At 48.5% G+C, this 72089-nt stretch overlaps 1 protein-coding gene and 1 non-coding gene across 2 annotated transcripts; one reads left to right on the forward strand and one right to left on the reverse strand.

The window, feature by feature from the left end:
* Positions 1 to 12267: 12267 nt before the first annotated feature.
* Positions 12268 to 29439, forward strand: LOC137571097 (vomeronasal type-2 receptor 26-like; the record flags this gene model as incomplete). Its single annotated transcript, XM_068279778.1, has 3 exons — positions 12268 to 12351; positions 22632 to 22758; positions 28520 to 29439. Coding segments are annotated over 3 exons (1131 nt in total), but the record flags the coding sequence as incomplete, so codon positions are not given.
* A 6104-nt stretch (positions 29440 to 35543) lies between these two features.
* TRNAG-ACC (transfer RNA glycine (anticodon ACC)) lies at positions 35544 to 35615 on the reverse strand. Its single transcript has one exon. It is a non-coding gene; the product is annotated as a tRNA-Gly (tRNA).
* Positions 35616 to 72089: the final 36474 nt, after the last annotated feature.

Raw genomic sequence — 72089 nt, forward strand, 5'->3', positions numbered from 1 at the left:
TACACTGACCATAAAAATCTAGAATACATCGAGGGAGCTAAGAGGTTGAGCCCTCGCCAGGCTCGTTGGTCATTATTTTTTTCTCGATTCTCTTTCATTATTACGTATACACCGGGTAGCAAGAACACTAAGGCGGATGCCTTGTCCAGGTGCTTTGAGTCAGAGACAGCACAGCCCTCCATTCCAGAGACTATTGTTCCCCAGAGGTTGGTACTGGCCGCAACAGAGACTTGGGAGGATTGGAAGGGGACTTTAATTCCCTTCCAACAAGACATCCCAGAAGGAAAACCCGCAGGGGTGCTGTTCATTCCGCTACCGTTCCGTCTCCAGGTTCTAGAGATGTTCCATACGCATAAAAATGCTGGGCATCCTGGAGCATCTAGAACACAGGATCTGGTAGCTAGATGTGCTTGGTGGCCTTCCTTGGCAGCTGATTGCAAGGAATTCGTGAGGGAATGTGCGGTTTGTGCTAAGAGTAAACCCTCCCGGCTGGCACCTGTGGGTACCTTGCAGCCTTTACCCACCCCGAGTGAGCCATGGACCCATTTGTCCATGGATTTTGTAGGTGAACTTCCCAAGTCAGAAGGCATGTCGGTCATTTGGGTGGTAGTCGACCGCTTCAGTAAAATGGCCCATTTCGTGCCCTTGAAAGGACTCCCCTCGGCCCAGGAATTGGCTGACCTGTTTATCACACATGTGTTCCGGCTGCACGGCATTCCGGAAAACATAGTGTCGGATCGGGGAGTCCAGTTCATTTCTAAATTCTGGAGGGCATTCTGCCAACAAATGGGCATGAAGTTGTCATTTTCATCGGGCTACCACCCACAGACCAATGGGCAAACGGAGAGAATCAACCAGTCTTTGGAGCAATTCTTGAGGTGCTATGTTGCAGAAACACAGAACGACTGGGTCAAATTTCTGCCTTTCGCGGAGTTCGCACAAAACAATTTAAAAAGCTCCTCCACCGGATTCTCTCCATTCCAGGTGGTGTCTGGAAGATTGCCCAAGTTCTCACCATTGCCAGTGGCCTCCTCTCCGTTTCCAGCTTTGGAAGCCTGGCAGAGATCTTTTAAAGATATTTGGCGCACGGTGAGAGATAATTTACGAAAAGCTTTTGTTAATCAAAAGGGTCAAGCTGATAAGAGACGTTCAGTAGAGTGGAGCTTCCAACCTGGAGACTTGGTTTGGGTGTCTACACGTCATTTGGCTCTGAAACAACCTTCTGACAAACTTGGTCCCAGGTTCGTGGGCCCATTCCCTGTGACTAGGAAGATCAACGATGTCACATATACCGTTGATCTTCCCACCAGCATGCGGGGAGTGAGGTCTTTCCATGTATCACTTCTCAAACCCGCAGTCCAGCTGGGTCCCACTCCTCCTCCTCCTGTCTTAGTCAATGCCCAACCCGAGTATGAGGTGGAAAAAATCATAGATTCACGTACTGTACAGAACTCGGTGCAGTATCTCGTACATTGGAAGGGGTACGGCATTGAGGAGAGGCAATGGGTACCTGGGAACCGCATGCATGCGGATGAGTTAGTGAGGGAATTTCATACGGTACATCCAGAAAAGCCTGGAAGGAGTTGTCCGGAGTCCACTCCTCGGGGGGGGGGGGGGGGGGGGGTACTGTAAGGAAACGCGGAAATGCCGCCGTCTCTCAAGGTGAGGCGGCTGTTTCCGCGTCCAGCATGGCGTCACAACGCGGAAAAAACGCTGCATGCCGCATAGGCAGTGCGGCGGAATCCGCATCAGAGGCGGCCCCCGCACTAGATACATTGCATGACAGTACTGGTGTGGCTGGGACTGATAGTCCACCAAGATTCAGACTTACACGCGCGCGAGCAGAGAGGCAGAGTTTAAATAGCAGTTAGAAGGGTGTTGGCTGACCAGCTGGGTCAGCTGACAAATTCCACTGCTCTCATTGGACCAGCAATTAGGGAGGTCCTGGAAAGGTCCTAGAGTATATATACTGCTGGTTGTTCACTTGCTCTTTGTCTGGCGTGCGATCACATATGTGGGAGCACCCAGATCCGTAGTCAGATCCTTAAGTGTGCCGGGACCAGCTGGAGCTGTAATCCTACACTTAGCTAGATTATTGATAGCTAAAGTACTAGTTTGATTGTGATTTTCTGTTATGACTTTTGCCTGCCTCGACTATCCTCCTGAACTCTGACCTTGTACCTCGATATTTCTGATACTCTGTTGCCGAACCTCGGCTCGTTCCTAGACTCTGTTTCTGCCTCCTGATTTTGTACCCCGATATATCTGATACCCCGTTGCTGAACCCTGCCTGTACTTTGACTCCGCCTTTGCCTACTGTATTTGTACTTTATCTGTCCGTGTGTGTACGACCTGGCTTGTCTGACCTCGAGAACCGACCTCACGATTGGAGGCGGTTCCCAGTCCTGTTAGTGACACTTCTTCCTGAGTGTCACTCTCGGACTTTCCTTCCTACTGTCAGTCTGACTCCTCCCGTCTTGGAGAGCTCAGGTCTGCGGAAGGAATCCGTGCAGTTCTCCTTGCTGCACTGAGGCCTAGGCCTCCTAGTGTTACTGTTACACCAAAACACTACACTCTACTCAGGCGAACAGAGGTTAGTTTGTATATCGGATTATCGGTGAGACTGCAGATCACTTATAATCTGGTATATATCTGTATTTCCGGCGATACTGCAGATCACCGGTAATCAGATACTCTCTGCGCCCACCGATCGTTACACCTTCCCTGTAGGATCTTTACGCTAGCAGGTGCAGAAAAAGAGCAACCAAAATTGCCTCTGACCCCTCTCACCCAGGTCACTCCATCTTCCAGCGCATGCCTTCAGGAGTAAGATTCCGGTCAATCGCTACCAAAACCTCCAGACACAGGAACAGCTTTTTTCCTTAAGCGGTAGCCATACTTAATGCTGAACCATGTTAGAGCTGCTAGGACTTGATAGTAATCAGCACAGAACTGTAAATGAACAATTTTCACATTGCTTACTGCCACTACACTTATAATGTCCTTGACTTGTAATATACACACTGTCTGCCCTTGTATTGTTTTTGTTTGTGTTTGTTAAGCAACTGCCAAGACAAATTCCTTGTAGGTGCAAACTTACTTGGCGAAATAAAATTGATTCTGATTCTGATAACTACCTTTTGTGTTCAGTGAATCCACCTCACTGCATATACCTAGCATCTCCCCGAGATGGACAAAATGGACAAACCAGGTAGAGGAAGAGGCAGACCCAGAGGAAGGACACCTGGCACCGGCAGGTCTGTGCAAGGTTGTGTTGATGTGATTTCGTGTGGCCCTGGCCCAAATTACAGTGCTCAGAAGAAGGCACGTCCCATCACTTCCCATAATTGTGAGGACGTGCTTGACTATTTAACACAGAACACCTCATCTCCCGCAGCCACCAGAGCTACTACAAGCACCACATCCACTGCATTTGACACTTCGCAGGAGTTATTTGGTGGGGAAATCACTGATTCACAGCCAATACTGCTACAACAAGATGAAGGCGCTAAGCAAGTTACACCACCTCATACGTCTGAGTTAGGTGGCGATAGTATGGACGTAACATGTGAGGAGGGGGATGATGGAGTACCTGGTGTTGGTGTAGTTTTGGAGGTGTCTGAGAAAGCAAAGCTGGGCAGGAGGATTATGATGACGATTATACGGATGCCACGTATGTTCCCAATAGAGGAGATGACCAGGGGGACAGTTCAGAGGGGGAGGCAGAGAGGGGTAGGAGGAGACGAGTCCATGAAAGAAGCAGAGGGAGCCCGTCCTCAGAAACAGTTGGGGCAGTGTCCGGCGCCATGTATTGCCAGCTATGGACAGCCAGCCAACATGCCTTTTCAGCTGCTGATTCCACCATAGTGCCATCACCCCAGGGGGGCTCAGCGGTTTGGAAATTGTTTTACCTGTGTGCCTCAGATCAGTTGTCTCTGCCTCCAAAAATTGAGCCGTGGAAAGGCCAACTCTCACGTAGGGACAAGTGCCTTACGAAGGCACCTGGAGAAAAGGCACAAACAGCAATGGCAAGAACACCTGAGGAAAAGCAGCACCCAAAAGACTAGCCACGCTCCGCATCCTCTTCCTCCTTCAGGTGCAGCATCTTCAGCCTCTTTCTTCCTTGAACCTTCACAGCCACCCTCATCCACACTGCCTCTGCCCTTGAGCGGTTCCTGCTCCTCTGCCCACAGCATCCAGGTGTCTGTGAAAGAAGTCTTTGAGTGGAAGAAGCCAATTTCTGCCAGTCACCCTCTTGCCCGGCGTCTGACAGCTGGCGTGGTGGAACTATTAGCTCGCCAGCTATTACCATACAAGCTGGTGGAGTCTGAGGCTTTCCGTAAATTTTTGGCCATTGGGACACTGCAGTGGAAGATACCAGGCCACAATTATTTTTCTAAAAAGGCCATACCCAAACTGTACCGTGCAGTTGAGAGGCAAGTGGTGTCATCTCTGGCGAAGAGCGTTGGGTCAAGGGTCCACCTGACCACGGATGACTGGTCTGCCAAGCACGGGCAGGGCCGCTACATTACGTACACAGCCCATTGGGTCAACCTGGTGACCGATGGCAAGCAGGGAGTACGTGGCTGCGCAGCGGACCAACTTGTGACACCTCCACGGCCTCCTGTCACCTCCTCTCCTTCTCCTCCTGCTACATCCTCTTCGCTGTCATCCTCCTCCTTGCCTGAGTAACAGTCCAACTCTAGTGGTGCTGCCATCTCCTCCTCTCCAGCTGCACAGCCCCATCTCCCCAGAGCCTACGCTGCATGCCAGGTACGACAGTGTCGTGCCATCTTAGACATGTCTTGCCTTAAAGCAGAGAGTCACACTGGACCAGCTCTCCTGGCTGCTCTTAACAAACAGGTGGAGCAATGGATGACCCTGCACCAGCTGGAGATCGGCAATGTAGTGTGTGACAACGGCAGCAATCTCCTTTCCGCTTTGAATTTGGGAAAGCTGACACATGTAAAATGCATGGCACATGTGCTGAATCTGGTCGTTCAAAAATTTGTCTCAAAGTACCCAGGCTTAGAGGACGTCCCGAAGCAGATCAGGAAGTTGTGTGGGCATTTCAGGTGGTCTTACACGGCCATGGCACACTTTGCGGACATTCAACGGAGAAACAACTTGCCGGTGAGACACTTGATATGCAATAGCCAGACTCGCTGGAATTCGACCCTGCTCATGTTCACTCGCCTGCTAGACCAGGAGAAAGCCATCACCCAGTACTTGTACAATTACAGTAGAAGGTCAAAATCTGGGAAGATGGGGATGTTGTAGCCCAACAACTGGACACTGATGCGAAATGCATGCAGGATCATGCGGCTGTTTGAAGAGGTGACCAACCTGGTGAGTCACGCTGAAGGCACCATCAGCGACTTGATCCCCTACGCTTACTTCCTGGAGCGTGCCGTGCGTTGAGTGGTGGATCAAGCTGTTGAGGAGCGTCAAGAAGAACAGTTATGGCAGAAGGAGTCGTGGGAGGGATTTTCATCAGAACCAGATGTTTCCTCAACACCTGCGGCAGCACAGAGGGGGGAGGAGGAGGAAGAAGAGGAGTCGTGTGGGGAAGAAGAGGAGTCAGACTCGGATGATGAGGAAGGTGTTTCTGTGGAGGAGGAAGAGGCGGCGGCAGAAGAACAACCACAGCAGCCATCACAGGGGTCTTGTGCTGCTCCCCGTTCCTGTGGTATTGTTCGTGGCTGGGGGGAGGAAGAGGACTTACGTAACGTCACTCAGGAAAAGCAAGAGGAGATGGATAGTACGTCTGGATCTGACTTTGTGCAGATGGCTTCTTTCATGTTGTCCAGCCTGTTGAGGGACCCCCGTACAAAAAAAACTCAAGGGGAATGACCTGTACTGGGTTGCCACGCTACTAGACCCTCGGTACAGGCACAAAGTGGCGGACCTGTTACCAACTCAACAGAAGGCGGAAAGGATGCAGCACTTGCAAAAGAAGCTGGCAATGATGCTTTACAATGCATTTAAGGGTGATGTGACAGCACAACGCAATAAAGGTACCACTGCCAGTAATCCTCCTCCTCCCATGTCCACCCAGGCAAGGACAGGACACTCCAGCGATCTCATGGTGATGTCGGACATGCGGACATTCTTTAGTCCAACGCCTCGCCGTAGCCCTTCGGTATCCACCCTCCACCAATGCCTGGATCGGCAGGTAGCAGTGGCGTCCCTACCATGGGGCGGCCAGGAGCGCTCCGCTCCGGGTGTCAGCTCCAAGGGGGGTGTCATCAAGGCCTCCCCAGAAGCCTTGATGACACAGGAGGGGAAGCAGCGCTGAAGGAGGGGTGGCAGCGTCGGCGGGGAGGGGGGGAATACCCCCCCACATCTCCCTCACCTGGGTCCCCTCCTTCGGCACTTCCCCTCCAAGGGCAGAACGGGCACTGACAGGGCGGCTGATAGCCGCCCTCAGTTTACCCGAGCAGGGCTACAGGAAGATGGCCGCCGAAGCCCGCACTGGAGACAAAAATAGACGGCAAGATGGCCGCCGACGCCATCTTGCCGTCTATTTTTGTCTCCAGTGCGGGCTTCGGTGGCCATCTTCCCGTAGCCCTGCACTGATGACGCAGCAGGAGACGGCGCGGGACATTCAAGAGGAGCTGCGGAGGCTGCCTGGGATTCGGAAGAGAGGTTTCATCTGCAGGTAAGTGAATGTTTTTTTTTTCTTTTACAGGTGCACCGGCCCGGCCACCCACCGCTGCTGCCCACCTACCCACCGCTGCTGCCCACCACCTACCCACCACTGCTGCCCACCTACCCACCAGGCTACCCACTGCTGCTGCCCACCTACCCACCGCTGCTGCCCACCTACCCACCACTGCTGCCCACCTACCCACCAGGCTACCCACCGCTGCTGCCCACCTACCCAGCAGGCTACCCAGCAGGCTACCCACCGCTGCTGCCCACCTACCCACCACTGCTGCCCACCTACCCACCACTGCTGCCCACCTACCCACCAGGCTACCCAGCAGGCTACCCACCACTGCTGCCCACCTACCCACCACTGCTGCCCACCTACCCACCAGGCTACCCAGCAGGCTGCCCATCTACCCACCACTGCTGCCTACCTACCCACCAGGCTACCCACCACTGCTGCCCACCTACCCACCACTGCTGCCCACCTACCCACCACTGCTGCCCACCTATCCACCACTGCTGCCCACCTACCCACCACTGCTGCCCACCTACCCACCAGGCTACCCACCACTGCTGCCCACCTACCCACCACTGCTGCCCACCTACCCACCAGGCTACCCAGCAGGCTGCCCATCTACCCACCACTGCTGCCTACCTACCCACCAGGCTACCCAGCAGGCTACCCACCACTGCTGCCCACCTACCCACCACTGCTGCCCACCTACCCACCACTGCTGCCCACCTATCCACCACTGCTGCCCACCTACCCACCACTGCTGCCCACCTACCCACCAGGCTACCCACCACTGCTGCCCACCTACCCACCACTGCTGCCCACCTACCCACCAGGCTACCCAGCAGGCTGCCCACCTACCCACCAGGCTACCCACCACTGCTGCCCACCTACCCACCGCTGCTGCCCACCTACCCACCGCTGCAGCCCACCTACCCACCACTGCTGCCCTCCTACCCACCAGGCTACCCAGCAGGCTGCCCATCTACCCACCAGGCTACCCACCACTGCTGCCCACCTACCCACCACTGCTGCCCACCTACCCACCACTGCTGCCCACCTACCCACCACTGCTGCCCAGCAGGCTGCCCACCTACCCACCAGGCTACCCAGCAGGCTGCCCACCTACCCACCACTGCTGCCCACCTACCCACCACTGCTACCCAGCAGGCTGCCCACCTACCCACCACTGCTACCCAGCAGGCTGCCCACCTACCCACCACTGCTGCCCCCCTACCCACCAGGCTACCCACCATGCTACCCACCTACCCACCACTGCTGCCCACCTACCCACCAGGCTACTCAGCAGGCTGCCCACCTACCCACCACTGCTGCCCCCCTACCCACCACTGCTACCCAGCAGGCTGCCCACCTACCCACTAGGCAATCAGGCTGCTCACCCTTTACCACCTACCCACCAGGCTATCAGCTTGCCAACACTCAAATCTGCTACCGATATTGTGTATTTTGTGGTCAGATCTGCTACCGACATTGTGTATTTTGTGGTCAGATTAACTGCCGACATTGTGTATTTTGTGGTCAGTTTAACTACCGTCATTGTGTATTTTGTGGTCAGTTTAACTACCGTCATTGTGTATTTTGTGGTCAGTTTAACTACCGTCGTGTATTTTGTGGTCAGTTTAACTACCGTCATTGTGTATTTTGTGGTCAGTTTAACTACCGATATTGTGTATTTTGTGGTGAAATCTGGTGCTGACATTGTGTATGTTCTGGTCAAATCTACCGCAAGATTGAATGATTTTTTTCTGGTCAAATCTGCCGACATGATTGAATGTATTTTCTTGTGAAATCTGCTCACATAACGTGTAATGTCTGGTGAAATGTTCTCGCATTACGTGTATTTTATGTTGAAAGCTTCTGACATTTTGTGTATTTTCTGGAGAAAAGCTGCGCAATGATGTGAATTTTCTGGAGAAAGGTTGACTAAAACTTGGGTGCACTTTTAAATTAGCTCCGCCCCATCCGGTCATAGCCACGCCCATTTTTCGCCGCGGCGCGCTTAGCGCGCCGCAGGTGGCGGACCGTGGGTGGGGGGGTGTCTTTCAATACCTAGCACCGGGTGTCAAATGCCCTAGGTACGCCACTGGCAGGTAGCGACGATGAACCCTTGGACTACTGGATGCACAGACTTGACCTGTGGCCAGAGCTGTCCCAATTTGCCATACAACTTCTCTCTTGCCCTGCCGCAAGCGTCCTGTCAGAAAGGACCTTCAGTGCAGCTGGAGGCATTGTCACTGAGAAGAGAAGTCGCCTAAGTCACAAAAGTGTTCAGTACCTGACCTTTATCAAAATGAATGAGGCATGGATCCCGGATGGCTACTGCCCGCCCAAAGACTAAGTCAGTCCCCACACACAGCATCTCTGCCTGCAGGCCGCTTGCCTTCTCCACCACTACCAACAGGGTCCAGGGCTCCAGGCGGATTCCTGAATTTTTAAGGCCGCTGCTAGCAGCAGCCGCAATACTAATTTTTCTGGTGCGTGTACAGCGGCTGCAACAACCAAACAAAAGGCATGTACATGTGCCTATTCCCCTTCGTGATCATTACCTTGCTGCGGTGAAGGGGCTTGCGCATCACAATGAAGCAATTACCGCCGGCTATATGAGTGTCTCGGGTGGGGGTGGCACACCAAAGATAATAAGGTTGTTGCTTCATTGTGGTCAGACCAAATTTGATCAGCTGGACATCCACTGTTGTTCTATCATTGAGCTACAACAGCCCGGAGACCATATGGGCTGGAAAACCGCCACGGCCTGCACTCTGGCCATGTTGCGCACCAGTCCAGCACGGCCGTCACTATGCAAACATCTGTTTGCGGTGCGTTACAGAGTGAGTTTGGTGTGTCAGTGTGAAGCAGTACCCTAATTACACTCCCTGATTGATGTATACACATGCAAGATGTTTGAAAGTCTTTTAGGCCTGCAATTTAGCATTCACTGTGTTTTCTGCCCTTAAAACGCTGCTTTGCGTCAAATCCAGATTTTTCCCCAGGACTTTTGGCATGTATCCCACTCCGCCACCTGGGGGTCCAGGTGTTAGACCCCTTGAAACATCTTTTCCATCACTTTTCTGGCCAGCATGAGTGTTTCCAGTTTTCCAAGTTCGCCTCCCCATTGAAGTCTATTGCGGTTCGCGAAAGTTCGCGCGAACCGAACCTTCCACGTAAGTTCGCGAACGGGGTTCACAAACCGAAAATCGGAGGTTTGCGACATCTCTACTAAGGAACGCACGATACCCAGCATGACCGCGCAAGGTGCTCGGAATTGGTTTTTAATTTGCGCTTAGTGAAAATACCACAATGTCCCCTATACTTTCCAAGTAGTTTTGGGTCACCTTGAGCTGCTTGGTTACTCTGTTGTTCTGGTCCAAGCCCCTATCCCATACAGCCATATCAATCCCTGCCATGCACTGAGGAGGAACAAAAGTCCGAAACAGGCTGTCTGCATGTGGGGTTGATGTGGCTGTATACATTTTATAAGCTGTAGGTTTGCTATACATCAGTGGTTCTGGATGTAAGCCTGGTTTCAGGGGCATAAAGAGATACTTTGCATATTAAATAGCAGTGCATTGTGGGAGCCCACAGTTTCTCACTCAAATACCTTCTGTTTGAGGAAGGCAAATTACAATAAGTAATACCCAGATAGCGTTTCACTAAGAAAGTATAAATCGCTAAAAGAGACTAAAAAGCCCTTTATAAAAAACAATGCTAAATGTAAGCTTGTTGTAATGATCTGCTCAGCTGCCTGTGCAGGCAGGCAGCTTTTTAACCATTGTTTAGGTTTGCATGCTGCAGGACTCTGGAAAGGAGAGCTTCTGTCAGTGTTGCAGCTTGTGCTTGCTGAGGAATTTGCATACGTTGTCATGCAAATTGCCTGGCCACATTCATTGGAGGCGTGTACTATAAGTACTATGTGTTTCCCACAATGCTTCGCTGGTCATAAGGATTCAGTCCTGTGTAACACTCCTGGAGGAGTGTCAGCCTTGCTCTTTGTTTGAAGATCAGCTTAGAGTAATTTCTGGAAAACTGCACTAGGCAGGTTTCCTTAGTGCAGTTAGGATTGCTTATCTGTCTGTTTGTTCTGTTGCGATTGTCCTGTCCCAGCGGTGGTCGAAAGGAAATGGTTCTGATCTCTGTTCTTGGAGTATAGCTGGTGCAGCGGTTGCTACCAGCTATCTCTTCTGATCTGTCTGCCTGGATCGCACTCGCCTAGCGCTAGTGCTGTGGATCCTTCTCTTCTGCTACTCTGTACCTGGATCGCGCTAGCCCCTTTCGCTAGTGCTGTGGATCCTTTATCTCGCTTGTCCCTGTTTTCGTGTGTCTGTCTTGTCTGCTACGAACGCTTGCTGGAGGCTCGGTGAGGTAACCGTTAAGCAAGCGCTCGCGTCCTCTGTTACATGTTTGTCTGTCGATGGTTAGTTAGTCGTGCTTGTCTCTATTGTGCTTATCATGTGGAGACCGTGCTTCGTACAATTCCTGTCTGGCATTTGTGGAGGTACAGAGGATTGGTTCCTCTGCACTCCTCAGCGCCATCTGCAGACAGGAATTTCCCTCTACGGGTGCGTAGCACCTTTTGCTGGGTTCCTGCAATTATACGCTTGTGGAGGATTTCTGCCGTATCAGCGTGCGCGTTGTGCGCTGATCACGGAGAAAGTTCCACAAGCATTACACTGGTAAAAGAAAAGGTGTTAAAGTGGATCCGAGATGAACTTTTACTCATTCCATAATTGTGTTCCTTTCCTATTGTTTATAGGGCATTCCTCAAGCCAAATACTTTTTGTTTTTGTTTTAATACTCTAATTCCCTATAAACTAAATAAGCCCCACCCACAGTTTTCAGAGAGCCCTGGTACATGGGAGCTGAGTCTGGGCAGGAGGAGGGGGAGGTATTACTAGCCAGAGATTTCAGAGGCAGAGGGAAGGAGGGAGGAGGAGGGGGGATTAGGTTTTTTTCAGTCTGAGTGCTGATGGTGCAGATAAGCCTGCCTCTGTGTAATGTTTACAAACAACATGGCTGCTGTCATTGTATCACAGGGAGAAATAATCACATTCTATTAAAGCTGTTTGCAGCTAGATTTGCTGTGTAAACTATCTAAACTTTAGATAAGATATATAGACAAGTTGCTTGTTATAGTTAGCTTTTCATCTTGGATCCGCTTTAAGTGATTTGCATATTCGGGAGTTATGCATCAGTGTATATGCTATAGGCTTTCTACACCCCAGCGGGTCTGCATGTAAGCCTGGCATAAAGAGATGATTTGCACATTCAGGAGTGGTGCATTATGGGAAACCACAGTTGCTCAATTACAGCTGAATTATCACAAATGCCTTTTGGCAAAATTACATATTGGACACTAAATGACGCATCTGTGAATTAGTCATATGAAAAAGTCTAAACAGGTGAATGAATGGTGAAAGTATTATTGCTATTCTTACCTCCAGATGAATTATTATCTGAAGAACATGCAGATGATGACCCTCGGGGGAGAAGAGGTGACCTTTGATGAGGAGGGGAATTATCTAGCAAAGTTTGACATTTTAAACTTAGTGATGTGGCCAAATTCAACAAAAGAGACAAAGACAGCTGGATATTATTCCCAGAGGGGCGGAGCTTCCCAGATACAGATTGATGACAGCGCGGTATTGTGGAATCCAGCTTTCACTCAGGTATGTTCTGCCTGCAAACAACAAATATTATCTCTACAGAAGCTGATGCACTTCATGTCCAAACCGAAGCAGGAAAGAGAGGACCAGGAAAAAGCTGCCATGGTTTAAAGAGGAACTTTATCCAAGGACTGAACTCCATCTCAGTCAGTAGCCTTTTAGGACCATTGTAGTCCCTTACACACCCCAATGAGTTCTGGGTCACCATGAGCTTGCTGGTTAGTCTGTCCCTCTCGGTGTTACAAGCCCTACTGCATAGAGCCAAATTAATCCATGCCATGCACTGATGAGGGTCAAACAATCCAAAACAGTCTGTATGCATGTTGGGTTATTCTGGCTCTGTACAGATTAACAAGCTGACACATCATTGCATTCCAGCGGTTCTGGAGGTGTGTTTGGCTTCTAAGGGTAACAATGGGTAATTTGCATATATTCAGCAGTGGTGCATTGTGGGAGACATCTCAAGCTCACTCCAACCTGAATTATCGCAAATTCTTTCTGTTTTAGGAAAGCAAACTTTTGTTTTTCTTAACATCTTAGTAAGGGGGCTTTTAGGACTATTGTAGTCCCTTACACACTCCAATGAGTTCTGTGTCACCATGAGCTTGCTGGGTAGTCTGTCCCTCTCAGTCAGTAGCCGATACCCCTTTTCCTATGAGAAATCTTTATCGTTTTTTCAACTAGAGCATCAAGGGTCTGTGTGACTGATATTGTGGTGAAACCCCTCCCACCAGGTGATGTCATAACCATGGCCCCTGACAGTTTGCTGTCTGTTGTATTGTGGGAAATAACAGTAGTTTCCAACTGCCAGGCAAGCAGCATCTTCCTCTGTGCATAGAACTCTCAGTAACAAACATTCCGTACAGATCACCTGGCAGAACTAAAGAGGTCACCACCAGTGATACATTTCAGAATGTAAATCAGGGAGAGGAATTTTTTGTGATACTGAAAGATTTTCACCTAGGGAATTGTTATTTTATCCCCTTTTTATGGAATGAATAATTCCTGGATAATATATACCTTCATTTTTAGATTAGGAATCAGGCGCGTCTCTTATAGCCAGGGCTCGTGCCACGGATATGTTTTGGGATGCCCCAGATGCCCAGCATAAGTGCCCCAAATCTTGTCTAGCTGCGGCCTCTGGATGCTTAATACAACAGCTGCCATTTTGTGGGCGGCGCTCACTGCTTGTGACAGTCAGTAGCTCAGCCTGCAACTTCACCTATGGGCCGGCTGAACTCTGTACACCGCTGCCCCTGCCAAATCACTTATTTAACCTATTTTGGTTCCTGGACGTAGAAACTACATCCAGGAACCATGTGCGCTACTGCGCGCCCCCGCGGCCGATCGCGCGCGTGCACGCGCACTCCCGGCCACGGATTCGGTAGCCAGGGAATCAATGTATCGGGCTATGGTGCCCGATCACTGATTCCTCTCCCCCGCTGAAAAAGTGACAGCTTCTCTCGGAAGCTGCGCCTTTTCTGGCCGTTCCCTCCCCAATGCGTCACTCTAAGCGTGTGTTACGCTTAGAGTGACGTCATGTAAACAAACTCATGGCCGCCATCTTGTGGCCAAAAAGTAATACTACAACTGAAAATAAAAATACATTAAAATGAACACACATTTACATTATAAATCTATTGTTTACCCCCCACCCTCCCAAAACTACCCAAATAAAATGTTTACTATAAAAAAAAACATTACAATAATAAAAAAAAACATGTAAATATTTACCTAAGGGTCTAAACTTTTTAAATATCAATGTAAAGATGAAATATTTCTATATATTTTTTTATTTTAAACTTGTTAATAATGATAGATGCAAAATGGAAAAAATGCACCTTTATTTCCAAATAAAATATTGTCGCCATACATTGTGATAGGGACATAATTTTAACGGTCTTATAACCAAGACATATGGGCAAATACAATACGTGAGTTTTAATTATGGAGGCATGTATTATTTTAAAACTATAATGGCTGAAAACTGAGAAATAATGAATTGTTCCATTTTTTTTCTTATTCTTCCTGTTAAAATGTGTTTACAGTAAAGTGGCTCTTAGCAAAATGTACCCCCCGAAGAAAGCCTAATTGGTGGCGGAAAAAACAAGATATAGATCAGTTCATTGTGATAAGTAGTGATAAAGTTATAGGCTAATGAATGGGAGGTGAACATTTCTCTCATGAAAACCACAGAACCTGAATGGGTTAACCACTTAGTGACAATGTTACAGTATATCTACACCCCTGGAAACTGTATCTTAGCTTCAGGAGTGTAGATATGCATATCTTGCCACAATCGTTCTATGCGCGCTCTCACGTGTGTTCACATCGCCACCCGTTAGTACACAGATCAGTGTATTGGCACACAGTTTCCATTAACCAATCTAAGTACCTGCAATCAATGACCAATAGCATCAATAAGATGCTGTGGTCAAAGCGATTTTGTGAGCATTTGCGTTTTTCCTGTACCCTCCATTGAAGCAAAATCACCTCAAAAATGGCCCAGGTACCGCTTTTCTGAGCAGATCGGAAACAAACCACTCAGATGTGAACTGTCTCATAGAGATTATTGGTGTAAGTGCTTTCAGGGCGTTTTTGAAAAAAATGCTCACGCTTAAAATTTGCCAAAAACGCATATAGGGCTTGATTGACTAAAGCGTGATAACTGCTATCACAGCAATTATCACGCGATCTGCTGCGTGCAAACCCTTGTGGCTCCCCAGCTGCTCTATTGTCCCAGGATTTCCTCTGGTATCTTCTCCAGTGGTGGTGTTCTGCACATATGCTGCACAACCGCGCCACGCCCCCGTCATGTCCCTGTGGCTGGAATCATTCTGCACCTGTGCTGCCCAACCGCGCTATGCCCCCGTCATGTTCCCGTGGCTAGCCTAGGATCATTCTGCACCTTTGCTGCCCAACCGCACCACGCCCCCGTCATGTTCCCGTGGCTGGGATCATTCTGCACCTTTGCTGCCCAACTGCGCCACGCCCCCGTCATGTTCCCGTGGCAGGAATCATTCTGCACCCGTGCTGCCCAACTGCGCCACGCCCCGTCATATTCCCATGGCAGGAATCATTCTGCACCTGCGCTGTCCAGCAGCACCACGCCCCCGTCATATTCCCATGGCAGGAATCATTCTGCACCTGTGCTGCCCAACCGCGCCACGCCCCGTCATATTCCCATGGCAGGAATCATTCTGCACCTGCGCTGTCCAGCAGCACCACGCCCCCGTCATGTTCCCGTGGCTGGGATCATTCTGCACCTGCGCTGCCCTTCTGCACCACACCCCTGTCATGCTCCTGTGGCTGGGATCATTTTGTATTGCACTGCCCAGCTGCACCACGCCCCTGTCATGCTCCTGTGGCTGGGGTCATTCTGCACCTGTGCTGCCCTTCTGCACCACACCCCCGTCATGCTCCTGTGGCTGGGATCATTTTGCATTGCACTGCCCAGCTGCACCACTCCCCCATCATGTTCCCTTGGCTGGGATAATTCTGCACCAGTGCAGTACTACCGCACAGGCACAAAACAGCACAACTGGTCCAAATTTGGAAAATACCGGAGGTGATCCTGGGAGAACAGAGCGGCTGGGGAGGTTGGCGAGGGAGACCACAGTCCTCATGGACCTGGAGGAAGCCCACAGTAAGCCCCCAACCCCTGTAGAAAAACTGATTTACTTACTTTTGACATATTAGTGTTCAATTGAGAGTGATGTATACATATATACATACACTTGACCTATCCTGTACATTTTTAAAGTGACTTAATAAAGATATAACTTTGAATTTGGCGTGGCGCGAATTCAGATTTTATCTGATTGCCATCTGGAGTCGGGAAGGAATTTTTCCCTTTAGGCGCTAATTGGACCATGCCTTGTAAGGGTTTTTTTCGCCTTCCTCTGGATCAACAGGGATATGTGAGGGAGCAGGCTGGAGTTGTACTTTATACTGGTTGAACTCGACGGACGTATGTCTTTTTTCAACCAAAATAACTATGTAACTATGAAACTATGTAATGACTTGCACAAACAGGGCTAGTCTCTAAAAAATCCAAAGGATATAATGTTTAAAACCTATAGCTCCTGTGATCTTCAAGTGCCAAATTCAGCTACAAAGGGTTCCCGGTGTAGCCCATATATGTCAAATTCGGCTACAAAAAGGGTGCCTGGTGTAGCCCATATATGCCAATTTTGGCTACAAAGGGTGCCTGGTGTAGCCCATATATGTCAAATCCGGCTACAATAGACACCTGTTGTAGCCCACATATGCCAAATTTGGCTACAAAGGGCACCAGGTGTAGCCCATATGCCAAATTCAGCTACAAAGGGTGTCCTGTGTAGCCCATATATGCTAAATTCGACTACAAAGGGTGCCTGGTGTAGCCGAAAAATCTAATTTTAGTTTATAAAAAGGATGCTGTTATAGGCAAAATTTGTTGGGCTGTAAAAGGGCTCTAGATATAGCTAAGAAAAGTGATTACTATGACCTAACTGCTCCCTACTCTCACACAGAACCCTCCCCTGATATTGCCTAACCATACCCTCCCTGGTGGAGCCTAACCCTAACACCTCCCTGGAGGTGCCTAACCCTAAGACACCACCTGGTGATTATTATGACCTACCTTCTCCCTACTCTCCCACAGAACCCTCCCCTATCCCTAACCCCCACTGGTGGTGCCTAACCCTAAGACCCCCAGGTGGTGCCTAACCCTAAGACTCTGTGTCATGATATCGCAGCTAGTTCTGATGTTGGGATAATACAGAAGCCATATTTTCCATTTTTATGTCCGCTGTGTATTCTGTCAGATGTGCGTATGTATACTAGTCTGCCAGTGGGCTTCATGTGAGTTCCTGTATGTAAATGTAAATTAACTCTGCATTCATTGTCCAGCAGGAGAAGCTAACATTGTCTGCTTCTAATTAGGAAACACTTAATCAGACAGTTGCTTTGAAGCATATACAGGTGATCGGCTACCCTTTGGTCTGAATAGCTACCCTTTGGTCCGAATACTGTCTCATATGTATACTTTGCTTTGTCACCTGTAACCTGTCCTCCCAGCAAGGAAAGAGGTAATTAGATAATGAGCCCCTCTTTTGTCCTGCATCCTGCAAAGGTGTTGCATTGCTTTGAACTTTGTGTATATGTAAACAAGCCAAAATACAATCCAGACTAAAATGAGTCTGGACAGTGGAAGCTAACACAGGAACGTTTGAAGTTTACATATGACAGCCTAATGGAAGTGTGTGAGGTGGTTTGAAGTCTATGTGTAAAAACAGGAAAGCTTTGAAGGTTGCATATCACAGAAAGGATATGACAATCTGAGAGATTGCATTAGTTTTGGGACTGAACATTAAATACCCCCGGGCCACACTGCGGACTATATAAGTGGCCTAGGATAGTCACAGCGGGTAGCTCCTTGGAGATAGCAAAGACGCTAGAGCTGCCCCGACTACTGGTCAGAAGCTGCGTTCTCCCGCAAACAACGCTCTGTATATGCTGGTAACATTTATGTGCCTGTTATTTTATGCAAACTGTCTTGTGTGTATCTTTGTAATTTTTATTTTGTAATTTTTACTTTGTTTTTGTAAATCTTTTGTATATATTATTTTCTGCATTGTTCCACTTTTTTTTCTGGAATATTAAATTGTTATTTAATAAGTGTGACTTCTGCTGTACTAAGCTAACGCTCATAGCCTAGAGAGACTGCAGTGTGATTAGAGATGGGCCGAACGGTTCGTCGGCGAACGGTTCCAGGCGAACTTAGGGTGGTTCGCCTTCGCAGAGAACCGGGAACCTTTTTTCAAAGTTTGGTTCGCCCATAGACTTTAATGGCCGCCAACTTTAGCGGTTAATAGCAAAGTCCCCTTACATAGTAAAAGCACCAAAATTGTTGGAAATGTTAAGTGGAATAGTGGGAACAAGAGGAACATTTTTTTTTCAAAAAGACCTTATACTTTTTGAGAAAATCAATTTTAAAGTTTCAAAGTAAAATGATCCGATTCATAAAAAAAGAACCGATTCATTGAAAAGAACCGGATGATTCATGAACTGTTAGTATAGCAGAGAATACGTCCTGAGCAGAACGTGAAGCTGCCGGCTCAGCTGCTGTATCTCCCCACCTGTCTGCACCTGTCACCCTCACCTAGCCTGGCACCCATGGGTGCACTGAGTGCCAGGCTAGGTGAGGGTGACAAGTGAGGAGGTGGGGAGAGACAGCAGGAGCCGGCAGCTATGCGTCTGAAAGGACGCATTCTCTACTATGTGGGAAGCATCAGAGATCTTCAATCAACTTAATTGAAGATCGCAACATAAGAGGATACATTGTTCGTTGGATCGTTTACCGTGGATATTGGCGTGGGAAATCTCACACCATTTCAAAGGGCAATGACTCAGCAGTGGCACATTTTCTAGCATTGTAGGAACTGTTAGGGGGATCATAACTGGTGAGTTGCAGGACCCTAGGCCAAAGAGGTCATAGCCTAGGGTCACAAAAACCTGTTTATTTGGGCAATTTCAATGGTGGAGATTCTGACGAACATAAATTGCAGCCATGGCCGTTAACTGCGTTCTCCCGCAAACAACGCTCTGTATATGCTGGTAACATTTATTTCCCTGTTATTTTATGCAAACTGTCTTGTGTGTATCTTTGTAATTTTTATTTTGTAATTTTTACTTTGTTTTTGTAAATCTTTTGTATATATTATTTTCTGCATTGTTCCACTTTTTTTTCTGGAATATTAAATTGTTATTTAATAAGTGTGACTCCTGCTGTACCAAGCTAACGCTCATAGCCTAGAGAGACTGCAGTGTAATTAGAGATGGGCCGAACGGTTCGCTGGCGAACGGTTCCAGGCGAACTTAGGGTGGTTCGCCTTCGCAGAGAACCGGGAACCTTTTTTCAAAGTTCGGTTCGCCCATAGACTTTAATGGCCCCCGACTTTAGCGGTTAATAGCAAAGTCCCCTTACATAGTAAAAGCACCAAAATTGTTGGAAATGTTAAGTGGAATAGTGGGAACAAGAGGAAACAATTTTTTTCAAAAAGACCTTATACTTTTTGAGAAAATCTATTTTAAAGTTTCAAAGTAAAATTAGCCGATTCATAAAAAAAAGAACCGATTCATTAAATAGAACCAAATGATTCATGAACTGTTAGTATAGCAGAGAATGTGTCCTGAGCAGGACGTGAAGCTGCCGGTTCCACAGCTGTCCCTCCCCACCTGCCTGCACCTGTCACCCTCACCTAGCCTGGCACTCATGGGTGCACCGGGTGCCAGGCTAGGTGAGGGTGACAGGTGAGGAGGTGGGGAGAGACAGCAGGAGCCGGCAGCTATAGCATTTTCTACTATGTGGGAAGCGTCGGAGATCTTCAATCAACTTAATTGAAGAATGCAACATAAGAGGATACATTGTTCGTTGGATCGTTTACCGTGGATATTGGCGTGGGAAATCTCACACCATTTCAAAGGGCAATGGCTCAGCAGTGGCACATTTTCTAGCAGTGTAGGAACTGTTAGGGGGATCATAACTGGTGGGGCCCCTAGGCCAAAGAGGTCATAGCCTAGGGTCACAAAAACATGTTTTGGACTAGTCGATTTCTTCATAGGGGATTCTCAGCATGGCTTTTATTCTTTATAAAGATATTCCAGAAAAAGGATTTAAACAATGATGCTGGCCAGCCTCCCTGCTCGCTACACAGTTTTTTGGCAGTTAGACAGAGCAACTGCCATTCACTAAGTGCTTTTGAAAATAAATAAATCCCTGAAAATCCCCCCATGAAGAGATGAACTAGTCCAAAACCTGTCGCTTCTGTCAGATTTCTACTAGCTACTGTTACAGCAACATAGGAGAAAAGTAATTTGTGGCTCATTTTACTCTGGAAAAAAAACAGACTTCTTATTTGTATATGTTTGCACATATTTTAAATTGTACAATTTTCCGCCATAGTTTCCCTTTAACATTTCCTACAAGTTTGGTGTTTCTAGCTTTCAAAGGGGCTTTGCTATTAACTGCTAAAGTCGGCGGGCGTTTAACCACTTTACCCCCAGCGGTACGAATTTCTCCGCCCCTTTTTTCCCTCCTAAAAAACCAGGGACGGAGAAATCCGTACCTTCCGCGCTACCGCCGCTGTCCGCGCTCCCGCCGCTCGTGCGCGCCGCCGCCCGCTCGCCCGGAGATCAATGAACGGGAAAATCCATTCCCGTTCATTGATCTAGCCCCCGCAATGATCTGCTGCTTCTTTCAGAAACAGCGAGATCATTGTGCGTCTCCCAGCCTCCTACTGCTTCCTGTAAGCGTCCTTCCGGACGCTTACAGGTCGCATGTAAACAAACACTCTGTGGCCATCTTGTGGCCAAATAGTAAACTACACCCTAAAAGCATTTTACATATACAAACATTACATTTACACAATAAATTAACTCATTACCTCCCACACTCCCCAATTTTTATTTTTTTTTTGTAATAAAAAAAAAAAAAAATACAATAAAAAAAAAACATAAATAGTTACCTTAGGGACTGAACTTTTTAAATATTTATGTCAAGAGGGTATAACACTGTTACTTTATAAACTGCGGGCTTGTAATTAGGGATGGATGCAAAACTGAAAAAAATGCACCTTTATTTCCAAATAAAATATTGTCGCCAAACATTGTGATAGGGACATAATTTAAATGGTTTTATAACCGGGACATATGGGTTAATACATTTCATGGGTTTTAATTACAGTAGCATGCTTTATTTAAAAACTATCATGGCCAAAAACTGAAAAATAATAATTTTTTCCCACATTTTTTCCTATTTCCCCATTAAAACACATTTAGAATAAAATAATTCTTGGCATAATGTCCCACCTAAAGAAAGCCTAATTGGTGGCAAAAAAAAACAAGATATAGTTCATTTCATTGGGATAAGTAATAATAAAGTTATAGACGAATGAATGGAAGGAGCGCTGAAAGGTGAAAATTGCTCTGGTGGTCAGGGGGTAAAACCCCTCAGTGGTGAAGTGGTTAATTTTCCAACGGTCAGAAGGAGTTATTTTAAAATGATTTTCTCAAAAACTATAAGGTCTTTTTGAAAAATGTTTTTCCTCTCTTGTAGTCACTGAAAGATCTCAGGTGTTAGACACCTTGAAACAGCTTTTCCATCACTTTTCTGGCCAGCATAAATGTTTCTAGTTTTCAAAGTTTGCCTCCCCATTGAAGTCTATTGCGGTTTGCGGAAGTTCGTGCAAACCGAACCTTCCGTGGAAGTTCGCGAACAGGGTTTGCAAACCGAAAATCGGAGGTTCGGCCCATCACTAAGTGTAATTTACGTTGCAAAGTCCGTGCCTGATTGTGCCGTGCTACTGTACGATTGTACTGTGTGTGTGTGCGTGGTGTTCCCATATTCGGCCTAAAGCGCAAAGCTGACCCGACTACGAAAACACGGATTGCGTGCAGATCACTTGACAGCAGAGTGGAAGTGTCTAGCGGCAGCTAGTGGTGGCAGTGAGAAGTGCTTTGAGGGGAGACAGACTTGTTGTAGGTTAAATAAGGCTGCTCCCCTCTCGATCTGGTCAAACCCGAAGTTGGGAACCGTATCTGCAGGCTTGCCACGGGGCAGGTTCCTGACACTCTGCTGGTGGTGTCTAACCCTAAGACCCCCCAGGTGGTGCCTAACCCTAAGACCCCCCCCAGGTGGTGCCTAACCCTAAGACCCCCAGGTGGTGCCTAACCCTAAGACCCCCCAGGTGGTGCCTAACCCTAAGACTCCCCTGGTGGTGCCAACCCTAAGACTCCCCTGGTGGTGCCTAACCCTAAGACCCCCCAGGTGGTGCCTAACCCTAAGACCACCCAGGTGGTGACTTACCCTAAGACTTCCCTGGTGGTACCTAACCCTATGTCCCCCCGGTGGTGCCTAACCCTTACCCCCCTAGTGGTGCCTAACCCTAAGACCCCCCCCCCCCACCACCACCATTTGTGATGCCTATTGCTAACCCCCCCTGCACCACCAAATCAAAAATCTTGCCTGTAAAAGGGTGCCCTTTTGTAGCAGAATAAAAAACCTTGTTGCCGAAAACCTTGTAGCTGAATAAAAAATAAGGGCTACAAAGGGGCGCCCACTTCTAACCTATGACGAAACTTTGGTGCCCTTTTCACCACCTTGTAGCCCAAATTTGCAGAAATAACATTGATGTCTATGGAGGTGCCCTTTTCATACAGGCAGCTCAGGCTCCCTTTTCAACGGATCCCGTGTTATGCTGCTTTCAATGATAAATGACGAGTTCTTTATTCCCTCCCAGACTCCGCCCAGCTCTGTGTGCAGTGTGAGCTGCCTCCCGGGATATCACAGAAATCCTAAGGAAGGATTCAACAGGTGCTGCTATGACTGTGCCCCGTGCCCAGAAGGAGAGATCACTAACGCCACTGGTGAGAGCGTAAATATCACTGTATAATCCTACGGGTCTACCTCATTCATAACGCTTCAGAAAGATGGAATATCGTACCTGCATTCTTCATACTGCTTAGACCTTTTAGTGTCCACAATCCTCTGGCAGGGAAGCAGCAAGGGTGGAGATAAACCTTACCGTAAGGCACTGTAGGCATGAACCTAAAGACGTATGATGATGTTAAGGCGGCTCACTCTCCTCCCCAAGTGCCTCCCTCCGGCCTTATCTATGTAGACTCCTTATGAGAGAGTGAATGAAAGCTTACTCACCCAGCTCTTGGGATTTCACTGACAAGATCTCCCTTCAGTAGGGGGCACCACTAGCTACTTTATACTGAGGGTACCTCCGGCTACCTAATATTAAGGGGCACCTGTAGCTACCTATGTTGGGGAAGAGAAGTAAGGGAAAAGTGACAGCTGGGACAGCCAGCACACATGCGATGCGGTGGGAGTTTGTAGGTTCATGGAAGGTGAAGTCTAGGGAGCAAGGACATTTGTGCCTATAGGATCCTGTAATATGAATCAGGGCCTGACCTTTAGTGTCTAAAGCAGATGCTAGGTGATGAATGAAATCCACCTTTTGAGGAAATGTCCCATTTTCTCAAGGCTTACACAAGGCAGGGAATAATCCAATTTAAAACAAAAACAAGTTTGATCGTCTGATGTCTCTTGACAGAATCTTGACAAAAAAAAAAACGAGATGAACATCTACGTGATTTCTCCATCTCTGATAAACTGCTGACTGCCAGGTCTTGGGGAACCTCCAACAGAACATTGAATATAGCTCTTGGCAATATTAGATCCATAACCTTATGGTTAAAATTTTTCAAGAGAGGGGGGAGGGTGCAGTGCCACCTTGGATAAGAAGGCTAAAAGTTGGGTTAGCTAAACATGGTGCCTCAAAAATACAGAAATAAACAGTAACTCAGTGCCTACGGCTCACTGATGTCCCTTTTAAGGTAGCCATACACTGGTCGATTTGCCATCAGATCGACCAACAGATAGATCCCTCTCTGATGCTCCTGAGAGGTGATTCCCACCAGATGCAGGAGTGAGAGGACATGAGTGATGCAGCTAGTAGCAGACAAGAGAGTCTCCTGGGACGAGTAAAGGTTTCAGGCATGAGGTATCTGGAGGTTAGTGTGGAAATGTAAGGAGGTGACCACTTATGTAGAGTTTTGTATGATAGGATGAGGAGATTAAACTGGATCCTTTGGTAATATGTAGCGAGAGAGATTTACAGGAAGGAACTGCGTCAGAGGATGAGAGGAGAAGTGGATAAGAAGGGCAGCAGAGTACTGTAGGGACTGGAGAGGGGCCAGTCTGGTTTTAGTATACTGCAGAGTAGGGTGCTACAATAGTCCAGAGGGATACTGTATGATTGGAACATGTACAAGAATTTAGATGCCTCCTGTGAAAGGAAGGGATAGATTCTGGAATTGTTCTTGAGATGGAAGTAGCAGGAGGTAGTTAATGTGTTAATATGTGGTCTAAATGAGAGCCCAGCGTCCAGAATTACACACAAACAGATATGTTTAGGAGTTGAGGTTGGGGTGGTTTCTATATTAATTGTCACTATGGGTGGGAGAGCAGAGAGAGAAGTTGGAAATATCACAAAATCTCCATTTTAAGTTTAAGAAAACAATATGATATGAATGTAGAGACAGCAGATAGACAGTCAGGGACTCAAGCTAATTTTGTAGACTGGGTGTAACAATTGGTGTCAGATTTTTCTGATTATTGGTGATCTGCAGCATCACCAATAATACAGATGCTATACCTGATTATGTGGTGATCTGCAGAATCACCAATAATACTAGTATAGCTAGACACAGGACACCTAATGTGGTATTCTGTTTGATGCAACAGTAATTGGAGAACTTATCTCCCGAGGAGCGGGAGATACAGACAATACTGCAGCCAAGGATCCCCTGAGGGGCAGGGTATTCAGACTGCACTACAGCCAGTGGACACCTGAGAAGCAGGGAACACTGACGGTGCTTGAGAGTATGATCACCTGAAGAGCAGGTGATCAAGACTAGGCTATAGCCTAGGATCCCCTGAGGAGCAGGGAATACAGACTGTACTGCAGCCAAGAATTCCCTGAGGAGCAGGGAATTCAGATTGTACTGCAGCCAGTGGACACCTGAGGAGCAGGGCCCACTGACTGTGCTGCAAGGGTGGTCACAGATAGAATGAGTGATTATGACTGTACTACAGGCAAGGATTCCCTGAGGAGCAAGGGAATCGGACTGTACTGCAGCCAGTGGACTCCGGAGGAGCAGGAGCCACTGACTGTGCTGCAAGATGATCTCCTGAGGAGCAGGTGATCAACAGACTTTGCTTGCAGCTAACAGGCACCTGAGGAGCAAGTGTCGCAGACAGTACAGCAAGGCTGATCACCTAAGGGTGAGGTGACAGCCCTAAAGTATTCCCTCACTAGTGGCAAGACCCACTAGTGAGGGCAGAAAGGTTAGACAAGCAAGGTCAGCAACGAACGGACAGATATAGTACAGAGGCAGAAGACTGATTCAGTATCCAGTTACAGGCAGTGTCGGCAACAGTTATCAGATAGGCAGAAGTACCGAATCAGTAAGCAAGAGAGTAGTCAGAAAGGTGAGATATCATAGCAGATAAACAGTAGTAATATAGCAATATCCTAGTCTAGGTGTGAAGTCCTTGGTTTCAACACCTGGGAACTAGACAAACAGATGAACAGTAGCAATATAGCAATATCCTAGTCTACGTGTGAAGTCCTTGGTTTCAACACCTGGGAACTAGACTAACAGATGAACAGTAGCAATATAGCAATATCCTAGTCTAGGTGTGAAGTCCTTGGTTTCAACACCTGGGAACTAGACTAAAGAATTGTACACAAGTCTTACAATACAATAGTACTTAAAGCTATCAACGGAATCTGACTCAGTGTGAATTCCCAGCTCCGGCTGGTTCTAACACACTGTAAGATCTGACTAGGGTCTGAGCGCTCACACGTAAGCATTCACAACAGCAGACAACTTGCAACAGACAGGCAAGTCCTATAAATACCCAGAGCGCTCCACAGTGCCGCCCCAGTCACTCAGCCAATCCGGAGCATAGCTGGAGTCAGCTGACCGGTTTGATTAGCTCCCCTTTTACTTGCATAAAGGTCCTGTCGCCTAACGCGCGCGTAGCTCTCAATCTGTGTGCACTAGAAGGACCAGGCGAACCAGCAGCATGTTGCTGTGCGGCAGAAGCCGCCGGCTGGAACGTGGAGATGGCCACGATGCCGCTTGCCCATGCGGCGGCATCTCCGCTATTCTTTACACAGGGATGCTCGGATACCCCTTTTTAAAATCCGAATTGATTCGGATCCGGATAGCTAGAAATCCAGATCTGAATCGGATATCCGAATCTGAACGTTCTGGTATCCAAATAGAATCGGATATCCGAACCCATTATCCGGGTAAACCCAAATTAATTTGGATATCTGTATAGAAAACCGGAAGTGGCCTTTAAATTGCTTCCAAAACGTTTTTTTAAAGTAAATGATGCATGAAGCATCATGTTTTTTTTTTTTTTTTTTTTTTTTTAAGAGAAACACCAATTGATTATGTGGGGAGGTAAAATACAACAAAAAATGGCTGTAAATTAACATCAGGACTAGGTTCCAGACAGCGGTCATGCAGCTCACATTGTGTCCAAAGTCCAACCACACAACTGGGACATGACAGTTTTCAGCCCAGACACCTCAAAAAAATTACACAGCAATTGTGTTTTGGGTTAAATATAGGTGGTATTAGCACAGCAGCAGTGGTGGGAGCAGCACAGGCAGCAGGAGCAGGGCAATGCAGCAGCAGCAGGTGTAACATGTGCCATGAGCATGCCAGAGATTGTACTAAGTCTGTGGCACCTACCGTTGGTACCACGGCTGTAAAAAATTTTTGAACCAGGCGGCTTAGTTAGTAATAGTTAACAATCAGGAGGAGCCAGGAGGTTGTGGTGGTGGTAAAGGGTGGAAAGGCAGGCATAGTGATTCCCAGCCACTTCATGTTCCCCTCTTGCCAACAACAGGGAAAGACTTGCCCAACAGTCTCTGGCAGCGTTTTTTCCTTGCAAGGAAAGCGGCGGAGGGAGCAGAGGAGGCCACTGAGGACTGGCTGGCTGAACAGGCCTCATTGTCGGCAGGAGTGGCAGAGGGGGTTCTGGTGCTCCGAGTCTGACCACTGCCAGCTTGCTGCGAACATGAGTGCTGGTGGGGGTGGAGGTCTCAGTTGTAGAGCTGATGGTGGCCTGCTCATCCACCATCAGCTGGAAAATGGCCACTACACGCTGCTGCGTCTCTGCAGCGTGACTCCCCCTAACAGCTGGACGGCCAGTGGGTAGCGGCAGAATGGACACTGACGTGGCAGAACTGCTGATGGTGACCACAATGTTGCTCCCTCTCCTCTTGGCCTTGCTGCCCCTCCTTCAGCTGCCTGTGCCAGTAAACATAGTACAACTTATATGTGATGATGTCACCAGATGATGTGGGGTACTTGTACTTTATTAAAATCGGGGTTGGACTTTAAAGAAAATCAGCACGGAGTGACAGACAGCAGAGTAGAAGACAGTGCACACTAACTGTCTAACTGTCACACTGACACTGCTCAGCACAGCAGCACTGCAGTACTCTGTAGTAAGCTAACACAGTACTATTCTAACAACTAACTAGCACTGCAGTACTAACTACACAATAACACAGTAATCCAATTCCCTAACCTATACTGTAGCTAAGGCTAATATCAGGCCAGCAGCAGGCCTGGCCTGTGCGCAGCACACACACAGACACAGGACCTAACTAGCAGCTGCTGCTGCACAGAGTCTGACTGTCACTGAATAAAATCAAACAATTACACAAGCTAGCTAACTAAAAATCAATAGAACAATAGTCTAGTGAAGGTGTTTAGCACTCAAAACGTTAGGTTTATTTCTGTATACAGCACTTGCTAGGCCAGCAGCACTGGAGATGTCTCTCAGTGAGCAGTCACAAGCAAGGATGAGATTTATCATCGTAGCACCCCTCCTTATATACTGTACAGGAGGGGCTTGCGGGGTTCTCTTCTGTGATTGGTTGCTAGGGCTTAGGCTGGGAGCCCTCTGATTGGCTCAATTAAGTCATGGAGTCATCTCCATGGTTACCGTATCCGGATTTGGATATCCAACCTAAGTATCCGACCGGATTCCGGAATTCAGATAGATGTCTGAGTTAACTCGGATAGTGCTATTCGTATTTACACAGCTATCCAGGATCCGAATCCGAGTTCGGATAGCGGAAAAAGTTCGGATTTTCTGGGTAGTTCAGATACCCTAAATCCGGATGAGCATCCCTGATTGTAGATAGGTCAGAAGCTGATAAATAGATTTGGGTGTCATCAGCTTGGGGTGATATTGAAAACCAAAAGAGCTTACTAACTTTCCCAGACCATGAATGTAAATGGAGATGAAAGGTCCAAGGACAGAGCCTTGAGGTACACAATACAACACACAGCAGGCCTGGAGAGGAGTTAGTATGGGAGTAGGAGACACTGAAGTAAAGTCCAGACAGGTAAGAGTGGATACAGGAATATGCTAGTAGTTGCATCAGACACTGCAGCAGCACATTCAGGCATGCATGAGGAAGCAGGAGCACATCATGTAATATTCTCATGACACTGCTTTGATCTTCTTTAATTCTCAAGAATATTTTTTCTTTATTTTTTACTGATAGTTTTTGTTTTGTAGATATGGAGAGATGCTTGAAGTGCCCGGAGTACAGCTGGTCTAATGAGAGAAGAGACACGTGTGTTCCAAGGACTATTGTGTTCCTATCTTATGGAGATACACTTGGATCGTGTTTTGTTCTTGCTGCACTTTTTCTATGTTTCTTGACTTGTGTTGTGGTTGGTCTGTTTGCCAAACACAAAGAGACAGCTGTTGTAAAAGCCAATAATCGAAATGTCAGTATGGTCCTTCTCCTCTCACTGATCTTGTCCTTCTTGTGTCCTCTGCTGTTCATTGGACTTCCCACCAAGGAGTCTTGTCTTTTACGACAAGTGGCTATGGGGGTTCTTTGTACCATTTCAGTGTCTTCGGTTTTCTCTAAAACAGTCACTGTTGTCTTGGCTTTTAGAGCTACCAGACCAGGCTGGACACTAAGGAGATGCCTGGGTAGACATTTTTCTGTATCTCTTCTGATGGTGTGTTCTTCTGGGGAGGTTATGATCTGCATCTTCTGGTTGACCATCTCTCCACCGTATCTGGAATATAACACCAAGGTAGAAATTGGAAAGATGATATTTCAGTGTAACGAGGCCTCTGTTACTGCTTTCTATGCTGTGATCGGCTACATGGGATGTTTAGCTGTGTTGAGCTTTATTGTAGCATATTTGGCCAGGAAACTTCCGGACGCCTTCAATGAAGCTCAGTACATCACCTTCGGCATGCTGGTCTTCTGCAGTGTTTGGATCTCCTTCATCCCAGCCTACCTCAGCACCAAAGGGAAGTACATGGTGGCTGTGGAGGTCTTCTCCATCTTGGCCTCCAGTGCTGGACTCCTGGGCTGCATCTTCATCCCCAAATGTTACATCATTCTCCTGAGACCAGAACTGAACATTAAGTCTAATTTGATGACGCAAGAACAGGTGAAGCAAACTCTAAAGTAAAAAACAAAATGCACAATCCCATGCTAGTTTACATAGACTTTTAAATTAAAAAGTACATCTTTGTAACAAGTAATTGCAGCATGTTCAACAAAATAATAGGTTAGAATGAGACAGGAAATCGAGGTTGAAACCAACAGATGGTTTGTTCTGACTCTAACTAGTCTTTACTAGAGTTAGTGCTCGTCAGACATTGCAGTACCTTATTTAGTTCACATAGTCTGGTCCAATGTCCTGATGAAATGCTTGACTGAGCGAAACGGTGATCAACCTCCGAGTCCGCACTGACTTCTCCCTCACTATCACCAATGTGAGTGTGCTTTTCTGCTTCGGATAGAAACGTACAATTTGTATTAATGTTTTAGCCGGATAAATATTGTCATTTCAAGGATGGCTCCTCTACTACCTCTACCTTCAGCTGGTTGAATTTAAAGGATACCTGAGGTGACATGTGATATGATGAGATAGACAATGGTATGTACAGTGCCAAGCACACAAATAGCTATGCTGTGTTCCTTTTTTTTTCTGCCTGAAAGAGTTAAATATCAGGTATGTAAGTGGCTGTCTCAGTCCTGACTCAGACAGGAAGTGACTACAGTGTGACAGTGATGAGCGAAAATGCAAAAAATTTGTTTTGCTGAATTTTTGCTGAATTTTCGCCTAATTTCGTTTCGACAGGCAAATTTTCCTTTGAATTTTTTTGCGTTAATTTTCGCCTAATGCCCGTTATTTTCGCACTACTTGTGTATTATTGCGGACATTTTTTTCCACATAAGGGCATTAGCGTCCGCATACAGAGAAGTTTCTTGCGTATTATTGTGGACATTTTTCCGCATAAAGGCATAAGCGTCCGCATAGAATGAATTTACATGCGGATTATTGCAGACATTTTTCCGCATAAGCGTCCGCATACAATTTTTGATGCTGGTTGAAAACGCAAATATTTCTGAAGATTTTCGCAAAAATTCACCGAATTCGAAAACGGAATTTTCGATGCGAAAATGACTTAGGCAAATTTTTGCAAGCAACACTGCAGTGTGACCCTCACTGATAAGAAATTCCTCTTTTTACCTCTTTTTTGCTCTCAGAAGCCATTTTCTGCTAGGAAAGTGATTTATAGTTGGAATTTTCTATCAATGAGGGTCACACTGTAGTCACTTCCTGTCTGAGTCAGGACTGAGTCAGCCACTTACATACCTGATATATATTTTTTTTAAATGTTTTATTTGGTTTTAAAAGTTTTCATACGATTACAGCATTTTCAATTTTACATGACGTACAGCTCACTTGTTTTTGCTTGAGATCAAAATTATGTGTGGTACAATATTCTTAACGATATAAAATAGTTACAGAGGTTATTTGAAAATCACATCCGCTGCACACATAAAACAGGTTACTTTGCCAGTTGTAATCTACGAAAAACATCCCTACCCTCCCACCTTAACAGCACCCCTTTAACCCCCTCCCGTTTAACCCTAAAACCATTCCCACCCCTCTCCCTACCCCTCCCCTTTTTGGCACTGTTTCTTCCACTTTTCAAAACAAGAGTATTTGGAGCCATCTTTTTTGTAATTGTGAATACATACCTGATATTTAACTCTTTCATGCAGAGAAAGAAAAAAGGAACACAGCATAGTTATTTGTGTGCTAGGCACTGTACATACACAAGTCTATCTCATTATGTTACATGTCACTTCGGGTATCCTTTAAGTACTTGACCAGACTATGTGCAGGAAAGTAGACAATTAGCAGGCTGGTAAATGCCTTCACAAAGTGTTGAGGGAATGTAATTAGAGGGAACTGCAGGCAGCCATCATAAATCCTGTAAAAAGGCTGTTGGACTATCTACTATGTTGATCCTCTGTGTGAAACACAGACCCAGAACAATATTGCAGATCAGGTGTTCTGACTCAAGTCTGGCTCCTATTGGCTTCTTTCAGATGCAACCAGTTTTACACTTGAGATGTCTATTGGCAGTCTGATGCCCCGCCCCCACAGCATTGCACTGCCCAAAATCCCCATCATGTGACACTGCGGCAGAGTACGCCGACAGAATCATATGCATAAGCCCCCCCACGGAGGTCTGGAAAGTCAACAGATTCTTCAGAATATGTAAAAATGCAGAAGGGAACAGGAAGCCCCCATGGTTAGATATGGCCCGAACCTCCGATTTTCGGTTTGCGAACTTGGTTCGCGCGAACTGTCGAGAGCCGCAATAGACTTCAATGGGGAGGCAAACTTGGAAAACTAGAAAAAATTATACTAGCCACAAAAGTGATGGAAAAGATGTATCAAGGGGTCTAACACCTGGAGGGGGGCATGGCGGAGTGGAATACATGCTAAAAGTCCTGGTGAAAATTCAAAGCAAAGCAGCGTTTTAAGGGCAGAAATCACATTGAATGCTAAATTGCAGGCCTTAAGTGCTTTCACACATCTTGCATGTGTATACATCAATCAGGCAGTATAATCCCTCCTCCTCCTCTTGTCTTGTCTTCCATGGAATTGTAGGGTGCCAAAAGCAACCTCACATACATTGGCCGGGAATAAAACCCAGGTCAACTGCTTTGAAGGCAGCTATGCTCACCACTATACCACCAACACTACATGCTGAAGCCAGCCTAGCATGTACCATTGTGATATACCCAAGAGAAAAGTGAGCTTGATTAGGGATTTGTAGGATGTCAAAAGCAACCTCACATACATTAGCTACCGTAATATCTATGTTACGGCAGGGCCCTTATTACATTTTCTCTTACAGGGCTGTGGAAACCGTAGAAATTTGATATATATGGTTTTTGTTTAAAGTGTCGTTATACTTCTTGGAGCAGACTTTTTACCTCCCTCCACAAGACACACATGCATCCACATAAAATCATTTAGCAACAACTGTGTGCACAGTCCCTGTGGTGCAATCAGTTAGCGTGTTCAGCTGTTAACCAAAAGGTTGGTGGTTCAAGCCCAGAGAGATAAAGAGATGATTCTGCATGGCTATTTGTGGTTCTCTTTGGACAACTGTTGAATGCAAAAGGCGAGGCTGTCCCTGGGTGGGCTTGAGCTACCAACCTTTCAGTTAACAGCTGAATGTGCTAACCGATTGTGCCACAGAGACTGTGCATGCAGATGCTGTTGAATTATTTTATGGGGATGTATGTGCGTCTTTTGGAGGGAGGAAGTAAGTCTGCTCCAAGAAGTCTCAGCATGTAGAGTTGGTGGTATAGTGGTGAGCATAGCTGCCTTAAAAGCAGTTGACCCGGGCTTGATTCCTGGCCAATGTATGTGAGGTTGCTTTTGACATCCTACAAATCCCTAAGCAAGCTCATTTTTCTCTTGGGTATATCACAATGGTACATGCTAGGCTAGCTTCAGCATGTAGTGTTGGTGGTATAGTGGTGAACATAGCTGCCTTCAAAGCAGTTGACCTGTGTTTGATTCCTGGCCAATGTATGTGAGGTTGCTTTTGACATCCTACAAATTTCTAAGCAAGCTCATTTTTCTCTTGGGTATATCACAATGGTACATGCTAGACTGGCTTCAGCAGGTAGTGTTGGTGGTATAGTGGTGAGCATAGCTGCCTTTAAAGCAGTTGACCTGGGTCAGATTCCTGGCCAATGTATGTAAGCTGGCTTTTCACATCCTACAAATCCCTGGAAGAAAAGACGAGGAGGGAGGAGGAGGAAGGTGCAGGGGAAAAAAAAACCATAAGAACAAGATTAGCTCTCAAAAGAGCTGTTGTGGGGTGCTATTTTAGGAATAAGACTCAGCCAGCTAACAAGCTTACAAGAGCACAACTAATCTTTCCCTATGAGAGTCTGCCAGCAGCTTTCCCTTCACTAATTACTACAGGGACACGAACGACTATAATGGCCGGTGCTGCCTGCCTTATATAAGGGGTGGGGTGGCTCCAGGAGATAGTGCCGCCTGATTGGCTACAATGGGCCTGCTGCCTGTGATGTAGAGGGTAAAAGTTGACCATAATGGTGCACTATGGGGGCGAACTAAACTTCTGGGAAAGTTCGCATTCGCATGCGATCGTGGACCACCCAAAGTTCGCCTGGAACCGTTCGCCAGCGCACCGTTCGGGCCATCTCTACTCATGGTACAATAAGTCCATGGAAAGGGTGTATTAACAGATGAGTGTGAAACTTCCACACCCGGGTTGTAGAATGGCATCCATAGTAAAAAGCTTTCAGTGTGGCAGGTCCAACCACCTTCTGGAGTGTGCAGGTTTCCTCTGGTTCTGCCGCTTTCCAATAGTGATGAGCACAAATTTAGCGTAATGGTAATTTTGCAATTTTTGCATCGTAACTCACAATTTCGATGCAAAATTCGAATGCAAAATTTGGGTAAATCGTCATTAATTTGGTTTGTAAATGTAAACAGGAACCGTAATTTTGCAATTTCATGTCATTTTGGGCTGACTTTAGCGGTTAATAGCAAAACCCCCCATATATGCAATTGTTCCGAAAATTACTACGTTTGTTATGGAGAAGAGTGGGAACGAGTCAAAAAGACCTTGTAGTTTTTGAGAAAATCAATTTTAAAAATGCAAAGGAAAAATGCTTTTAAAACTCCTTTTTCCTTTGCATTTTTATAATCGATTTTTTTAAAAAGTACAAAACTACAAAGCCTTTTTTATTTAGTTATTTTTTTTCATTTATTCCCACCACTCTCCTTAACATAGCAATTTTGGTGGCAATAGCGTGTATGGGGGCATTGTTGTTAACTGCTTAAATTGGTACAAAATTGCACAAAATTACACAAAAATTACACAGAATTACAAATGGATTGCACTAAATCATTTGATGTCTAAATCGTAATTATATATGGCCATAATTGCGAGAATGTATGCAAATTTTTGTGTCATCGTAAATTTGCGATTATCAAGAAAAAGTTGGAGATTTAGAAAGTAGTACACAATAACCCTTGGGAGTCCATGGTAAACTGAAGTTAGAGGGGGCTCCCCAAAATTTATACAAATATTAAAATCAGTCTAAAGGGTAAAAATCACTTACCTCACAAACAGTATGACAAAAAAAAATATATTTTTTATTCCAAATGAATTATTTTTGTGTCATATTTGAGGTAGGTGATTCTTACCTTTTAACTGCCTAACGACTGCTCCACGCCGATTGGCGAGAGTGGCTGGGAATAGGGATAGAAAGGGACCGCGCACCAATGCGCGCGCATCCCCGCTTGAATGACAGAGCGTAACTCCGTCATCAGTCTCACGGCGGTGATCGCCACTAGGGACTATTCGATGGCAAAACCACCGTCTAATATAGGGATGATCGGAAAGAGCAAATTCCGTTCCACCGGAATTTGTGGATTCCGCCAGCGCATAATTCTGTCGCTATGAAAATTCCGCTGGATTTTGGAGAAATTCCGCAGAATTCCAGATTCTAGCGGAAAAAATAAACTAACCACAAATGGAACCTTCTTTATGCTAAATGGTAGCCCATAGAGCCTATTGACTGTTCCCTCGGTCCTTTTTCTCTTCCTCCTTCTCCAGAGGAGGAGGGTCTTGTCTTCCAAGGAATTGTAGGATTTCAAAAGACATCTTGCATACATTGGCTGGGAATCGAACCCAAGTCTTGTGCTTGGTACTTAGACAGCTCTCCTCACTGCTATACCACCAGCAACACTACATGCTGAAGCCAGCCTAGCATGTACCATTATGATATATCCAAGAGAAAACTGAGCTTGCTTAGGGATTTGTAGGCTGTCAAAAGCCAACTCACATACATTGCCCAGGAATCGAACCCAGGCTTACCGCTCTGTAGGCTGCTATCCTAACCATTATACCACCAACACTACACACTACAATGCTACATGCTGAAGCCAGCCTAGCATGTACCATTATGATATATCCAAGAGAAAAATGAGCTTGCTTAGGGATTTGTAGGATGTCAAAAGCCAACTCACATACATTGGCCAGGAATCGAAACCAGGCCTACTGTTTGGTAGGCTGCTAGCCTAACCATTATACCACCAACACAACACACTACGATGCTACATGCTGAAGCCAGCCTAGCATGTACCATTATGATATATCCAAGAGAAAAATGAGCTTGCTTAGGAATTTGTAGGATGTCAAAAGCCAACTCACATACATTGGCTAGGAATCGAACCCAGGCCTACAGCTTGGTAGGCTGCTATCCTAACCATTATACCACCAACACAAATTACTACAATGCTACATGCTGAAGCCAGCCTAGCATGTACCATTATGATATATCCAAGAGAAAAAATAGCTTCCTTAGGGATTTGTAGGATGTCAAAAGCCAACTCACATACATTGGACAGGAATCGAACCCAAGCCTATCGCTTGGAAGGCTGCTATCCTAACCATTATACCACCAACACAACACACTACAATGCTGCATGCTGAAGCCAGCCTAGCATGTACCATTATGATATATCCAAGAGAAAAATTAGCTTCCTTAGGGATTTGTAGGATGTCAAAAGCCAACTCACTTATATTGGCCGGGAATCGAAACCAGGCCTATCGCTTGGTAGGTTGCTATCCTAACCATTATACCACCAACACAACACACTACGATGCTACATGCTGAAGCCAGCCTAGCATGTACCATTATGATATATCCAAGAGAAAAATGAGCTTGCTTAGGGATTTGTAGGATGTCAAAAGCCAACTCACATATATTGGCCAGGAATCAAAGCCAAGCCTACTGTTTGGTAGGCTGCTATCCTAACCATTATTAGAGATGGGCCGAACGGTTCACCAGCGAACGGTTCCAGGCGAACTTTGGCTGGTTCGCCTTCGCAAGCGAAGGCGGACTTTCCCGGAAGTTCAATTTGCCCCATAATGCTCCATTAGGGTCAACTTTGACCCTTTACATCACAGTCAGCAGGCACATTGTAGCCAATTAGGCTATACTCTCTCCTGGAGCCACTCCCTCCCCTGTATATAAGGCAGGCTCCGCCGGCCATTACACTCACTCGTGTGCCTGCAATAGTGAGACTAGGACGAGCTGCTGCAGACTGTTTCTCCTAGGGAAAGATTAGTTAGGCTCTTGGCTTGTTAGCTTGCTCCTGGCTGAATCTTATTGCTATAATAGCACCCAGCAACAGCGTGTCACTACACTTGTGTTGTATAGACAGCTTTTATAATTCATACTGTGTGCCACTGCCAGTGCCAGCCCTGGCCAATCACAATCACACACCTGTGTCAGCTGCACATTGTGCAATACCCATTATTACTGCACTTGGGTTGCGGCGGCAGATTTTGTAATTCATATTGTGTGCAGTGCCACTGCCAGCCAGGCTCAGCACATTCAGTGACTAACTGTATCAGCTGCACATTGTGTAATACCCATTATTACTGCACTTGTGTTGCGGTGACAGCTTTTTTAATTCATACAGTGTGCAGTGTCACTGCATCTGTGACTGCACATTGTATTATACCTGACAGTCAGTGCATACCTTTCACTTGAATGGATGGCAGACTTGCCCTCCAGAACAGATTCTCGTGAAAGGCAAGTGGTGTCATCTTTGTCCGCCATAACAGATTCTCGTTAAAGGATTTAAAGTGAATTCATTTAAAAAGCAGCAGGATCTCGAAAGTCCTCCCGTATTGTTATTTTTGGTCACTACTAGTGTTGGGCGAACAGTGTTCACCACTGTTCGGGTTCTGCAGAACATCACCCTGTTCGGTTGATGTTCGAGTTCGGCCGAACACCTGATGGTGTTCGGCCAAACCGTTCGGCCACATGGCCGAACTAAGAGCGCATGGCCGAACGTTCCCCGAACGTTCAGCTAGCGCTGTGATTGGCCGAACGGGTCACGTGGTTCGGACCCGAACGCGCTCTGATTGGCCGAACTGTCACGTGGTTCGGGTAAATAAATACCCGAACCACGTCATATCTCCGCCATTTGTCTGTGGGTTTAGCTTTGGATAGGCAGGCAGGGTAGTTCGCGCTCCAGCCACGCTAGCCAGGGTCCCCCCAGTCATTGTGTCGCTGCTGGGAATAGTAGTACACCGCTCGCTCAGCCACACTATATAGCATTCTGTTTACTGCCACTCTGTGTACCTCGCTCAGCCACACTATATAGCATTATTGTGTTTACTGCCACTCTGTGTCTGCTGGGAATAGTAGTACACCGCTCGCTCAGCCACACTATATAGCATTCTGTTTACTGCCACTCTGTGTCTGCTGGGAATAGTAGTACACCGCTCGCTCAGCCACACTATATAGCATTCTGTTTACTGCCACTCTGTGTACCTCGCTCAGCCACACTATATAGCATTATTGTGTTTACTGCCACTCTGTGTCTGCTGGGAATAGTAGTACACCGCTCGCTCAGCCACACTATATAGCATTCTGTTTACTGCCACTCTGTGTACCTCGCTCAGCCACACTATATAGCATTATTGTGTTTACTGCCACTCTGTGTCTGCTGGGAATAGTAGTACACCGCTCGCTCAGCCACACTATATAGCATTCTGTTTACTGCCACTCTGTGTCTGCTGGGGACAGTAGTACACCGCTCGCTCAGCCACACTATATAGCATTGTGTTTACTGCCACTCTGTGTACACCGCTCACCCAGCACACTATATAGCATTGTGTTTACTGCCACTCTGTGTCTGCTGGGAACAGTAGTACACCGCTCGCTCAGCCACACTATATAGCATTGTGTTTACTGCCACTCTGTGTACACTGCTCACCCAGCACACTATATAGCATTGTGTTTACTGCCACTCTGTGTCTGCTGGGAACAGTAGTACACCGCTCGCTCAGCCACACTATATAGCATTGTGTTTACTGCCACTCTGTGTACACCGCTCACCCAGCACACTATATAGCATTGTGTTTACTGCAAATCTGTGTCTGCTGGGAACAGTAGTACACCGCTCGCTCAGCCACACAATATAGCATTGTGTTTACTGCCACTCTGTGTACACCGCTCACCCAGCACACTATATAGCATTGTGTACTCTGCCAGTCAGTGTGTATATTGCTGGGATCAGTAATACTCCACTCAACGTCAACCACTATATGAGCTCACCATGAGTTCCTCAGAGACCTCCGCTGTGAGCAGCACTCCCAACAACAGCAACAGCCAACGCCCCACGCAAGCTATAACATCCACCCCAGCAGCCAGTGGTCAACAGCAGCCCTCCCCGGAGGAGAACGTTGTGTCCATCGGTCCGGCGCCAGAGCGATTATTGAGGGCTGCCATTGAGGAGATGATGGGGCCTGATGTGGAGGAGGAGGTCGGGCTCAGGCCAGCATCCCAAGTTAATGTTGAGGACGATGAGGGGTCTGTGTCTGGGGCTGTTGGGGTGGCAGAGGTGGTGGGTGGGTCAGACTCAGGAGAAGAGTTGTATGATGAGGATGATGACCGGGACCATCTGTATGTGCCTCAGAGTCCGACCCCGGAAAACATGTTGTATCGTGTGTTTAGGTACTAAAATCTGCGTTCCCACTTCCCAGTACTGCCCGGGTCCACGGATCCATATAATTTTTTGGGCAGCACTATCAAACTGTGGTACTATGAGTGAGTTGCCATGGTCCTTCTGTGCTGTCACACTCACCGTCTGTCTGCAGATGGATTGTTCAACACAGCTACGCCATGTGACATGTAGTCCTTGACCATCTTCTCCAGGCGATTGGTGTTGGAGGACGTGGAACTGCCCGATTGCTGTTCTGTGGGCTGCTGCATGGGTGTCAGAAAATGTTCCCACTCCAAGGACACTGCCAATACCATTCCCTTTTCGGCACTAGCAGCAGCTTGTGTTCTTTGCTGCCCTCCTGGTCCTCCTGGGTTTGCTGAAGTCAGTCTGTCGGCGTACAACTGGCTAGAGAAGGAGGAGGATGTCAATCTCCTCTCTAAAGTCTCCATCCTCAAGGGCCTGCTGGAATTGTTCCATTTTTGACCTGTCTGACACTTTCTTTAATCAGTTTTTTAACATTGTGTTGGTATAAACTGGGTATAAACCCAGTAATTGGTGTTGTCCAGAATAATGAATAATAATGAATAGTGAATAATGCGCGGGCCGCGTTCAATGCAGTCTAGCATGAATTGAGCCATGTGTGCCAGAGAGTCCTGCCAGACTCCTCTGTCTTCATGTTCTTGTGAGCGTTGTGATTGTTGTGATGCACCATATTCGTCACCAGCATCACTTTCTTCCTCTTCTGCTGTCCATTCCCGCTAAATTGTGGAAGTCCAACGTGCACCGCTCTGTCCCTCGGCAGTGGGGGCATCCAATTCCTGCTCCAACTCCAGCTGTTCCTCGTCCTGTTCTTTGTCATAGCTGGGACCAGCGTTTCCTGAGGCAGGTTGCCTGATGTTGGTATCATCACGCTGATCGTTTTCATCTTCAGATTCCCCCACTTGCATCATGCCAGCGGTTTCCATCTTCAACATTGATTTCTTCAGTAAACACAGCAGTGGTATTGTAATGCTGACTGTAGAATTGTCACTGCTCAGTCACAAGCAACGTGGATTGCTCAAAATTTTGGAGGACTTGGCAGAGATCCAACATGGTGGCCCAATCAGATCCACAGAAGCTTGGTAGCTAGCTGCTGGAATGCGCCTCGGCACTGCGCAAAAGCGTGCTAGCATGTGCAGCGTAGAATTCCAGGGCGTAGGGAGGGACATCACCCAGCGAGCGATGGTGCGCTAGATTGAAGCGCTCCTGCCTCTCTTGGTGAGTCCTTCAGAAGCGGTACTGGACTTTAAAAAATGTTTTGTTTTTTTTCCTTCAACAGAAGATCTGCCACGTTGGAGTGAGGAGGACGCCGCCGACCCCGACACCAAGCTGAACCCCGGCGAACTCCAAGCAGAGGATCTTCAGGTACCCTCAAGGCTTTGAGCAAGCTGAGGAGGATCAGCAGTCCCGACGAGACCTCTCCTCATATGTGACTGTGTGCAGTGGAGTAGAGCTCCCCAGAACAACCTCTCACTTGTCACTTTGTCACTGGTCACTTTGTCACTTTGTCATTTTGTCACTTTGTCACTTGTCACTTTGTCACTTGTCACTTGTCACTTTGTCACTTGTCACTTTGTCATTTTGTCACTTTGTCAGTCACTTTGTCACTTTGTCACTTTGTCACTGGTCACTTTGTCACTTTTCACTTTGTCACTTTTCACTTTGTCACTTGTTACTTGGTCACTTGTCACTTGGTCACTTGGTCACTTGTCCAGATGATCTCGGTACACCTCCTGCGATTCAAATTCCTGCACACATTGCTCTGGGATTTGGGTGTGATGAATGATGCATCTAACTGGCCACCGGAGGCAATTAAGGCCTTCAAAACATTGAAAGCAGCTTTCTGTTCCGCCCCCATTTTGCGTCATGTTGAGTTGTTGACGTCATGTTCATCCTCGGCCTCGCCTTGCATTTCAGTGCGAGGTGCATTTTCCACAGAAAAAGGTTGTGAATCCGGGCACAACATTTGTGGCTGTTCCATTGACCTTTCAAAGGTAGAAGATTGTGGGGGTGGGAATAGCTCCTCCGAATAGCCCATTGTGTCCTGAAAACTACTCATTGCATTGCTTTGCGCATGCATTTTTTTTGTCCTCATGCAAGGCCTGAGTTGCGCCTGAAAGCGTGGCCTTCTCCTCCTGCGCCTCCTCCTGTTCCATCACGTGTGCTGCTGCTGGTGTTGGGTTAGCGTTACCGGTCCCTTTTCCTGGAACCTCTTCTCTGTATTACATTTATGACTGCATGGCGGCAAAAAGCATGTTACCTGTGCAAAGAAACATGACATTTTCCACATTTAAAAGACAGTTTTTCCTTTGAAACTTTACAATCAATTTTCTCAAAAACTATAAACTCTTTTTCAAATATTTTTTTTCCTCTTGTACCCACTCCCAAGGTGCACATACCCTGTAAATTTGGGGTATGTAGCATGTAAGGAAGCTTTACAAAGCACGAAAGTTCGGGTCCCCATTGACTTCCATTATGTTCGGAGTTCGGCGCGAACACCCGAACATCGCGGCGATGTTCGGCGAACGTTCGCGAACCCGAACATCTAGGTGTTCGCCCAACACTAGTCACTATCTCGGGGTGGACATGCCATGCCTGCTGCCTTCCTTGCCTGGATGTGTGGTGGTAGCCATTTCTTAGGCTCCAACTCCGGACCGGAATACAACCAGGATTCCCCAGCCATTACCTGTGGTCACTCACAATGGCAGACTTGCTCTCCATAAAAGATACTCGCCTCCTTGAGGAGGAGACCAACCTGGTGAATCGCAATGAAGGCACCATCAGACTTGTCCTCCATAACAGATTCTCGTTAAAGGATTTAAAGTTAATTTGTAACGATTGGTGTCAGCAACACAGATTTTTCTGATTATTGGTGATCTGCAGTATCACCAATAATACAGATGCTATACCTGGTTATGTGGTGATCTGCAGAATCACCAATAATACAAGTATAGCTAGACACAGGACACCTAATGTGGTATTGTGTTTGGTGCAACAGTAATAAGAGAAGTTATCTCCCGAGGAGCGGGAGACACAGACAATATTGCAGCCAAGGATCCCCTGAGGGGCAGGGGATCCAGACTGCACTGCAGCCAGTGGACGCCTGAGCAGCAGGGACCACTGGCGGTGATAGAGAGTATGATCACCTGAAGGGCAGGTGACCAAGACTAAACAATAGCCTAGGATTCCCTGAGGAGCAGGGAATACAGACTATACTGCAGCCAAGAATTCCCTGAGGAGCAGGGAATTCAGATAGTACTGCAGCCAGTGGACACCTGAGGAGCAGGGACTACTGACTGTGCTGCAAGTGAGGTCACAGGTGGAATGAGTGATTAAGACTGTACTGCAGCCAAGGATTCCCTGAGGCGCAGGGAACCAGACTGTACTGCAGCCAGTGGACCCCAGAGGAGCAGGGACCACTGACTGTGCTGCAAGATGATCTCTTGAGGGGCAGGTGATCAACAGACACTATTTGCAACTATGAGACACCTGAGGAACAAGTGTCACAGATAGTACAGTAAGATTGATCACCTAAGGGTTAGGTGACAGCGCTTAAGATTTCCCTTACTAGTGGTAGACCCACTAGTGGGGATAGAAAGGTCAGACAAGCAAGGTCAGCAACGAACGGACACATACAGTACAGAGGCGGAAGACTGATTCAGTATCCAGGTACAGGCAGAGTTCGCAACAGTATACAGATAGGTAGAAGTACCGAGCAACCAAGAGAGTAGTCAGGAGAGTGAGAGATCATAACAGATAATACAGTAGTAATATAGCAATCCTAGTCTAGGTGTGAAGTCCTTGGTTTCAACACCTGGGAACTAGACTAACAGATGTACAATAGCGATATAGCAATAACCTAGTCTAGGTGTGAAATTCTTGGTTTCTACACCTGGGAACTAGACTAAAGAATGGTACACAAGTCTAACAATATAATAGTACTTAAAGCTATCTACAGAATCTGACTAAGTGTGAATTCCCAGCTCCGGCTGGTTCTAACACACTGTAAGATCTGACTAGGGTCTGAGCACCCACACGTTAGCATTCGCAACAGCAGACAACTTGCAACTGACAGGCAAGCCCTATAAATACCCAGAGTGCTCCACAGCACAACCCCAGTCACTCAGCCAATCCGGAGCATAGCTGGAGTCAGCTGATCGGCCTGATCAGCTGACTCCCCTTCTACTTGCATAAAGGTCCTGTCGCCTGGCACGCGCGTAGCTCTTAATCTGTGTGCACTAGAAGGACCAGGTGAACCAGCAGCATGTAGCTGCGCGGCAGAACCCGCCGGCTGGAACGCGGAGATGGCCGCCCTGCCACTTGCCCATGCGGCGGCATCTCCGCTATTGTAATGATTTGCTCAGCTGCCTGTGCAGGCAGGCAGCTTTTTGACCATTGTTTGGGTTTGCATGCTGCAGGACTCTGGAAAGGAGAGCTTCTGTCAGTTTTGCAGCTTGTGCTTGCTGAGGAATTTGCATACGTTGTCATGCAAATTGCCTGGCCACATTCATTGGAGGCGTGTACTATAAGTACTATGTGTTTCCCACAATGCTTGGCTGGTCATAAGGATTTAGTCCTGTGTAACACTCCTGGAGGAGTGTCAGCCTTGCTCTTTGTTTGAAGATCAGCTTAGAGTTATCCCTGGAAACTGCACTGGGCATGTTTCCTTTGTGCAGTTAGGATTGCTTATCTGTTTTGTTTGTCTGTTGCGATTGTCCTGTCCCAGCGGTGGTCGACAGGAAATCGTTCTGTGTGTCTGGGTGCTAACCGGAACAGCGGTTGTTACTGGTAGCCCCTTCTGATCTGTACCTGGATCGCACTAGCATCCTGCGCTAGTGCTGTGGATCCTTCTGTTCTGTCTTCCTGGATCGCACTCGCCTTGTGCTAGTGCTGTGAATCCTTCTGTTCTGTCTTCCTGGATCGCACTCGCCTTGTGCTAGTGCTGTGGATCCTTCTGTTCTGCCTTCCTGGATCGCACTCGCCTTGCGCTAGTGCTGTGGATCCTTCTGGTCTGCTACTCTGTTCTGTCTACCTGGATCGCACTGGCATCCTGCGCTAGTGCTGTGGATCCTTCTGTTCTGTCCTCCTGGATCGCGCTAGCCACTTTCGCTAGTGCTGTGGATCCTATCTCTCGCTTGTCCCTGTTTTCGTGTGTCTGTCTTGTCTGCTACGAACGCTTGCTGGAGGCTCGGTGAGGTAACCGTTAAGCAAGCGTTCGCGTCCTCTGTTTCATGTTTGTCTGTCGATGGTTAGTTAGGCGTGCTTGTCTCTATTGTGCTTATCACGTGGAGGCTGCGCATAAACGCGTGCACTGTTGCGAATGAGTGCGGTGTTCGCGTTTAGCTAGCGTTTGTTATTTTCCGTATCTCCTCATTGTATGATTTGCTGTGCCTTTGCTACTCTCGTGCTCTGCCTTGCTATAACCTTGTGTCACATCTGGCGATCGCACCTCTCGCGATCGCGTTCCTACTTCTTATCTGCTGTGGTGTGTGCACCGTCGCGGGTTGACGACTAGTTTGGTGCACACACATACAACCTGTCCCTTTGCTCGTTCTCATTCGCAATCGCTTCTCTTGCGAGTGCGTTCTGCGCTTCGTACAATTCCTGTCTGGCATTTGTGGAGGTACAGAGGATTGGTTCCTCTGCGCTCCACAACGCCATCTGCCGACAGGAATTTCCCTCTACGGGCGCGTAGCACCTTTTGCTGGGTTCCTGCAATCATACGCTTGTGGAGGATTTCCGCCGTATCTGCGCACGCGTTGTGCGCTGATCACGGAGGAAGTTCCACAATTGTTACAGTATGACCAGCCCAACCCAAAACCCCAGTGTAGACGGAATTTCCGATTTGACGATTTTGTCGAATATGGCTCTTGTACCTTTAAGAGATTTAAAAATCTTGAACCTGAATCAGCAGACGAGTTTTTGTCTGAGTGCACTAAACTGTTAGCAAACCCTGAATTCCAATGCACCCCAGTGTCTACCTGGGCCCCCCAAATGGTCTACATTCTGTTGGGGGGCGAAATGTCAATGTGGGCTTATGATGTGTTAGATCATACCACCCTGAGTCAAAGACCCCTGGAATTCTTGGCCTTTATAATTCACAATTGGCTAAGATTACCTCAATTACCATACCCCCTTAATGAGTTGTTGTCAGCAGCTCAATCAGCTGTTCCATCTACTCTTGCATCCAAAAAGCAGCCATCCAGAGCTGCTAAGTCTAAATGTAAAAGATCTAGGAAGACTTCCCAGCGGAGAAATCCGTTGCCCATAGCAACTACAAATAAAGAAATTAGTTTTGTAAACTCTGAAGTAGGGAAAGCACTTGAATGTGATGATTTCAGAGAGACTTCTCAGTCTCAGGTTTCGTTGCCCCAATCCAAAGCTTATGCGGATCCTATTATAGGTAGGATCGCACACTATATTACAGCAGTTAAAAAATCTGTTCTTGTTTATGATCTCCACTCATATGGAGATTATCTAGATACTGGCTTGTTTGAACCTCCATTTGCCTCATGGGATGTCGGGGCCTTATTGGAGGAATTTGATTTTGATTGGAAAGCCTTTTGCGATTTTTACATCGCAAAAAGCGAAGATGTCTTGAATGCTTGTCTCGATTCTATGTACCTTCTGATTGATTCCGATGAATGTGACAAGGATGAGGTGGATCTGGTGATTTATGTGTGGCAGACGATTTCGGATGAGTTGCACACACACACCAACCAATTGATTCCAATAAAGAGACATCGTTGTCGGATGATTGTTCCTGCCTTTCTGGGGTAAAGCATGTGAGTCTTGACTTTGTGCAATCTGAAATGAATGAGTGTGCCGCTGTGGTTGATTCCTGTGCGAATCCTGAAGGATTCGCTCCTGACAGTGTGCAGTTTGAATCTGTGCGATCTGATGCCTGTTTCTCGGATGTTCCTGCAGATTGTGATCGGCATGAGTCTGCCGGTTTCCTCAAAGATGTGTGGGATCCTTTTTCATTAGAAACAGATCTTTGAGATCTTCCGTCTGTAACCCTGCTATGGGGAAAATTTCTCGACTATGCAGCGTCAAAAGTAAAATTAATATGCCTAATAAAGTTTATCCTGTTGATGTCGCTATTTCTTCTGCAAATGAGTCTCTGTCTCACCCTGTTCACACCTGTAAGGGCCCGTTGCCTGGGGACAGTTGCTCCAGTGTTTCAGTCCTAGATGCCTTGCAGTCTGCTCCGCAGATCGCGGAGGTTTGCGCTATGGAAGCGCCAGTTTCACAACCTAAAGTGAATTTTGATTCGTAGGTTTTGCATTCTGACTCCTCGGATTCGACATTGTTAGCCGAATCTAAGAGTGAGACAGCGCTTCGGTTTTGCGAATCTGATGCTGAACCTTCTTTGCCTTATTCAGAGACGCTTTCTCTGAACCTGCCCTGTACCATGAATGAAAACATGTTTTCCTTTCACACTGACGTTTGTGAGCCCCTTTCTTGCTCTGAGGGAAATGCTGATTCTGCACCCTGTACTCTGGATGAGTCAATGTGGCCTTGCTTAGAATCCCCTGCAGTGTCCCTAGAGGCTCGTCTAGGTATTGCCACTATACTCACCTGTTTTTCTGCAGTTTTGGAGTTACAAGCTAGTTTGACTGCCACACAGAATTCTGGGTACAGTGAGAATGAAGTTAGGGAGTCAGTGTGTGTTCCAGTAAATATTCCTGTACATCCCGCTAATTATGATGAAGTTCAGTCCAGGGGCGTAGCTAGAAATCACTGGGCCCCATAGCAAATTTTTTTCATGGGCCCCCCTCACCCCCCGGGTAAATTCTCCCTCCCCCAACACAAACACATTACAGGAAATATTACGGGAATATTGTTGTGGCCAGTTACTTACCTGGGGCTTCTTCCTGCCCCCTGAAGTCCTCCTGGGCCCACACTGTCATTCTGCTCTGCTCTATTCCCTTGTTGTCCCCCTCCAACTGTCGCATGCCTGGCCCCCTTGGCCAGGGGTATTCTGCTTTTACGCAAGTAAAAAATTGCAACTGCACATGCTCAGAACGGTCCCGGCAACAAGGGGAGGATGAAAGGGGTGTACGGCCACGTAGACAGCGACTGGCTGAGTCACCCAGATTTCAGAGCGGGACAGCGGAGGAATAAAGCAGTGTGGAATGGTGGCGAGGGAGCAGGAGGACTTCAAGGGCTAAAAGAAGCATCAGGTAAGTAAGTGGACACATTAATATTTCCTTCAAGCAATACTGAAAAAGGGAACTGAAGTGAGAGGTATATGGTGGCTGCCATATTTCTCTCCTTTTAAACAATACCAGTTGCCCGGCTGTCCTGCTGATCTATTTGGCTACAACAGTGTCTGAATCACACCAGAAACAAGCATGCAGCTAAAGTTGTCAGATCTGACAATAATGTCAGAAACATCTGATCTGCTGCATGCTTGTTCGGGGTCTATAGCTAAAAGTATTAGAGGCAGAGGATCAGCAAGACAGCCAGGCAACTGCTTAAAAGTAAATAAATATGGCAGCCTCCACATCTCTCTCACTTCAGTTGCCCTTGAAGTGAATAAAAAAAACAGATACTTACCTATGGTGAGGGAAGGCTCTGGGACCTATAGAGCCTCCCTGTTTCTCTTACAGTTCCCTCGTTCCAGCGCTGTCACCCCCGTTTGAGGCCATGGAAGTTCCACAATCGTTACAGCTATCTTTTACATAATTCATTTCAAATACAGCAAGCCCTCGAAAGTGCTCCCGTATTGTTATTTTTGGTCACTACTTCGGGGCGGGCATGCCATGCCTGCTGCCTTCCTTGCCTGGATGTGTGGTGGTAGCCATTTCTTAGGCTCCAACTCCGGACCAGAATACAACCAGGATTCCCCGGCTATTACCTGTGGTCACTTACAATGGCAGACTTGCCCTCCATAAAATATTCTTGCCTCCTTGAGGAGGAGACCAACCTGCTGAATCGCAGTGAAGGACCATCAGACTTGCCCTCCATAACAGATTCTCATTAAAGGATTTAAAGTTTATTCATTTCACATACACAACAGGGCCTCAAAAGTTCTCCCGTATTGTTATTTTTGGTCACTACCTTGGGGCGAGCATGCCATGCCTGCTGCCTTCCTTGCCTGGATGTGTAGTGGTAGCCGTTTCTTAGGCTCCAACTCCGGAACGGAATAGAAACCGGATTCCCCGGCCATTATCCACGGTCAGTCACCATGGCAATGAGAAACTAATACCATCAAAAGTTTCACACAGTTAAATGAATGGCAGACTTGCCCTCCCTAAAACATTATTGGCAAATGCTTTCGAGTTGGTTTGTCTACCGCTGGGTCTAGTGATGGGCGAACACCTGGATGTTCGGGTTCGGGAAAGTTCGCCGAACATGGCCGAGATGTTCGGCATGTTCGGGCCGAACCCCGAACTTTCCGAACATCCAGCTTTTGGGGGCCATATGGGGTCGCAGGCATAAGGGGGGAGCATGCCCCGATCGCGGGGGGGGTCGGAAATTCCCCCCACCCCCTCCGCTAGCGCTCCCCCCTCTGCCCGCTTCCCCATACAAAAGTTTAAGCAAAGTACCTGTAGTGGATGGCCTGGCAGTGGGCGGCACTGTGGAGTGAGGAGGAGGAGTCCGGAGAGTGACGAGTTGAGGGAGGCCGGGCAGCGGGCGGTTCAGCGGAAGTACCCTTGTGGTACTTCCGCCCTTTCTCTGACCTCACGCCCGCTGCCCGGCCTCCCTCAACTCGTCACTCTCCGGACTCCTCCTCCTCACTCCACAGTGCCGCCCACTGCCAGGCCATCCACTACAGGTACTTTGCTTAAACTTTTGTATGGGGAAGCGGGCAGAGGGGGGAGCGCTAGCGGAGGGGGTGGGGGGAATTTCCGACCCCCCCCGCGATCGGGGCATGCTCCCCCCTTATGCCTGCGACCCCATAGGGGGGCAGTATTCGGCCGAACAGGGCCCTGTTCGGCCGAACAGGGGCCCTGTTCGGCCCTGTTCGGCGGCCATTAGAAGTTCGGGGCGAACCCGAACTTAAAAGGCCGAACACCATCAGGTGTTCGGCCGAACGCGAACATCACCCGAACAGGGTGATGTTCTGCAGAACCCGAACAGTGGCGAACACTGTTCGCCCAACACTAGCTGGGTCAAGGGTCTGCAAAGCACGGTCAGGGCAGGTACAGCATGGGTCTCAGGCTCCCACTTCGGACCGGAATCGAACCTTGATTCCCCGGCCATTACCTGTGATGACAATGGCAGACTTTCCCTCCATAACAGATTCTCGTTGCAGGTACTGAACAGCAAGTAGAAAATATAATTTAAAAAAATAGATGTAAGCTTTAACAATGGTAGAAAAAGAAACATCGAAATAAGATAAGGCAGTCAGACATTACCTGATATCACTGAGAAAGAGCAATCTCGCCATGCTGCGCACCAGTCCAGCACGGCCGTCACTATGCAATCAGCTGTTTGCAGTGCGTTACACAGTGAGTTTGGTGTGTCAGTGTGAAGCAGTACACTAATTACACTCCCTGATTGATGTATACACATGCAAGATGTTTTAAAGCACTTTAGGCCTGCAATTTAGCATTCAATGTGATTTTTGCCCTTAAAACGCTGCTTTGCATCAAATCCAGATTTTTCCCTGGGACTTTTGGTGTGTATGCCACTCCGCCATTCCCCCCTCCAGGTGTTAGACCCTTTGAAACATCTTTTCCATCACTTTTGTGGCCAGCATAAGTGTTTCTAGTTTTCCAATTTCGCCTCCCTATTGAAATCTATTGCGGTTCACGAAAGTTTGCACGAGCCGAACCTTCTGCGAAAGTTCGCAAACCAAAAATCGGAGATTCGGCCCATCTCTAACCATTATACCACCAACACAACACACTACAATGCTACATGCTGAAGCCAGCCTAGCATGTAACCTTGTGATATACCCAAGAGTAAAATGAGCACTCTCTCTCTCTCTCTCTCTCTCTCTCTCTCTCTAGGACTTGATGCCATTGAACTGAATGTTCAGCTTAAAACCATCAACGGATAGCGGCAGAATTTCACAGGCAATTTCGGAATTCCGCCGGATTGAAAAAGCAATTCTGTTCTGACCAAATGGAATGGAATGACCAATTTCCGCTGAAAAATTGGGGAAAATACAATTCCGCAGAAAGTGGTGACCATCCCTACGAGAGAGAGAGAGAGAGAGCGAGAGAGAGAGAGAGAGAGAGAGAGAGAGAGAGAGAGAGATGAGTCTACATGGCTATCTGGGGTTCTATTCGGACAACTGTTGAACACAAAAGGCAAGGCCATGCCTGGGGGGGCTTGAATGGCACCAACCTTTCAGTTAACAGCCAAACGTGCTAACCAATTGTGCCACAGAGACTGTGTACCACGAAGACTGTGTATGCAGTTGCTGTTGAATGATTTTATGGGGATGTATGTGTGTCTTTTGGAGGAAGAAGGAAATCTGCTCCACGAAGTTCCAGCATGTAGTGTTGGTGGTATAATGGAGTGGATAGCTGCCTACCAAGTGGTAGGCCTGGGGTCAGTTCCTGGCCAATGTATGTGAGTTGGCTGTTGACATCATACAAATCCCTAAGCAAGCTCATTTTTCTCTTGGATATATCACAATGGTACATGCTAGGCTGGCTTCAGCATGTAGCATTGTATTGTATTGTGTTGTGTTGGTGGTATAATGGTTAGGATAGCAGCCTACCAAGCGGTAGGCCTGGGTTTGATTCCTGACCAATGTATTTGAGTTGGCTTTTGACATCCTACAAATCCCTAAGCAAGCTCATTTTTCTCTTGCATATATCCCAATGGTATATGCTAGGCTGGCTTCAGCATGTAGCATTGTAGTGTATTGTGTTGGTGGTATAATGGTTAGGATAACAGCTTACCAAGCGATAGGCCTGGGCTCGATTCCTGGCCAATGTATGTGAGTTGGCTTTTGACATCCTACAAATCCCTATGCAAGCTCATTTTTCTCTTGGATATATCATAATGGTACATGCTAGGGCTGGCTTCAGCATGTAGCATTGTAGTGTGTTGTGTTGGTGGTATAATGGTTAGGATAACAAGAGCGGTAGGCCTGTGTTTGATTCCTGGCCAATGTATGTGAGTTGGCTTTTGACAACCTACAAATCTCTAAGCAAGCTAATTTTTCTCTTGGATATATCACAATGGTACATGCTAGGCTGGCTTCAGCATGTAACACTGTTGTGTGTTGTGTTGGTGGTATAATTAATGTTTAGGATAGCAGCCTACCAAGTGGTAGGCCTTGGTTCGATTCCTGGCCAATGTATGTGAGTTGGCTTTTGACATTCTACAAATCCCTAAGTAAGCTCATTTTTCTCTTGGATATATCATAATGGTACATTCTAGGCTGGCTTCAGCATGTAGTGTTGGTGGTGGTATAGCGGTAAGGAGAGCTGCCTACCGAGCACTAGACCTGGGTTTGATTCCTGGCCAATGTATTTAAGCTGGCTTTTGAAATCCTACAATTCCCTGGAAGACAAGACCCTCCTCCTCCGGAGTAAAAGGGAGGAGGAAGTCTATCGAGCAGAAATCAGTTTGGTTGGGAAAAAATGTGTATTCCGTACAATTCTGCGGAAATTCACATTTTTCCGTTCACAACGGAACGGAATCACCAAATTCCGTACGGAATCGCGGAATTCTTAATTCCTCGGAATCCAGCGACCATCCCTAGTGTAATAATCATGTACAGCGCTAAGGCAGTGCTGTACTGGGGACAGCCGTGTAACACGGCTATCCCCCTGGGAGGCAGAATGGTGATCCGCTATGACATCTAATCACACGCTGATTGGCTGGCGGGGGGGGGGGGGGGGGAGGTAGGGATACTAAAGTAATAAAAAAAAAGGCAATGTATTTACAAAATAATGAAATAAATATGTATATAAAAAATAAACATTGGGGGAGCGATCAGACCCCACCAGCAGAAAGCTCTATTTGTGGGGAGAAAGGGGGGGGGATAACTTGTGTGCTGTACGGCCCTGCACCTTCTATCACTTGCAAGCATAAGTACAATTATCCACATATGCTTAAAGAAGATTCTGTTTAGGGGAAAAGCAATACACTAAATTGGAATGTTTTATTTTTGTTTTTACCTGATCTTTGTCCACCACGGTCCTTTCCTCACATCTGTAATTAACCACTTTAGAACCGGTTGCCTAACCCCACCTTAAGGACCAGGGCAATTTGCATGGAGGTGGGCGCGTTTGCGGGGGTCGAGCGGCCGGATCCCGTCTGTGGCTGGATGGGCATGGTGTTCCCCATGGAGGCAGGTGCCCCCCCTGTAGCTGGCAGCCATCACTCACCTTCCAGGCTCCAGTGATGAGCCGCAGTAGCCACCTTTTCTCCAGCCGACATCTCCGCTCCAAATGACGCTCAGGTCGGGTCGCGGCTTGATGACGTCATCAAGCCGGGACCCGGCGCTGACGTCAGATGGAGCAGAGATGCCGGCCAGAGCAGAGGGGGGCGCCGATCCTCACTGGAACAGCAGGGAGGTGAGTGGATCCTCTTCATTTCCCCCCTGCCGCCGCCACTGTCAAAGTGATCACTACGATCCAACAGTGTTGATCGGATACCTCATTATCATATTCGAGTTTGGTCGAATTCGGATAGTAAACTATCCGAATTCACTCGAAGTTCGATATTCGAGTTAATCGAATATCCGATTCGAACTCGGATATCCGACGTCACTATCCGAGTCTGTATTCAAGTAAAATATTCAAGCTGGCCTTAAATAGCTTTTAAAACTTGTATTGGAGGTCAATGATGCATGAAACCACCTTTTTTATGAAGAAAAACATCAAGTGATTATGCGGTGATGTAGTAGTTATAAAAAAAGGTATCAAAAATAGTAAATTAACTTCATGAAAAGTGTTTGCATGAGAAGGTGTGTCCAAAATGGTTGTAAGTTGGAAGTCTTCATTTACGTCGTCTTCATCTTCTTCTTCTATATCTTCTTCTTCTTCTATATCTTCTTCTTCTTCTTCTATATCTTCTTCTACTCGAATCTTCTTCATCTTCTACTTCTTGTATCTTCTTCAATTATCTTTTTCTTCTTCTATATCTTCTTCTTTTTCTTCTATATCTTATTCTTCTTCTATATCTTGTTCTTCTTCGTCTGTATCTTTTTCTTCTTCTTCTATATCTTCTTCTTCTTCGTCTTCTTCTTCTTCTATATCTTCTTCTTCTTCTATATCTTCCTCTTCTTCTTCTATATCTTCTTCTTCTTCGTCTTCTTCTACTATAGCTTCTTCTTCTTCTTCTTCTTCTTCTTCTTCTTCTTCTTTATCTTCTTCTATATCTTCTTCTTCTATATCTTCTTCTTCTATATCTTCTTCTTCTTCTATATCTTCTTCTTCTATATCTTCTTCTACTATATCTTCTTCTTCTATATTTTCTTCTTCTTTCTTCTTCTTCTTCTTCTTCTTCTTCTTCTTCCTCTTCTTCTCTATCATTATATTATGTGTCTTGGTTTTCCTTTCTTTTGTAATATCTTTTTTACTTCATTTGTGGAAATATTTTATTTTAATAACACCATAGTCATATTTGTGTTGATGGCATAATAGGTACTAGTGGTACATTGCAAGTCACAGTGCCTTTTTCTGTGTACCCTGGCAGTGGTAAAACACAGACATCAGCAGGAGGAGGAAGTAGTTGCAGCTATTGTAGTGTGGTAATAGCTAGTAGGAGAGTGGGTGGCAGCAGAAAATAGTTCTTCTTCTGTTCTCCCTGGCAGTGGTAGCAGCACACAGACAGCAGAAGCTCAATGCAGCTACAGGAGGAGGAGTAGTGTGTGTCAGGCAGTGTGATGTGACTGACATAATAGGCCCTGGTTCCTGCGGTGGTACCAGGGCCGCAAATGAACATCATGAGGTTCCAGACAGCGGCCGTGAAGCCCACATTGTGTCCAATACACAATTGGGACAGCACAGTTTTCAACCCGGACACCTCTAAAATAATTTACATTTTTTTTTCAAAATAATGCAGCTATTTGTGAGCGTAAATAGCTAGTGGCGCATGGGCAGCAGCACCTTTTAATGTGTTCCCTGGCAGTGGAAACATACAGACAGCAGGAGGAAATACAGCAGCAGGCAGCGTGAGGAGGTTGAGTGCGTGGCAGACTGGCAGCAGGCAGCAGGCAGGAGGGCAGGCAGCGTGACATAATAGGCCCTGGGTCCTAGCGGTGGTTCCAGGGCCGTAAATAAACACCATGAGGTTCCAGATAGCGGTCGTGAAGCCCACATTGTGTCCAATACACAATTGGGACAGCACAGTTTTCAACCCGGACACCTCTAAAATAATTTAAATTTTTTTTTTCAAAATAATGCAGCTATTTTTGAGCGTAAATAGCTGGTGACGCATAGGCAGCAGCACTTTTTAATGTGTTCCCTGGCAGTGGAGACACAGACAGCAGGAGGAAATACAGCAGCAGCAGCAGGTGTAATGTGTGTGTGTGCCACTTCATGTCCCCCTCTCGCCGACAACAGGGGCCAGGAATTCGCCTTCCACCCAAGCCTGGTTCATTTTGAGAAACGTCAGTCTGTCCACAGACTTTTGAGACAGACGAGATCGCTTCTCAGTGACGACTCCACCGGCTGCACTGAAGCAACGCTCTGACAGTACGCTGGAAGGGGGGCAGGAGAGCACTTCCAGGGCGTACTGCACAAGCTCGCTCCAAACGGACAGGTGCTTGACCCAATACTCCATGGGATCAACAGGGGCAACGCTGTCAAGCCCGCTGAAGGACCCCATGTAGTCAGCCACCATGCGGGTCAAGCGCTGTCTGTGACTGGAGAAGGATGCTGCTGCAGGCACCTCCTCTCTAGTCCCTGGCAGCTCTACACTCATGTAGAGCTCATTAGCCAGAGACAGCAGGTCTGTGGTGCGCGTGCTGCTGGTGGATGCAGGCACCTGCTGCTGCCTCTGTGCTGGCTGGACAGTGGGGGTGGATGGCTGAGGGAAGGCTTCCTCCAAGCGCTCAACAAGGGACAGCTGCAAATCCCTCATTTGTTGCGCATGGTCTCCTCCTGCAGGCAGGAACTGGCTGAGCTTCCCCTTCAGACGTGGGTCCAGCATCATGCAGATCCAGATGTCCTCCCTCTGCTTCATCTGGATGACCCTTGGGTCCTTGCGCAGGCACCTCAGCATGTGTGCTGCCATTGGGAGAAGTCTGGCCACGTCTGCTGGCACATCATCGGCAGCCCCAGAGCTGACAGTGCTGTCCTCCTCTTCCTCTGCCTCCTCCACCTCATCCTCTCTCCACCCCCGCACCAGTCCAGCTGTGCTCTGCTGCTCCCCCTCATCAGCAGCAAGGTCAGGGACCTCCACCAACTCCAAGCCCTCCTCCTCAGAGGTGGCCTGTGAAGCTGCCTGCAGCTCCTGCTGGTCAAAGGCTGCTGCTCCCTCTTCCAGCAGTGCATACAGGGCCCTGTCCAGCACACACACCAAGGGGACCCACTCGCACACCATTGCATGGTCCCTGCTTACCATGTTGGTGGCCTGCAGGAAGGGTGCCAGGACTGAGCACACCTGCTGCATGTGCCCCCAGTCCTCCGTGGAGATGATGGACGGGAGGTTGGTGGCAGCACGCCCAGTTGCAGTGATGGAGGCAACTGTTGCTCGTGCAAGGTACTGGCTGACAGCCTGCCTCTGTTCAACCAGACACTCCAACATCGCCAGGGTGGAGTTCCAGCGAGTTGGAACATCGATCGTGAGCCGGTGCTGTGCCAGGTGCAGCTCCTTCTGCACCTCTTCCAGGCTCGCTACGGCTGCAGCCGAGTGCCAGAAATGACGCACAACCTTCCTTGCTGCCTCAAGGAGTCGGTCCATCCCCTGGTAGGTCCGCAGGAACTTTTGGACTACCAGGTTCAGGACGTGCGCCAGGCAGGGGATGTGGGTCAGGTCTCCCCTGCTGATTGCAGCAACCAGGTTTGCCCCATTGTCGGACACCACCTCTCCGACTCTGAGGCCTCTGGGGGTCAGCCAATTCCTCTCCTGCTCTCGGAGTTTGGCCAGGACATGGTTCGCCGTCAATTTGGTCTTCCCCAGGCTGACCAATTCCAGCAGCGCTTGGCAGTGGCGGGGCTTCACGCTGCTGCTGAGGTGGGGGGTTTGGGCTGGTGTGCTGGAGGATGGAAGCGGATCAGAGGGACCTGCTGCAATTCCGCTGACCCTGCATGGTGGCACCACCCACTGCATTGTTGCTGCTGCTGCTGCTCTGACAGTGCCCGATGCTGCTCCCCCCTCCTCACCCCCATCCACCAAGCTGACCCAATGCGCGGTGAAGGACAGATAGCGGCCTGTCCCAAACCGGCTGCTCCACGAGTCCATGGTGACGTGGACCCGTTGACCCACCGTGTGCTCCAGCTCTCTCCCGACATTGGCCATCACAGAGCTGTGAAGTGCAGGGATGGCCATTAGGGATGGTCAGAAATGCCAATTTCCGATTCCATGGTAATTCCGCATTCCGCCTTTGCCAAATACCGATTCCGCTTTCCGCTACCAATTTCCGCATTCCAATGCGGAATTTCCGTCGGAAACCGCGGAAATTCCGCCCGACTTTAACATCGATTTTCTCAAAAACTATAAGGTCTTTTTGAAAACTTTTTTTTGCATCTTGTTCAGAAGATTCTGTTTAATAACCCCTAAATTTGGTGTTTCTAAGACGTACGGGGGCTTTGCTATTAACCGTTAAAGTCGGCGGATTTTTCCTGTAATGTAAATGCAGAAAATAGGCAGAAGCAGATTTTCTGCATTTTACATTACAGTAAAAATCTGCCGACTTTAGCGGTTAATAGAAAAGCCCCCGTAAGTCCTAAAAATTTTCAGGGGTTATTAAACTGAATCTTGTGAACAAGATGCAAAAAAAAGTTTTCAAAAAGACCTTATAGATTTTGAGAAAATCAATGTTAAATTCGGGCGGAATTTCCGCGATTTCTGGCGGAAATCCGCCTAACGCACTTGCATTACCGATTTCCGCATTCCGATGCGGAAATGCAATTTCCGATCGCAATTTCGAAAATTGCATTTCCGTGGAATCCGAATGAGCATCCCTAATGGCCGTGCGTGCGAAATAATGTGGGCTGGGGATTGGCTAATCGGGGGCTGCACACATCAGGAGCGCACGCATGTCGCTCCCCTCCTGCACAAGGGAATAAGGCAGGAGTTGGGAGCACATGGCCCATGCCAGCAAGCCGTTCAGCTGACGAACGCGACGGCTGCTGGGAGGCAGAACCCTGACCACCCCCTGGAAGGTGTCGCTGAGCAGGGTCTGGCGACGCCTTTTGTCGGCTCGGGAATCACTAGAGGGAGCAGAGGAGGCAACTGAGGACTGGCTGCCAGAACAGGCCTCAGTGTCGGTGGCAGGAGTTGCAGAGGGAGTAGGAGCAGTGCGTTGCTGACGCACTCCCGCTGGTGCTGCTGGAGGAGGTGGAGGAGGGCGGATGGCTGCTGCCGACGGCTTCGCAGTGGTGGCGGGTCTGCCACTGCCACTGCCAGCTTCCTTTAATTTCACGAACTCCTCATGCTCATGAAAGTGTTTCCCTGCAAGATGGTTGACCAGAGAGGTGGTGCCAAACGCAGATGGCTCCTTCCCTCTGCTGAGCTGCTTGCAGCGCTGGTTGCAGGTGGCATACTTGCACTCCACATATGGCAGGGTGAAAAAATTCCATATTGGGGAGGTGAAGTTGCCTCTTAGGCTGGAAGGTGCTGCTGCCGCTGGTCTCCCTGTCGTGGTTGGGGGGGGGGGGGGGGGTTCTTGGTGCGGCTGGTGGTGGCACTGGTAGAACTCGTCTCCGGATCAGCACGCTGTGTGGCCTGCATACCACGCCCACTTGTAATCCTGCCCATGCCTGCGATGCTGATCCTTCTAGCAAGGCCCACAGATGCATCCTCCTCCTCCTCCTCAGAGCTGATGACATCCCCACTCCCAGGACCTGGCACCCAGTCTCTGTCCTTCACCCTGTCATCATCATCCTCCCCCTCCGCAAACATGTCCTGCTGGGATCCCACAAACTCCCCTTCTGCATGCATGGGCGGATGGACAGTCACCACTGTCTGACTGTCCAAAGCATCATCCCCCAAAGTGCCCATGAGCATTCCTTCCTCCTCCAATTCTGCCGCAACAGCATTCTGTAACCCCACTGTGCTTGGGGATAAGAAGGTGCTGAGTGACAGGGTGCTGGTGTCGCCCGCTGGGGCTGGAAAACTGCACTCCTCCTCCCCAGGCAGTGCTGGTCGGCTGCTGCTGCTCTTGCGAACAGGAGTGGTAGCGGGGGTGGAGGACTCGGTTCCAGAGCTAATGGTGACCTGCTCATCCACCATCAGTTCCACCACAGAGTCTGCGTCCTTCTCCTCAATAGTACGGCTACGACCTGGTGGTGGGAGGAACATCTGCGCCACACGCTGCTGCTGCTGTGTCCCTGCAGCGTGACTCCCAGCTGTTGGGCGGCCAAGGCGTCCACGGCCAGTGGCTAATGGCGGAATAGCCACTGGTGCAGACGCAGAACTGTGCATGGTGGTGGTGGTGGCGTGGCTGCCACGCCCAGGACCTCCTCTCTTGGCGATGCCCTTGCTGCCCCTGCCCAAACCGCGGCTGCCAGTGCCAGACATCGTATATTTTTAATATTATACAAATGAAAAAAAAAAACGTATATGTATGTAAAGGCCGGTGGGACAAGTGGGGTACTTTAATGGGGTGAGACTGGTGGTGGTGGGTGTGTGAGGTGACGGACAGGTGTACTCTACAGCAGAGATCGGTGTAGCGCTAACGAGAGAGTGTGCAGTGCGCACACAAAGACCCTAGCTGACGCTGACTGACGATGTCCCTATACACAGACTACAGTACAATTCAGCGAATACACAATACAAGTAATTTTTATATTATTATTATTATTTAGTATTTATATAGCGCTGACATATTAAGCAGCGCTGTACAGTATATATATATATATCTTGTCACTACCTGTCCCTCAAAGGAGCTCACAATCTAATCCCTACCATTGCCATATGTCTATATTATGTAGTGTAAGTACTGTAGTCTAGGGCCAATTTTTTTTTTAGGGGGAGCCAATTAACTTATCCATATGTTTTTGGAATGTGGGAGGAAACCGGAGTGCCCGGAGGAAACCCACGCAGACACGGAGAAACCATACAAACTCTTTGCAGATAGTGCCCTGGCTGGGATTCGAACCAGGGACCCAGCACTGCAAGGCGAGAGAGCTAACCACTACGCCACCGTGCTATAATAATATAAACAATAGGACGGGTGTAGCACTAACGAGAGGGTGCGGACAGCGCAGACGTGCACTGCGCACACAAAGACCCTAGCTGACGCTGACTGACGGTGTCCCTATACACAGACTACAGTACAGTATAGTCAGCGAATACACAATACAAGTAATATAAACAATAGGACGGGTGTAGCACTAACGAGAGGGTGCGGAAAGCGCAGACGTGCACTGCACACACAAAGACCCTAGCTGACGCTGACTGACGGTGTCCCTATACACAGACTATAGTACAGTATAGTCAGCGAATACACAATACAAGTAATATAAACAATAGGACGGGTGTAGCACTAACGAGAGGGTGCGGAAAGCGCAGACGTGCACTGCACACACAAAGACCCTAGCTGACGCTGACTGACGGTGTCCCTATACACAGACTATAGTACAGTATAGTCAGCGAATACACAATACAAGTAATATAAACAATAGGACGGGTGTAGCACTAACGAGAGGGTGCGGACAGCGCAGACGTGCAGTGCGCACACAAAGACCCTAGCTGACGCTGACTGACGGTGTCCCTATACACAGACTATAGTACAGTATAGTCAGCGAATACACAATACAAGTAATATAAACAATAGGACGGGTGTAGCACTAACGAGAGGGTGCGGACAGCGCAGACGTGCACTGCGCACACAAAGACCCTAGCTGACGCTGACTGACAGTGTCCCTATACACAGACTACAGTACAATTCAGCGAATACACAATACGAGTAATATAAACAATAGGACGGGTGTAGCACTAACGAGAGGGTGCGGACAGTGCAGATGTGCACTGCGCACACAAAGACCCTAGCTGACGCTGACTGATGATGTCCCTATACACAGACTACAGTACAATTCAGCGAATACACAATACAAGTAATATAAACAATAGGATGGGTGTAGCACTAACGAGAGGGTGCGGACAGCGCAGACGTGCACTGCGCACACAAAGACCCTAGCTAACGCTGACTGACGGTGTCCCTATACACAGACTACAGTACAAGTCAGCAAATACACAATAGAAGTAATATAAAAAAATAGGACGGGTGTAGCACTAACGAGAGGGTGCGGACAGCGCAGACGTGCACTGCGCACACAAAGACCCTAGCTGACGCTGACTGACAGTGTCCCTATACACAGACTACAGTACAGTATAGTCAGCGAATACACAATACAAGTAATATAAACAATAGGACGGGTGTAGCACTAACGAGAGGGTGCGGACAGCGCAGATGTGCACTGCACACACAAAGACCCTAGCTGACGCTGACTGATGATGTCCCTATACACAGACTACAGTACAATTCAGCGAATACACAATACAAGTAATATAAACAATAGGATGGGTGTAGCACTAACGAGAGGGTGCGGACAGCGCAGACGTGCACTGCGCACACAAAGACCCTAGCTAACGCTGACTGACGGTGTCCCTATACACAGACTACAGTACAAGTCAGCAAATACACAATAGAAGTAATATAAAAAAATAGGACGGGTGTAGCACTAACGAGAGGGTGCGGACAGCGCAGACGTGCACTGCGCACACAAAGACCCTAGCTGACGCTGACTGACGATGTCCCTATACACAGACTACAGTACAATTCAGCGAATACACAATACAAGTAATATAAACAATCGAATGGGTGTAGCACTAACGAGAGGGTGCGGACAGCGCAGACGTGCACTGCGCACACAAAGACCCTAGCTAATGCTGACTGACGGTGTCCCTATACACAGACTATAGTACAGTATAGTCAGCGAATACACAATACAAGTAATATAAACAATAGGACGGGTGTAGCACTAACGAGAGGGTGCGGAAAGCGCAGACGTGCACTGCACACACAAAGACCCTAGCTGACGCTGACTGACGGTGTCCCTATACACAGACTATAGTACAGTATAGTCAGCGAATACACAATACAAGTAATATAAACAATAGGACGGGTGTAGCACTAACGAGAGGGTGCGGACAGCGCAGACGTGCAGTGCGCACACAAAGACCCTAGCTGACGCTGACTGACGGTGTCCCTATACACAGACTATAGTACAGTATAGTCAGCGAATACACAATACAAGTAATATAAACAATAGGACGGGTGTAGCACTAACGAGAGGGTGCGGACAGCGCAGACGTGCACTGCGCACACAAAGACCCTAGCTGACGCTGACTGACAGTGTCCCTATACACAGACTACAGTACAATTCAGCGAATACACAATACGAGTAATATAAACAATAGGACGGGTGTAGCACTAACGAGAGGGTGCGGACAGTGCAGATGTGCACTGCGCACACAAAGACCCTAGCTGACGCTGACTGATGATGTCCCTATACACAGACTACAGTACAATTCAGCGAATACACAATACAAGTAATATAAACAATAGGATGGGTGTAGCACTAACGAGAGGGTGCGGACAGCGCAGACGTGCACTGCGCACACAAAGACCCTAGCTAACGCTGACTGACGGTGTCCCTATACACAGACTACAGTACAAGTCAGCAAATACACAATAGAAGTAATATAAAAAAATAGGACGGGTGTAGCACTAACGAGAGGGTGCGGACAGCGCAGACGTGCACTGCGCACACAAAGACCCTAGCTGACGCTGACTGACAGTGTCCCTATACACAGACTACAGTACAATTCAGCGAATACACAATACGAGTAATATAAACAATAGGACGGGTGTAGCACTAACGAGAGGGTGCGGACAGTGCAGATGTGCACTGCGCACACAAAGACCCTAGCTGACGCTGACTGATGATGTCCCTATACACAGACTACAGTACAAATCAGCGAATACACAATACAAGTAATATAAACAATAGGATGGGTGTAGCACTAACGAGAGGGTGCGGACAGCGCAGACGTGCACTGCGCACACAAAGACCCTAGCTAACGCTGACTGACGGTGTCCCTATACACAGACTACAGTACAAGTCAGCAAATACACAATAGAAGTAATATAAAAAAATAGGACGGGTGTAGCACTAACGAGAGGGTGCGGACAGCGCAGACGTGCACTGCGCACACAAAGACCCTAGCTGACGCTGACTGACAGTGTCCCTATACACAGACTACAGTACAGTATAGTCAGCGAATACACAATACAAGTAATATAAACAATAGGACGGGTGTAGCACTAACGAGAGGGTGCGGACAGCGCAGATGTGCACTGCACACACAAAGACCCTAGCTGACGCTGACTGATGATGTCCCTATACACAGACTACAGTACAATTCAGCGAATACACAATACAAGTAATATAAACAATAGGATGGGTGTAGCACTAACGAGAGGGTGCGGACAGCGCAGACGTGCACTGCGCACACAAAGACCCTAGCTAACGCTGACTGACGGTGTCCCTATACACAGACTACAGTACAAGTCAGCAAATACACAATAGAAGTAATATAAAAAAATAGGACGGGTGTAGCACTAACGAGAGGGTGCGGACAGCGCAGACGTGCACTGCGCACACAAAGACCCTAGCTGACGCTGACTGACGATGTCCCTATACACAGACTACAGTACAATTCAGCGAATACACAATACAAGTAATATAAACAATCGAATGGGTGTAGCACTAACGAGAGGGTGCGGACAGCGCAGACGTGCACTGCGCACACAAAGACCCTAGCTAATGCTGACTGACGGTGTCCCTATACACAGACTACAGTACAAGTCAGCAAATACACAATAGAAGTAATATAAAAAAATAGGACGGGTGTAGCACTAACGAGAGGGTGCGGATAGCGCAGACGTGCACAGGGCCGGCCCGCCCATGAGGCGGGGTGAAACTTTTGCCTCAGGCGGCACTTCTGGGGGGGCGGCACCCGCCCGTCCGTGTGTGTGGGGGGCCGCCCGAGCTGGAGGGGATAGCGGGCAGGAAGAAGGTATTGGGCCTAGCGGCGGGGAGGGGGGTCGGACCCCCCCCTCCCTCGCCTGGGTCCCCCGTCCTCTGCTCCCCTCCAGCTTTAAAAGTGACGTCGCTGGCTGCAGCTAGCTACATTGTAAGAGGCAACGGGCGGGGATCACTCACCTCTTTCTCGTTCCAGCCCGAGCCTGCGCTCCATTGACGTCACTTCCTGCTACGCCGCAGGAAGTGACGTCAGTGGAGCGCAGGCTCGGGCTGGAACGAGGAAGAGGTGAGTGATCCCCGCCCGTTGCCTCTTACAATGTAGCTAGCTGCAGCCAGGGACGTCGCTTTTAAAGCTGGAGGGGAGCGGAGGACGGGGGACCCAGGCGAGGGAGGGGGGGGTCCGACCCCCCTCCCCGCCGCTAGGCCCAATACCCCCTTCCTGCCCGCTATCCCCTCCAGCTCGGGCGGCCCCCCACACACACCGGGGGGGGGGGAGGGGCGGCATTTTTTTTTAAGATCGCCTCAGGCGGCAAAAAGTCTAGGGCCGGGCCTGTGTATAGGGACACTGTCAGTCAGCGTCAGCTAGGGTCTTTGTGTGCGCAGTGCACGTCCAGGGCCAGTCCTGGACTTTCTGCTGCCTGAGGCAAAGATCATGAAGGCGCCCCCCCCCCCCGCCCCCGCCGACCCCCTCTCCCCTCCCCCCCTTTTCCTTAAAACAAGATTAAAGAAGACAGCTTCAGTTTCTGATCTACAGTGAACTATCACATACATTGTGATGTGCAGGCCCTGCATATACAGGCTGGGGCCTGCATTGCAGGGGGTAGTGCTTGGCTGCATATACCAATACAGTACCACACTAGACACAACAGGATGACATATACACCAGCCTGGTGTACCAACCAGGATGACAGGGCCCCAGCCTGTATATGCAGCCTGGCCTGCATATACCAATACCACACCCACTAGACACTACCAGTCTGTCTAACACACATTCCAAAATAAATACCAGTAAGTCTGACTACCACATTTATATATCATCATTATGATGACGTCACATTACAAAATACAAAAAAATGAATCCAACGGACCGTGAAAGGCAGAGCAGAGTGCAGTGGCGGTTCCAGCTTCCGATTTTTGGAGGGGCTCAATGGCTGGCAGGCAGGGCTCACGCCCAAAAATGGGCATGGGCACACAACAGAATGTGGGCATGGTCATGAGTTTGAGCTCTGCCTTAGTGTTTACCCCCAAAATACATGTAATATGACAGCATTTCACCAAAAATACACGTAATTTGGCAGAGGTTCCTCCAAAATACAGATAATATGGCAAACCGCTTAAAATGTACATATTGGAGGTAGCAAAGATCGGCGCACACTGCAGCTGGTTTACTATCAGTACAGGCACAGAGTAATAGCTTATACTGTACATACTGGAAGCAGCAGAGATCAGCACACCCTGCAGCTGGTTTACTATCAGTACAGCCACAGAGTCACAGCTTATACTATACATATTGAGGGTAGCAGATATCAGCACACACTGCAGCTGGATTACTATCCGTTCAGGCACAGAGTAATAGCTAATACAGTACATACTGGAAGCAGCAGAGATCAGCACACCCTGCAGCTGGTTTACTATCAGTACAGGCACAGTGTCAGAGCTTATACTATACATATTGGAGGTAGCAGATATCAGCATACACTGCAGCTGGATTACTATCAGTACAGGTACAAAATCACAGCTGATACTGTACATATTGGAGGTTGCAGATATCAGCACACACTGCAGCTGGTTTACTATCCGTTCAGGCACAGAGTAACAGCTAATACAGTACATACTGGTAGCAGCAGAGATCAGCACACCCCTGCAGCTGGTTTACTATCAGTACAGGCAAAGAGTCAGAGCTTATACTATACATATTGGAGGTAGCAGATATCAGCATACACTGCAGCTGGATTACTATCAGTACAGACACAGAGTAATAGCTTATACTGGAGGTAGTGTTGGGCGAACATCTAGATGTTCGGGTTCGGGACGAACAGGCCGAACATGGCCGCGATGTTCGGGTGTTCGACCCGAACTCCGAACATAATGGAAGTCAATGGGGACCCGAACTTTTGTGGTTTGTAAAGCCTCCTTACATGCTACATACCCCAAATTTACAGGGTATGTGCACCTTGGGAGTGGGTACAAGAGGAAAAAAAATTAGCAAAAAGAGCTTATAGTTTTTGAGAAAATCGATTTTAAAGTTTCAAAGGGAAAACTGTCTTTTAAATGCGGGAAATGTCTGTTTTCTTTGCACAGGTAACATGTTTTTTGTCGGCATGCAGTCATAAATGTAATACATATAAGAGGTTCCAGGAAAAGGGACCGGTAACGCTAACCCAGCAGCAGCACACGTGATGGAACAGGAGGAGGCGCAGGAGGAGAAGGCCACGCTTTGTGAGACACAACAACCCCGGCCTTGCATGAGGGCAAGAAGCGTGCGGATAGCATGCTTTGTACCGCCATGCAGTCATAAATGTAATAAAGATAAGAGGTTCCATAAACAGGGACCGGCAACGCTAACCCAGCAGCAGCAGCAGCAGCACACGTGATGGAACAGGAGGAGGCGCAGGAGGAGAAGGCCACGCTTTGTGAGACACAACAACCCAGGCCTTGCATGAGGACAAAAAGCGTGCGGATAGCATGCTTTTTACCGCCATGCAGTCATAAATGTAATAAAGATAAGTGGTTCAATAAACAGGGACCACGCGGCAACGCTAACCCAGCAGCAGCAGACGTGATGGAACAGGAGGAGGCGCAGGAGGAGAAGGCCACGCTTTGTGAGACACAACAACCCAGGCCTTGCATGAGGGCAAGAAGCGTGCGGATAGCATGCTTTGTACCGCCATGCAGTCATAAATGTAATAAAGATAAGTGGTTCAACAAACAGGGACCACGCGGCAATGCTAACCCAGCAGCAGCAGACGTGATGGAACAGGAGGAGGCGCAGGAGGAGAAGGCCACGCTTTGTGAGACACAACAACCCAGGCCTTGCATGAGGGCAAGAAGCGTGCGGATAGCATGCTTTGTACCGCCATGCAGTCATAAATGTAATAAAGATAAGTGGTTCAATAAACAGGGACCACGCGGCAACGCTAACCCAGCAGCAGCAGACGTGATGGAACAGGAGGAGGCGCAGGAGGAGAAGGCCACGCTTTGTGAGACACAACAACCCAGGCCTTGCATGAGGGCAAGAAGCGTGCAGATAGCATGCTTTGTACCGCCATGCAGTCATAAATGTAATAAAGATAAGTGGTTCAATAAACAGGGACCACGCGGCAACGCTAACCCAGCAGCAGCAGACGTGATGGAACAGGAGCAGGCGCAGGAGGAGAAGGCCACGGTTTTTGAGACACAACAACCCAGGCCTTGCATGAGGACAAAAAGCGTGCGGATATAGCAGCAATGCTTTTTGCCGCCATGCAGTCATAAATGTAATACAGATGAGAGGTTCAATAAACAGGGACCGGAAACGCTACACCATCCCAGATGTTCATTGGTCATGTTACTTGGTTGGGGTCCTGGAGTGTTGCATAGTCATTTCCAATCCAGGATTGATTCATTTTAATTTGAGTCAGACGGTCTGCATTTTCTGTAGAGAGGCGGATACGCCGATCTGTGACGATGCCTCCGGCAGCACTGAAACAGCGTTCCGACATAACGCTGGCTGCCGGGCAAGCCAGCACCTCTATTGCGTACATTGCCAGTTCGTGCCAGGTGTCTAGCTTCGATACCCAATAGTTGAAGGGTGCAGATGGATTGTTCGACACAGCTACGTCATCTGACATGTAGTCCTTGACCATCTTCTCCAGGCGATCGGTGTTGGAGGTGGATCTGCACGCTTCCTGTTCAGTGGGCTGCTGCTGCATGGGTGTCAGAAAATTTTCCCACTCCAAGGACACTGCCGATACCGTTCCCTTTTGGGTACTAGCTGCGGCTTGCGTTGTTTGCTGCCCTCCTGGTCGTCCTGGGTTTGCGGAAGTCAGTCTGTCTGCGTACAACTGGCTAGAGGAGGGGGAGGATGTCAATCTCCTCTCTAAAGTCTCCACAAGGGCCTGCTGGTATTCTTCCATTTTGACCTGTCTGACTCTTTCTTCAAGCAGTTTTGGAACATTGTGTTTGTACCGTGGATCCAGAAGGGTATAAACCCAGTAATTGGTGTTGTCCAGAATGCGCACAATGCGTGGGTCACGTTCAATGCAGTCTAGCATGAATTGAGCCATGTGTGCCAGAGTCCTACCAGAATCCTCATCATCCTCTTGTGAGCGTTGTGATAGTTGTTGTGATGCATCATAGTCGTCACCTTCCTCCTGGTCTGCTTCTGCTGACCATTCGCGTTGAATTGTGGAAGTCCAACGTGCACCGCTCTGGCCCTCGTCAGTGGTGGCATGAAATTCCTGCTCCAACTCCAGCTGTTCCTCCTCCTCTTCTTCGTCATAGCTGCTGGGGCCAGCGTTCCCTGAGGCGGATGGCCTGATGTTGGTACCATCACGCTGATAGTTTTCTCCTTCAGATTCCCCCAGTTGCATCATGACAGCTGTTTCCTTGATTTTTAACATCGACCTCTTCAGTAAACACAGCAGTGGTATGGTAATGCTGACTGAAGAGTTGTCACTGCTCACAAGCAACGTGGATTGCTCAAAATTTTGGAGGACTTGGCAGAGGTCCAACATGTTGGCCCAATCGGATCCACAGAAGCTTGGCAGCTGGCCGGATGCGCCTCGGTACTGCGCCGTCATGTACTGGACCACTGCACTCTTCTGCTCGCAAAAGCGGGCTAGCATGTGCAGCGTAGAATTCCAGCGCGTAGGGACATCACACAGCAAGCGATGGTGTGGGAGATTGAAGCGCTCCTGCATCTTGGCGAGTGCCCCCGAAGCAGTACTGGAATTTCTACAATGTTTGGCCACTCGACGCGCCTTCAACAGAAGATCGGCCACGCCTGGGTATGTCCTCAGGAACCGCTGAACTACTAGGTTCATCACGTGCGCCAGGCAAGGGATGTGTGTCAGCTTAGCCAACCTTAAAGCGCGAATGAGATTACTCCCATTATCACACACAACCATGCCCGGTTTCAGGTCCAGCGGTGCCAGCCACAAATCCGTCTGTTCCTTTATTCCCCTCCAAATTTCCTCCCCTGTGTGCTGCTTATCCCCAAGGCAGATTAGCTTCAGCAACGCTTGCTGACGCATGCCAACAGCTGTGCTGCACTGCTTCCACGATCCTACTGCTGCTGGGTTAGCGTTTCCGGATGAGGTACAGCTTTGAGATGCGTTGGAGGAGAAGGAGTCAGAGAGGTAGATGCTGCTGTTGTTATCCAGTGGGAGGGACGGCGGTGCAGCTGTTTGTGGCGTGGGCAACACCCGTGCCGTAGCAGGTGAGGAATCGCTGCCAGGCTCCACAAGGTTCACCCAGTGCGCGGTAAGGGAGATGTATCGACCCTGGCCGAACGCACTCGTCCAGGTGTCAGTGGTGAGGTGAACCTTGCAGGCAACGGCATTCTTCAAGCTTCGGGTTATTTTGCTGACCACGTGCTCATGCAACTCAGGCACTGCAGAGCGCGCAAAGTGGTAGCGGCTGGGAACCACGTAACGTGGGATGGCCACTGACATCATGCCCTTGAAGCTGTTTGTCTCCACCACTCGATATGGCAGCATTTCGCAGGCCAGAAGCTTGGCTATGCTGGCTTTTACTGCCACGGCCCGGGGGTCATTTGCTGGCAATTTCCTCTTGCGCTCAAACATCTCCGACACAGACAACTGAACCGTAGCGCTGCACACGGAAGGGCTGTTGGTTGTTGTGTTTGATGAACACTGGGAGACCTCAAGAGCACTCCTCCGGAAAGTGACAGTGTCAGCGTCGTCTGATGTTTGTGAATGTTGTGAACCACGCAATGGCTGGGCTACTGCTGCTGCTGAGGCGGGTCTGGTGGTGAGTCTGGTGAACCCAAGGGAGGCAGTGTTGTTGCTGGTACCCTGTCCTGACGCGTTTGCCCACAGAGTGGGATGTTTGGATAGCATGTGACGGCTCATGCTGGTGGTGGAGAGGTTGTTAATACTTTTCCCCCTGCTCAGGCGGGTCTTGCACACCTTGCAAATCGCCATGGTAACATCCTCAGTGCAGTCTTCAAAGAAAGCCCAGACTTTGGAGCACCTGCCTCCTTGCTGGCGATTTCTGTTTGCTCCTCTTTTGCCTCTCACTTGAACTTCCACGCTTGTGGTGCCTGAAATTGCGCGCCGCCTACCTTGTGGCACAAGGCGAACTCGTGCAGCAGTGGGTTCTTCAACAGACTCATCTGTGCTGCTGCTACGACGGCGATGTTCTCGTTCACAAACAAAATCTGGGTCTCTGTCCACATTGTCCATACCCTCCTCTTCCATCTCCTCAAACTCGTCATATGTCATTGTGGGCCGCCGCCGTGGAGTAGAGCTCCCCACAACAACCTCTGCGCAGCACACTCCAACGTCGTCTTCCAGATCTTGTCGGCCGACCTCCTGCAATTGCAACCCCTCCTGCCCAAATTGCTCTGGGATTTGGGTTTCCGAGTCCTCCTCGGACTCGCCTTGTATTTCAGTGCGCAGTGCATTTCCCACAGTTAACGGTTGTGAATCCAGGCACAACATTTCTGGCTGTTCCTCCATTGACCTTTGAAAGGTGGAAGTTTGTTGGGCTGGGAATAGCTCCTGCGAATACCCCATTGTGTCCTGAGGTAATTCATCGGACTGGTTATCTGGCAGTTGTGTGCGTGGTGTCGCTGCCGGTTGTGTCAGCTTTGTGCCCACTGGCTCCTTGTAACTGGCTGAGGACTCGGACCTCGTGCGTGATGTGCTGGTGCTGCTTAACCCACTGCTGGACGCTTGAGAGGTCATCCAAGTAATTATCTGGTCCTGTTCTTTTGGATTTGTGAGGGTTGTTGTCCTGGACAACATGGGCGGTATTGAGTGGGTTTTCTTGGGTGCTCCCCTGTGGCCTGTACGTGAACCGTCAGGGGAAACACCTCTTCCCTTGCCCCTCCCTCTTTCACCGGATTTCTTCCTCATTTCACTTATCCTTACAGTACACGCTGACTGGCAGCAGTACAGTGGCAGTACAGAAATGCTATACAGTACCACTATTCCCAGCAGCGACACAGAGCACAATGCTATACAGTGACGGGTGAGCGGTGTACCACTATTCCCAGCAGCGACACAGAGCACAATGCTATACAGTGGCGGGTGAGCGGTGTACTACTATTCCCAGCAGACACAGAACAGTAAACAGAATGCTATATAGTGTGGCTGAGCGAGCGGTGTACTACTATTCCCAGCAGACACAGAACAGTAAACAGAATGCTATATAGTGTGGCTGAGCGAGGTACACAGAGTGGCAGTAAACAGAATGCTGAGCGAGCGGTGTACTACTATTCCCAGCAGCGACACAATGACTGGGGGGACCCTGGCTAGCGTGGCTGGAGCGCGAACTTCCCTGCCTGCCTACCCAAAGCTAAACCCACAGACAAATGGCGGAGATATGACGTGGTTCGGGTATTTATTTACCCGAACCACGTGACAGTTCGGCCAATCAGAGCGCGTTCGGGTCCGAACCACGTGACCCGTTCGGCCAATCACAGCGCTAGCCGAACGTTCGGGGAACGTTCGGCCATGCGCTCTTAGTTCGGCCATGTGGCCGAACGGTTTGGCCGAGCACCGTCAGGTGTTCGGCCGAACTCGAACATCACCTGAACAGGGTGATGTTCTGCAGAACCCGAACAGTGGCGAACACTGTTCGCCCAACACTAACTGGAGGTAGCAAAGATCGGCGCACACTGCACACACCCCATTAAACTAATGCCCCTCTCCTTCCCATACCATTAATGTCCCCCCTCCTTCTCCCCCATGCCACTAATAATATCCCCTCCTTCTCCCCCATGTCGCTAATGTCCCCCTCTTTCTCCTCCATGTCGCTAATGTCCCCCCTCCCTCCTCCCCATGTCTCTAATGTCCCCCCTCCTTCTACCCATGTCTCTAATGCCCCCCTCCTCCCCCATGTCTCTAATGTCCCCCCTCCTCCATGTCACTAATGTCCCCCCTCCCTCCTCCCCATGCCTCTAATGTCCCCCCTCCTTCTACCCATGTCTCTAATGCCCCTCCTCCTTCCCCCCCATGTCTCTAATGCCCCTCCTCCTTCTCCCCATGTCTCTAATGTTCTCCCTCCTTCTCCCCCATGGGAGGGCTGTAAACATGCACATTACAGGCAGCAGTCGCAGGACGGGGATAAGGGTTTTAAAAAAAAAAAAGTCCTCTCAGCGCCTCCGGGCCCTCTGTGGTGGTTGGGGGGGGGGGGGGCTTACAACTTGCCAGCTGGGGCTTGAGCTCCGGCAAGCCCCAGTGTAGCGCCGCCACTGACAGAGCGGCCTGAGCCTGGGGCAGCAAACTGACTCACCGGCGATGGTGGGGTCCAGCGGCGGCGATAGCGGAGGGCAGGCGTCGGGCATGATCCAGGCCCAGCATCCATCATCTTGCGCTGGCGGGCAGCTGCAGGCGGCGAGCTTGCTACTCCATCTCGCCGGGGCTGGGGGGCAAAGGCTGGCTCATTGTCACGGGCAGTGACCGTGACTACTATCAAGGCGGGCTTCCGGTTCTGTATTCTGCCTGGCACCCACCATTAAGCAGGCGGAGGAAGCGTGCAGGTGCAGCCTCACAGAGGCCTAGTAGGCGGCAGAGCTTGGACTTGGAGTCCGGCATGGTGGGTGGGCCGCAGGCAGCACGTCACATGGCAGGGCTGGCCTGCACTGTTCACCGGGTCAGTCACTCACGATTGACGCTTCAGTGTGCAGACTTCACTGCAGTTAGAGTCTGCAGCCAAATTGAGGTTATCAGGCAGGTCGGGCGGGGGTGGCAGTAAACCAGCACACACTCCATTCTGAGCAGTCTCTCCCGAAGGTGGCAAAAACCAGGCCAGTCACTTCCTCTTAATGCCTCCTGCTGCCGCCCCTCCACTTCCTGCCGCCTGAGGAACCCGCCTCACCCCGCCTCA

This window comes from Hyperolius riggenbachi, chromosome 4 (genome assembly GCF_040937935.1).
Source record: "Hyperolius riggenbachi isolate aHypRig1 chromosome 4, aHypRig1.pri, whole genome shotgun sequence".
Classification (NCBI taxonomy): domain Eukaryota; kingdom Metazoa; phylum Chordata; class Amphibia; order Anura; family Hyperoliidae; genus Hyperolius; species Hyperolius riggenbachi.